Consider the following 72,089-nt stretch of genomic DNA (forward strand, 5'->3'; position numbering starts at 1 on the left):
ACCCCTAGCCTACCCTTGAAAAAGATTAAAACCCACTTTTGACACTTGTCAAAATAGTTATCAAGTGCTTATAGAACGTGCTTACTATATTGTGCCTACTAGATCTAGTTCGATCGAAGCATCTATATTGCCCCTTGTTTTGCCACCCGATCTACTGAGATTCTCTTTTGTGCCCAACCAATCTACAACCACCCAACCCACCACCCCAACCCATAAACCCGCCTATCTGTCTATGATGAATATCTTTATAATACAATGGAGTGCTTAATATTTTTCCAATATAATATGAAAATTTCCTTGGTCTCCATGGCCAAGTGGATAGGGCACTTTTTGTAAGATAGTATTTTTATAATTATTGTATTTTTTTTCATTATCAATATATTTTCAATAATTGTGTTTTTTTTTATATAAATTTTCAATAATTATTAGAGATTAAACTATTGTTATTTATCAGAGATGAGACTATTAATGCCGAAATTATGAATGTTCATGAGTTGGTTCGATTTGGTCGTAGGCTATTTGGCCAATCAAATTGACCTGGTCGGGTTAGGGAGTTGGTCAACTGAAACCGATTGACCTTTTGTGAAATCCAACCCATTCAAGTTGTATTGGTTTGGGTCAATTTTTTGGTTTGGTTAGTCAGTTTAAAAGATTTAAACTTAAAAATTAAATTAAATTTTTAAAATCGCTGTACAGTTATTAAAAAATAAATTAAAAATTAGATTTATGATATAAAACATTTTAGACTATGAAATATGTGAAATTTCCCACTTTTCCATATTAAAAATTATATTTAAAATATAAAATACTAATATATCCATGGTTAGGTCATTTGATTTTGGTCGGTTTACAAATGGCCAAAGTGAAATTGATCCAATTTGGTCGAATTGGGAAATTTTTTAACCAAAACCGACCTAGAATACTAGAAAACCAACCAACTTGGGTCTAATTGGTTGGGTTGGTTGGTTTCATTAGTTTGATGAAAAAACCTAACTAAAATTTAATTATTGTTATTTTTATATTATAAAAAAATTTATTAAAAGTAATATATAAAATATGAATAATTATTAATTATTTAAAAAGTTGAAAATATAAAACAATTGTATACTCTTATGTGCTTCTATTAGGATTATTTATTAGAACACACCTTATAGTTTTACATATTTACTTAAACCTACCTTATAGTTTTCATTTTTACTAAAAGTCCCATATATTTTACAACTTATTTACTTAATCAACCTTTCATAAGGAGTGTTTGTTTTGCCATTAGGCCCATGATTTTTTATTCCAAAAATACCCTTAACACTTTTTTGTATAAAAAACAAAATTGACCAAATATAGCCAATAGAGTGGTTGCTATTTCTTATTAAAGACAAAAATGATATTTTTATTTTTATTTTCTTTTGATTAAATTTTTTTAAATGAACATTGGGGTCAACACTATCATTTTTCACTGATCTAAGGGAACATTGATTAAATCCATTGCAAATTATAAGTGGTATTTTTATTTTCTCAAGCATTTGATGAACTTGGGGAGTTTATCATGTCAAGGCTGACACTCTTGTTCTACCGGAATGGTGGAGTAGTTTGTCTCAACTGCTCGAGTTGGACCTAAGGTACAATGAGTAGGTGTTTAGTGAAACACTAAAAGGGACCATTTTAATTATACCTTAGACCTTGGAGACATGTAGGTAAAATTGAAAAAAAAATCACTGAAAAGGACCCCTAAACTTGATAATAGTGCCAAAGTAAGTATTGGACCGAGTTTCTTTTGATATTCAAACCAATGAGATCCGCTTAGGGTCAAATACTTAGTTATGTTGGAGCAATTTGTAGTATTTGAGTGGGTGACCATTGTGATAGGATCAATCACTTCATCAAATAAAGAGAATATCCTATCTTACACTCTCCCTAATGGAAACCTAAAATCATCGATAATGGATTTTAACTTGTTTTGAGACTAGTATTGCAAAATGTATTTATATTCATAGTTTATTTTATAAAGAGTTTGCACAAGGTTTTAATCATAGGATCTATTTGAGTAGAGGGTGTAACAATGAATATTGTTGTTAGAGAGGAGGTCTTTCCTTATTAGTAGTGTTCTGATATTATTGGCTAAGAGGTTGGGAGCATGTGATGACTAAAACCCAAACCCCACTTATTAATTAGGTTTTGGGCTGAATTAAGCCCAACTGAGTTAGGGGTGGTTCACTAAGAAACCCTTAGTGAATTCATCCCATGTGCTTTTGCATATGGCCCAAACCTATGTGGTTTAACTTAAGAGCTTAGTGGGTCCCATGCCATACAAGGATCAAGTCAAAGGCCGCTAGCTAAACACCAATGTTTTAAAAACCAACCCAGAGGACAAACCATTTTTACCTCTGGGTTGTAGGTCACCGATTTTATTGTCTAGATTGTACGGGTTTGACATTCCACATTAACATTTTAAAAAGTTAGCATAGTGGGGAAAGACACCGATGACCCTTGGGACACATAGATCTCAAAAAGTTACCTAAAATAAAAAAAAAAGAATCACCCCAATCAATCGTCAGAGAACAAAGCTATGGCCTTTGGAAGTGTGCATACATATTTAATGTGCAACCTGTGATTTGGTCAACAGTTTTTAAACAAATTCCAGGACCCAGAATAGATAATAGATATTACTTAAGAAGTAGGTTGAAAACACTGGTAAACAAATGTGAGAATAGAGATTACTTAAGAAGCAATATTGATTTCCAACAAATTGACTAGTTAGTTATTTAGCTTGATTAGGTAGTTTAGTTGTTGGATGCTTTGGGTAGAATTAGAAAACTTTCTATTTCTCTCAAATTCTTAATACAGTTACAATTTTTTTCCTAATTAGAAGCCTTCTAAACCAGTTGGAAAACTAATTGGAACTTTTAGTTTTCCCAATTAGAAGCCTTCAACCCCTAAAATTTTCTAAAAAATTTTAACTTTGTTCACCACCAGAATTTTTGAAAAACTTTTAATTTTATTAGCCCCCAAATTTTTAGAAAATTTCAACTTCATTAGCCCCAAAATTTTGGAAAATTTCAACTTCATTAGCCCCCAAAATTTTAAAGAATTTCAACTTCATTAGCTCCCAAATTTTCAAAAAATTTATCTTTTTATACCTCAAATTTTTGGAAAATTTCAATTTTATTAGCCCCTAATATTGGTAGAGTAGTTATTGAATAGTATAAAGTTGTAAATATTGATGAGAGTGCAGGTTTTGCGTAAGGTTATTTGTGGAAGGTTGTGTTGTTTAGCTTATGTATGGGGGTATATGTGAATTGTATGCAAGTATGTGGTTTTGTGCTTGTGGTGGTATGGTTATAGATATATAGTGTATGAATGCAAACATTAGTGTCTTAATGTATGGACATGTAATGGTGTCATGAGCTATAAGTTTTTAGTGTATGAGTTGTTTTATCGTATATGAAGAATGTTAAATGGTAAGCTGTAAGTGATGTGTATAGAAGTATGAATATGTGTATGGTGGTTTTATGATTGTAGTGCTGTGGGCATGCGATGTATAATGTATGTATGAAATTATGTATATATGTTCGGCCATGATGCATGTATGAATGTGTACGAAATATAAAGATTATGCATACTTGCTAGCAGTAGTAGAGGCCAATGTTGAGTAGTTCTCAAAGATAGAATTGAGCTGTGGAAATGTTCTTGTCATGGGTTGAAATGATAACTGGCACTCTTAAAACAATGCTAGTGCCTAGAGGATTACCATCTAGCTGAAGCCCCTAGAGTTACTGGGTCTTTTGGCAGCTTGGTGCCTTTTTAATACACTTCCTAGAGGATTATCGTTGAGACAAAGCCCCTTAGAGTTATTAGGTCTTTTGGCAACTTGGTGCCCCTAGAGAAGTATAAACTGCAAGTGTTAGTAGCATGTACATATATAAAGAATTTCATTATGTATGAGAGAATAACCATATCATAGTAAGTAATCAAAAGGTGAGCTGCAGATGCTAGTAGCACATGCATATGTGTGTGTTCTTAGAATAATCAAAGACTTGTAAGGGAAGTATCTAAAAACAATAATGTTCACGAGAGAATAACTTAGTTATAGGATAAATTTCTTATGTAATGAAGTACAAAATCTTTTGCTACTAAAAGTAGGCATGCAATATGCTAAAATATTGGGATAAAATGCTGAAAAAAATTGATTGTGTATCTTCTGAAAAAAATTGAACGTTATCCAACAAAAATGCCATGAAGTTTCTCAATGAAAAACTATCGTGTTCTTAAAATGCTTTTCCCAAGAAAATCATGTTGAAAAATGAATGTGGGACAAAGTATTTGAGTATTTGTTGAAAAAATGCAGCTGAATATAAAGAAATATGTAAAAGAAGTGGGAATGGATTAAAAAATCAATAATTAAGTCCAAACATAAAAGAAAGTTCTTACTCTAATAAAATATAATAAGACTTCAATCTTCTAAACACTAACTTATGTTAAAAAACCTGAATAATTTTACTAATTTATGTGTAGAAGAAACAATCATACAAAAAGTGCCCTATCCACTTGGCCATGGAGACCAAGGAAATTTTCATATTATATTGTAAAAATAATAAGCACTCCATTGTATTATAAAGATTCATCATAGAAAGATAGGCAGGATTATGGGTTGAGGTGCCGTGGGTTGGGTGGTTGTAGATTGGTTGGGCACAAAAGAGAATCTCAGTAGATTGGGTGGCAAAACAAGGGGCAATATAGATGCTTCGATCGAACTAGATCTATTAGGCACAATATAGTAAGCATGTTCTATAAGCACTTGATAAATATTCGACAAGTGTCAAAAGTGGGTTTTAATCTTTTTCAAGGGTAGGCTAGGAGTATATTAAGGGACATGTGTAAAAAAAAATCTAAGTGCTCATTGAATGTGCTTACAACTTTGTGCCTACCTGATCTAGACTGTGAACAAATATGCTAAAACGTATCAAATGAATATGCTTTTTTTGCAAAAAATGAATTAAATTTGATGAAGTAATGCCACATGCAATATAAACACCATTCTATTAACTCTAAAAGTAATGTTATTCAAAGATATGTAAAAGCAAACTAACTTATGTAAAGTAACTTGGAATGCAACATGACAAAATTGAAAAATAAAAAACTTCAAACATTTATATGTTCTACACGTATAATCACTGGATTTGGAATGTACAAGGGGAGACCAAATCTACTCCTCACATATGGCACCTGACAGCCACATCCCACCGTGCATTGGGAACATCTTCTTACTTGTGTTATTATTTATGGGAGATGTTCCCAAGGCATGGTGGGATGTGCCTGTGAGGTTGTTGTGAGGCGCCCTGTATGAGGAGAAGATCCCAAGTCGTATAAGGGTGATTTAAAAGTATTTGATATTTAATTTTAAATATAGGTGCATGTGTGCAAATATTTCTCCTTTGTGGTTTATTCTTTAAGCCAATTATCTTTTTTTTTTTGTTTCTTCTCAAAAGCATCTATCCTTTTTCTATTTTTTTTTTTAACTTTTCATTTTAAAATGGGTTTTTTTACAAAAAATTTAATAATGTTTCATGAATCCAATATGTTTGAAAACAAGTAAGTGGGATAAAAAGTCAACTTCTTTTAACCAATTTTCTCTTTTAAAAATCATGACCAAATGAGCTCAAGAAGGCAAGAATATTGAAGGGCTTGTCATTTAATCCAACATTGGCAAGAAACTGATATTGAACCTTGATATGGCAGATGGTTGGAGCAAAATTGCTCATCCCATATTATATGACCCTAGGCATACTGAGGTGGAGCTTGTGTCGATTGAAAAACCCGACAAGAAGGAGCTGGTGATGATGAAAGATTAGGATTGCAACACCCGCCAGTTCAAGATACAAGACCCTGGACCATTCAACAGCCTGAAGGAGAGCACCAATATAGTGGGATTTGTAGGAGCTGAATAAAATGCAATTGACTTGTGTTTAGTTCCCAAGTTTACCTTCTTATTTATAATTGCATAAAGAATCTGAACGTTGGGAACCTCCTAGAATGTAGGTAATCACTTTTACTTTTCTCAACCACTCTTGTCAAGTCTTCTACTCCTAATGTTCATAGATGATGGATTGACTTGGTCCAAAAAATTTGTACAAGTGAAATAGTGTAAAAACTTGTTTGCAAAATCATTTTATTTATATGAAAATAAAATACAATATCATAAGAAATAAGGTGTAATATTGTATGTCAAAATGTACACAAAAAGCAAACAATTAGTCCATTAGTGTGTGTTATATCTAGTGGCCACGGTTTGTCCAACACACCAAGGCTAGATCATCGAGGGCCATAGGCCACTCAGTCCAACATCTCCCACTTAGATGTACTGACCTGAGATGAGATACTTTTATTGATTGCTTCTTAGACCATATGTGCCTCTTGAAATCAACAATAATACATAGTTTTGTTAAAGGGTCATCAATCATTTCTTTGGGACCAACTTCACCATTTTTGATAGTTTGAATTGCAGCTTGGTTATCATTTCTGATGATGATTGACTTGCTTGGCATACTTAACTTTAAGTCTTCCAAGAATCTTCTTAACCATATAGCTTCAGTAGCATTTGATCTACAAGTTATGAATTCATCTTCCATGGTGTGTTTTGCCACACACCTTTGCTTCAGATCGCTCCTCCACCAAGATGGAAAATATAACCACTTTTATTAACTTCTTTCATCACAATCTCCTGCAAAGTTAGCATCACAAAACTCAATTTCATTGCCTTGATATGTTAATTTATATACTGTTGTGTTCCTTATATATATCTCAACATTTTTAACTACTTTCTGATGCAACTTTCTTGGATTACTTTTTACCTACTCACAAGGCTTACAAAATATGCTAAGTCTGGCTTAGTACACAACATAGCATATATTATACACCCAACAACTTGTGCATATGGTTTATTTTTCATTTCCACATATTCTTCTTGAGTAGATGGCATCATTACTTTGGATAATTTGGTTCCTTTTTTAATAGGAGTTCCTACCGGGTTACTTGAACCCATTTTAAATTTTTTAAGATATTTTTTTAGATATAATTGTTGAGATAAACATATCATTCTAGATTTTCTGTCTCTTTCAAATTTGATACCTAAGATAAAACTTACATCACCCATGTCTTTCATCTCAAAATTAAATTTCAACCAATCATTGATTTCTTCTATCATTTTTAAGTCATCCCCAACAATTAAAATATCATCAACATATAAGGATAATATTCTATGAGAACTTTCATTATTCAAAGTATATATGCAATTATCAAATGAATTAGGAACAAAGCCCATTTTTAAAACATCATTATGAAAAGTAAAGTACCACATCCTAAGAGATTGCTTTAAACCATACATAGCCCTTTTAAGTTTATAAACTTTGTCATCCTTTCCTTTAATTGTATAACCTTCGGGTTGAGTCATATAGATTTCTTCATTTAGTTCTCCATTTAAAAATCCAGTTTTTACATTCATCGACATATTTCTAGGTCAAAATGGGATGCTAAGGCCATTTTGAAGGAAGGGGAAATCAATCATATGGATGGCTGAACCATGCTAGATGGCTGGGTGAAATTTAAAAAATTTTATTTCACACTTCCGGGAATCGTATTCCTAGTTTTAGAAAAATTGTATTTTTCTAGGATTGTTGTTGCACCTAGATCGGACCAGATTTGAAACCAACAGAAAGGGAAAAGTATAACTGATACAAATTCCACAAATGTAGCCCCCAGAGTGGTAGTTCACACCCAAAGAGAGTACCAAAACCAGCTTTCACTGGAGATAGTGCAGTTTGAATTAAAGTAGTTCAACAACACAATTTTCAACAAAACCGTGATCCAACACCTTGGATCCAACAAGGGAGGTGAGTACGAATTGGTTCTGATATTTTCTTCAAAAACCAAAAGTCGAACTGGTCAAAGTTAGTCCAAGAAATTGAGGTCAAATTAGGGTTTCTAAGGCAGCAAGAGTAGAGTAATCTGAAGCAAATTTCAGTCTCCTCTTTTCTTAGCCTTAAGGATCACCACTCCTAATCGAATTAGGAGGTTCCTAATCCAAATCTTTATTTGGATTTTGACCCTCTAAGTGGATAAGACTTATCCTCTTATCCTAATGGATGATCCGGACCCATATCCAAACCCATATTCGCCCGTCACATGATTGCTTAAGCTGTCATGTGACCACTTAATTAATCCAATTAATTTTGGACTTTATGCCCATTAAGCAAGTGGCTCACAACCCTAGTTAGTTGCTGGTCCATTTGGTTCACTTTGTATGGCATGGGATCCCAAATATGACCATATATAAGCCCATGCGAATTCGGCCTAGCCTCCGTGAAAAAAGACTTGCACAAATTCACTGTCAAGCACGGTAAACCCCGGAGTCCATCAGTATGGGCTCTTAATGGGCCCAATATTTACATTAAATGATCATTGAGTTCAGCCATCCTATGAAGGCCCAAAGATATTGGACTTAAGTAGGATATAACCCATCGGGTGAATAGCCATAAATGGTCTCTTACACTTAACCTCTCAGCCCATAATGATCACACTGTCCGACAGGGAATGACCTCTCCCCTGGTTGCAAGATGCGGTGTTGCACTCTCGGATCGGATGGGTCTTGGGAATTAAAACCTTTTGCAAATATTTTTCTTAAAACAAAATATAAATGTATATATATATATATATTATCATATAAATATATTTTGTAAAACAAATCTCAAACAAGTTTAAAATCGACTGCCAGTAGTTTTGGTTTCCATCGGGAGAGAGTGTAGTCTTGATCATTCACTTTTTCTTACAAAGGGGCTGATCCTATCACTATGATCACCTATTTGATTGAATTCTCGGACCGCCCCAACATACCCGGGTTTTGACCTCCAAAGGATCTCACCGATTGGCAAATCAAAGATAGCCCAATCCAACACCCATTGTAGTACCATAATCGAGTCTAGGGGTTATATGCAACTTTTCGGTTTTGCCCACCAGTCTCCAAGATCCGGAGTATAACTAGAAATTGGTTCGAGTTCAATGTTTCAAACAAACACACAATACATGTTCTTTAGGTCCAACTCGGGCAGCTGAGACAGCAGTGAAGTTTACCCCGGCCGTCCTGTGGTATAAATTATAGCAGGTTTGTTTAATTAAGAATAGTGTGATTAGAGTTGTAATAGACTATATTCTTGTGGGATAAATTGATTAAGTCAAGTTTCTTCTTTGTTTTGTTTTAGATTGTTTAGACGGATTGTTTGGATTGATCAATGTTTATTTGTTTGGTTAGTTTTGGATAATCTGTTGTTGCTTCTACCTAGGTTTGGTTAGACTCTGTTTCTCAGGATTTGGAAGAATGGGTTTTATTAATATCAGCTCTATTCGTTCTCTACCAGATGATTTTCTCTATGTTGAGTTTGATTCATTTGCATCGGGGTTGGTTGGTTAGAAAGGGAATAATCTCAAATTGTCCTCATCTTGTTTCATGTGGATTGACTCGTTTAGTTTTTAAATTGATAGATTATGATGGTTTGGATAGTTTTGGATTGTTTGGATTGATTTCAGCTATGGTCTTCTTTGATGGCATCGTTATGGGAAGCTTATCTATAGCTCGGGTTGAATTTTTTAAATAAAGTGGATAATTTTTTTCCTATGCTTCTTTTTTATGGGTTATGGAATGATGGTTTGGGCCGACATGAAATGGTTGTGTTGATTCCAATTTTGGTTGGCCATGTTGGCTTTTGTTAGTGCTCTGTTGTAACGGACTATATTGGCTGGATTGTTTTAAGGTGTTAAGAGTGATCACTGTTTGTATTTTGGCACTAATTGTTTAATGTGTTTTTCGTTAGGATTTTTGATGACTTTTCTCATTATGAAATTGCTTGTGCTTTGAAATATTTCGGTATGAAATTCAAAATTTTTTTTTTGATCATTAAAAGTTTAGGTTAGTTGGTTTGGCACATGCACGTTTACATCGTCAGAAATGGATTAGTTGGAATCGGTTCCTATAGGTTTTGTTTGGCTCTTACAAGTCCGGGTGAGTGGATTTAGCTTATTTAGAGAGATTTAAAATGTTCGTCTAAGTGAAAGTGGTGATTTTAGTGGGGTAATATGCTCGGTATTTGTTGGTTGATGTGATTTATATCAAGTTATGTCTCAATTATTTTGTATGTTGCTTAAATGGTATTGTTTTGATTGGTCGTTTTTTATTTGCTTTGTTTTGATTTGAGTATGAAAGGTTTTCACTTTTTGGAGTTGAGTTGATTTCCCAAATTCTCTAAATACGTTGGTTTTGTTTAACTTAGATTTGGGAGATTATCCGGTCTGTGGTATAAGTTATAATAGGTTTGTTTAATTAACAATAGTGTGATTATAATTTTAATAAACTCTATTCTTGTGGGTTAAATTGATTAAGTCAAGTTTCTTCTTTTATTTATTTTAGATTGTGTTGACGGAACGGTTTGGATCGATCAACGTTTATTTGTTTTATTTTCCTACAAGTTGGTTTATTTTATTTTGTTGAGTAGTTTACCTGATTTCCTTTTTATTTAGGGTATGCCAGGTTGTTTTCTGTTAGTAAGGGGATTTTGTTTTGCTAATATGCTTTGTTAGTGGGTATTGATTTGATTGATGTTTGAATGGTTTGCCACGGCTTGGTTAGTTTTGGAAAATCTGTATTTGCTCCTACCTAGGTTTGGCCCAATGTTAGGGAGAATGAGTTTGATTAAGTTTAGCTATATTCGATTATCTACCAGATGGTTTTCTCTATGCTGAGTTTGATTCATTTGCATCAGGGTTGGTTGGTTAGTAAGGGAATAATCTAAAATTGTCTGCATCTTGTTACGTGTGGGTTGACTCTAGTTTAGTTTTTCCATTGATAGATTAGGATGGTTTGGATAGCCTTAGATTGTTTGGATTGATTTTAGCTACGGTTTTCTTTGATGGCATCATTCTGGGAATCTATCGATTAGCTTTGGTTGGACTTTTTAAATAAAGTGAATAATTCCTTCATATGCTTCTGTTTTATCGGTTACGGAATGATAGTTTCGGCCGACTTGAAATGGTTGTATTGGTTCCAATTTTGAATGGCCATGTTGGATTTTGTTAGTGCTCTGTTCTAACAGAGTATATTGGGTGGATTGTTTAAAGATGTGAGTGATCGTTGTTTGTAGTTTGGCACTAATAGCTTAACGTGTTATTCGTTTGGGTTTTTGAAGATTTTTCTGATTATCAAATTGTTAGTGCTTTGAAATATTTCTCTATGAAATACAAAAACATCTTTTTTGATCCTTAAAATTTTAGGTTAGTTGGTTTGGCACATGCACGTTTGCATCGCCAGAGTGGATTAGTTTGAATCGGTTCCTATTGGTTCTGTTTGGCACTTATAAGTCTAAGTGAGTAGATTTAGCATATTTTGAGAGATTTAAATGGTTCGTCTAAATGTAAATGGAGACTTCCAGTTTGGTCTCTATGATTTTCTACGTTGTTTAAATGGGTTTGTTTGGATTGGTCGTTGTTTATTTGCTTTGTTTTGATTTGAGTAGGAAATGTTTCACTTTTTTATGGAGATGAGTTGATTTCCCAACTTCTCTAAATATGTTTGTTTCGTTTAACTTAGAATTGGGAGATTATCCGTCTCTGGTATAAGTTATAGTGGGTTTGTTTAATTAAGAATAGTGTGATTAGAGTTGTAATAGGCTCTATTATTAATTACTTGAATAATTTATTAAATTAAAAAATAGAAATCTATGGATAATATTTTACTTATTTTTGTAAAATAAATAAATAAACAATTTAATTTAATAAAATAACTAAATACTCATTTATTATTGGGTGTCGGGTTGAATCAAATAAATAAAAATTTATACATAATAGTTTATCTAATGTATTTAAATATATAAATGAATAATTTAGTTTAGTAAAATAAATAAATAAATTACTTTTTGTTAATTATTGGGACGGGACAGGTACATGCTACCACATTAGACCTAATTCGTTGATAACCCATAAAATAAGGATCCAGAGAAAGAGAAAAATAAATTAGTAATTAATTTATTAAACTAAATAATAAAATCTATATATAATGACTCAATTCATTAAGTAAAATTAGAAATAAATATCCAATCTATCTAAAACCAAGCCCGGCCCATTGATAACCCAAAATATTAGACTTGGGGAGGGAGAGATATAGTGAAATAATTTTTTGATAAATATAAATCGTTTAGAAAATTAAATAAATAAAAATTTTAAATTACTAAATAAAATATAGAAATAAATTGGTGAGGAAAATAAGAGTAATAAACAATAACACTTCCCTCGCCGGGCTCGACTCAAGAGAGTAATAACTAAATATTTATTTATTATTGGGTGTTGGGTTGAATCAAATAAATAAAAATTTATACATAATAGTTTATCTAATGTATTAAAATATATAAATGAATAATTTGGTTTAGTAAAATAAATAAATAAAATGTCATTTATTATTCATATCCCACTCTAGACTTAACTCGTTGACAACCCAGAAAATAAGGATCCAAAGAGAGAGAGAGAAATAATAGGTTTATAATATAATTTATTCATTAATTATATAATTTATTAAGCTAAATAATAAAATCTGTAGATAAAGATTTAATTCATATAGTAAAATAATAAATAAGTAAATATCCAAACTATCTAAAACCAACCCAAAATACTGGACTCAGGGAGAGGGAGGGGGAGATAGAGGGAAATAATATGTTGATAAAATTAAATAAATAAAATTTTTAACTTACTAAATTAAATATATAAATTAATTGGTGAGGAAATGAGAGAGTACTAAAGAATAACAATTTCCTCGCTAGGCTTGACTCAAGAGATAGACCTGATGGTTGGGTTGGGCTTGAATATATTCTATTGATATAAAGACAAAGCCCTTCCCGAACATGGCACTACCCATGAATAGGTTTAATAGAATAATTTATTTAATATATTAAAACAAATAAATGAATAATTTAATTTAGTAAAATAAATAAATAATTTTTCAGTTATTATTGGGACAAGACATGTACAACCTATTCCACACCAGAATTAATCCGTTGTTCATAAATTAAATCATTAATTAGATGAATAATTTAGTTACGTAAATAAATAAAACATATGAATAATAATTTACTAACTTTTGGAAAAATAAATAAATATCCAAACTATCTAGATCTAAACCCAATCCATTGACAACCCTAAATATGTAACTCAGGAGGGAGAGAGAGAGAGAGAGAGAGAGAAATAATTTGTTTATAAACTAAAATAATTTAGTAAGTTTAGTAAATATTTTTTTAACTTAAAAGCATAACTATATAAGTAATTAGGTGAGAAAATGAGAGAAAACAAAGAATTTCCTCACCATGACTAGGCTCTATATGAAATTCAGGCTCATGCTCAAAATGTAGGCCTGAAGTTCAACCTGGACTCAGACTTGCGCATAAATATGTTCTATTGATCTTGTTAATAATTTCAATCCAAGCTGAGACCTAACCTACTAATAGCCCTAAATAATTAGGCTTAGGGAGAGAGGTTCAAATAACTAAATAGTTAAATAAATTATTAATTACTTGAATAATTTAGTAAATTAAAAAATAGAAATCTATGGATAATATTTTACTTAATTTTGTAAAATAAACAAATCAACAATTTAATTTAATAAAATAACTAAATACTCATTTATTTTTGGGTGTCGGGTTGATAAATAAAAATTTATTCATAATTGTTTATCTAATGTATTTAAATATATAAACGAATAATTTAGTTTAGTAAAACAAAAGTAAAAAAAAATTCAATAATTATTGGGACGGGATAGGAGCATGCTATACCACACTAGACCTAACTCGTTGATAACCCAAAAAATAAGGATCCAGAGAAAGAGAAAAATAAACTATTAATTAATTTATTAAACTAAATAATAAAATCTATATATAATGACTCAATTCATTTAGTAAAATAATAAATAAATATCCAACCTATCTAAAACCAAGCCCGACCCATTGATAACCCAAAATATTAGACTCGGGGAGGGAAGGATATAGTGAAATAATTTTTTGATAAAATTAAATCGTTTAGAAAATTAAATAAATAATTTTTTTAACTTACTAAATTAAATAAATAAATAAATTGGTGAGGAAATAAGAGAGCAATAAACAATAACACTTTCCTCGTCGGGCTCGACTCAAGAGATAGGTCTAATGGTTGGGTCGGGCTTAAAGTTGGCTTCAATATATTCTATTGAATAAAGACAAAGTCCAACCCAAACTTGGCACTGCCTGTGAATAAGTTTAATCCCAACCTCCTTAACTTGTTAATAAATTATTAATTAATGAAGTCAATTAGTTAATTAAATAAATAGAAATCTATGGATAATAATTTTCTTAATTTTGTAAAATATATAATTTAATAAAATAAATAAATATCCAAGCTACGTAGACCAATCCTCACCTGTTGACAACCCTTAAATATTGGACACCGAGCAGTAAGATAGAGAGAGATATAATTAAATAATCTAGTAAATTAAATCAATAAATATTTTAACTTTTTCAAATAATTACGCAAGAAAAAGAGAGAGTAGTTAGCTCTTTATTAATGGCATCATTGTAAATAGTTACATGTTAGCAACAAATACGAAAGAGAGATTTCTAGAAAATGAGAAAGAGACAAAGAACAAAAATTTCCTTATCGCAATCCGAGCTTTATATGATGGTCGGGCACAGCCCAAACCAAACGTGGCCCAACCAATGAAAAGGTTTAACCCCAACCGATACCTATCCAATTTGTAAACCTAAACATTTTGCTCGGGTTGGGGGGGGGAATCTATGGATTATTAACTACTTGAATAATTTAATAAATTAAATAAATAGGAACCTATGGATACCAATTTAGTTAATTTTGTAAAATAATTAATGATTAATTTGGTTTAGTAAAATAAATAAATAAAATTACATTTATTTAAACATATTAATTTGTTAGGAAAATAATTAATTAATTAATTAATTAGCTAATTAAAGAATTCAATAAATTAAGTAAATAGAAATCTATGGATAATAATTTACTTAATTTCATAAAATAGATAAATCAATAATTAACTTTAACAAAAAAATATAGATAAATATTCACTTGTGATTGGTGCAAGACTAGTCCAAGCCATCCCCAACCAAACTTGCATCATTGACAACCGTAAATTTTGGTCACAGGTTTAATTAAATAAATAAAACTTTATGGACAATAATTTTTTTAATATATTTAAAGAAATAAATGAATAATTTAATTTAGTAAAATAAATAATAAATTTTCAGTTATTATTGGGACAAGACATGTATAGCCTATTCGACACCAGAACTAATCCGTTGTTCATAAATTAAATCATTAATTAGATGAATAATTTAGTTACGTAAATAAATAAAATCTATGAATAATAATTTACCATCTTTCGGAAAAATAAATAAATATCCAAACTATCTAGATCTAAACCCAATCCATTGACAACCCTAAATATGTAATTCAAGAGGGAGAGAGAGAGAGAGAGAAATAATTTGTTTATAAACTAAAATAATTTAGTAAGTTCAGTAAATATTTTTTAACTTAAAAGCATAACTATATAAGTAATTAGGTGAGAAAATGAGAGAAACAAAGAATTTCCTCACCATGATTAGGTCTCTATATGAACTTTAGGCTCATGCTCAAGATGTAGGCCCGAAGTTCAACCTGGACTCAGATTTGTGCATAAATATGTTCTATTGATCCCGTTAATAATTTTAATCCAAGCTGAGACCTAACCTACTAATAGCCCTAAATATTAGGCTTAGGGAGAGATGTTCAAATAACTAAATAGTTAAATAACTTATTAATTACTTGAATAATTTAGTAAATTAAAAATAGAAATCTACGAATAATATTTTACTTAATTCTGTAAAATAAACAAATCAACAATTTAATTTAATAAAATAACTAAATACTCATTTATTATTGGGTGTCGGGTTGTATCAAATAAATAAAAATTTATACATAATAGTTTATCTAATGTATTTAAATATATAAACGAATAATTTAGTTTAGTAAAACAGAAGAATAAAAAAAATTCATTAATTATTGGGACGGGACAGGTAAATGCTATACCACACTAGACCTAACTCGTTGATAAACCAAAAAATAAGGATCCAGAGAAAGAGAAAAATAAATTATTAATTAATTTATTAAACTAAATAAAATCTATATATAATGACTCAATTCATTTAATAAAATAATAAATAAATATCCAATCTATCTAAAACCAAGCCTGACCCATTGATAACCCAAAATATTAGACTCGGGGAGGGAGAGATATAGTGAAATAATTTTTTGATAAAATTAAATCGTTTAGCAAATTAAATAAATAAATTTTTTTAACTTACTAAATTAAATATATAAATAAATTGGTGAGGAAATAAGAGAGCAATAAACAATAACACTTTCCTCGCCGTGCTTGACTCAAGAGATAGGTCTAGTTGGGTCGGGCTTAAAGTTGGGCTTCAATATATTCTATTGAATAAAGACAAAGTCGAACCCAAATTGGCACTACCTGTGAACAAGTTTAATCCCAACCTCCTTAACTTGTTAATAAATTATTAATTAATGAAGTCAATTAGTTAATTAAATAAATAGAAATCTATGAATAATAATTTTCTTAATTTTGTAAAATATATTATTGAATAATTTAATTTAATAAAATAAATAAATATCCAAGCTACCTAGACCAATCCCCACCTGTTGACAACCCTTAAATTGGACACCGAGCAATAAGATAGAGAGGGATATAATTAAATAATCTAGTAAATTAAATCAATAAAATCTTTTAACTTTTTAAAATAAGTATATAAATAATTAGGCAAGAAAAAGGGAGTAGTTAGCTCTTTATTAATGGCATCATTATAAATAATTACATGTTAGCAACAAATATGGAAGAGAGACTTCTAGAAAATGAGAAAGAGAAAAAGAACAAAAATTTCCTTATCGCAATTCGAGCTTTATATGATGGTTGGGCATGGGCTCAAAATCTAGGATTGATTGTTGGCCTAGGCTTAGACTTGGGCCTTAATAAGTTCTGTTGATATAAAGGCAAAGCCCAAACCAGACGGGGCCCAACCAATGAAAAGATTTAACCCCAGTCGATACCTATCCAATTTATAAACCTAAAAATTTTGCTTGGGTTGGGGGGGGGGGGGAATCTATGGATTATTAACTATTTGAATAATTTAATAAATTAAATAAATAGGAACCTATGGATACTAATTTAGTTAATTTTGTAAAATAATTAATGATTAATTTGGTTTGGTAAAATAAATAAATAAAATTACATTTATTATTGGGACGGGATAGGTACATCATATCCCACACCTCACTAAACATATTAATTACCCTAAAAATAGTCTCCAGGAGTGAGAGAGAGAAAAATAATTTGTTAGGAAAATAATTAATTAATTAGTTAATTAAAGAATTCAATAAATTAAGTAAATAGAAATCTATGGATAATAATTTACTTAATTTTATAAAATAGATAAATCAATAATTAACTTTAACAAAAAATAAATAAATATTCACTTGTGATTGGTGCAAGACACTAGAACTTGTATCATTGACAACCGTAAATATTGGTCACAGATCGAATTAAATAAATAAAACTTTGTGGAGAATAATTTATTTAATATATTAAAACAAATAAATGAATAATTTAATTTAGTAAAATAAATAAATAAATTTTTAGTTATTATTGGGACAAGACATGTACAGCCTATTCGACACCAGAACTAATCCGTTGTTCATAAATTAAATCATTAATTAGATGAATAATTTAGTTACGTAAATAAATAAAACCTATGAATAATAATTTACTAATTTTTGGAAAAATAAATAAATATCCAAACTATCTAGATCTAAACCCAATCCATTGACAACCCTAAATATGTAACTCAGGAGGGAGAGAGAGAGAGAGAGAAATAATTTGTTTATAAACTAAAATAATTTAGTAAGTTTAGCAAATATTTTTTAACTTAAAAGCATAACTATAAGTAATTAGGTGAGCAAATGAGAGAAACAAAGACTTTCCTCACCATGATTAGGGCTCTATATGAACTTCAGGCTCATGCTCAAGATGTAGGCCCGAAGTTCAACCTAGACTCACACTTGCGCATAAATTAAATATATAAAGATTATTAATTTCTTGGCTGGGCTCATTTACAAAATCTACGCTTGGTGGTTGAGTTGGGCTGAACCTGGAGAGCCTGCAAATAGGATTAATCCTAACCCTAACCTTAACCTATTAATAAATAATTGATTAATTGAATAAATTAGTAAATTTTGTTAACAAAACATAAGGAATAAATATATAAATAATTTGGCAAGAAAATGACAGAGAAATGAGGAATAAAAATTTCCTAATTGCAATCCAGGCTTTATATGATGTTCGGACACAATATCAAGATCTAGGCCTGATGGTTGGCCTAGGCTTTGGATTGGGCTTGAATTAGTTCTGTTGATCTGAACATGGTCCAACCCGTAAAAAGGTTTAATCCCAACCAAGACCTATTCTATAGATAGTCCTAAATATTAGGAGAGAAAGAGAGAGAGAGAGAGAGAAATAACTTATTAGTTAAATAAATTATTAATTATTTGAATAATTTAGTAAATAAAAAATAATAAATAAATCAACAACATATTTTAATAAAAGAATTAAACATTAATTTATTATTGGGTGTGGGTTGAATTAAATAAATAAATTTTATGGATAATAAATTATTTAATTTTTTAAAATAAATAAGTCATTAATTTGGTTTAGTAAATAAGTACTCAGTGCTTTCTTACTTCGTCCCTCCCATTATAAAACACCCCAAGTTGGCTCGAACTCAAACTTGGGCTTAATATATGTTCTATTGATGTAAAGGCAAATCCCAATCCAAACCTAGCCCAACCCGTTAATAGTTTTAATCCCAACTGAGACCTAACCTACTGATAGCCCTAAATATTGGCTCAGGGAGAGTGATTGAAATAACTCAATTGTTAAATAAATTATTAATTACTTGAATAATTTAATAAAATAACTAAATATTTATTTATTATTGGGTGTCAGGTTGAATCAAATAAATTAATATTTAGTTATTTTATTAAATTATTCAAGTAATTAATAATTTATTTAACAATTGAGTTATTTCAATCACTCTCCCTGAGCCAATATTTAGGGTTATCAGTAGGTTAGGTCTCAGTTGGGAGGTTGAATCAAATAAATAAAAATTTATACATAATATTTTATATAATGTATTAAAATATATAAATGAATAATTTACTTTGGAAAATAAATAAATAAATTTTCATTTATTATTGGGATGGGATAGGTACATGCTATCCCACACTAGACCTATTGATAGCCCAAAAATAAGGATCCATAGAGAGAAAAATAATTTGTTAGTAAAATAAATTATTAATTAATTGAATAATTTATTAAACTAAATAATAAAATCAATCCCAACTCGTTGACAACCCAAAATATTGAACTTGGGGAGTGAGATAGAGGGAAATAATTTGTTAATAAAAGTAAATAGCATTGTAAATTAAATATATAAATAAATTGGTGAGAAAATGAAAGAGTAAAAAAGAATGATAATTTCCTTGTCAAGCTTGACTCAAGAGATAAGCCTGATGGTTGGGTCAAGATATAAAGACAGCCCAACCCAAACTTGGCGGTTTAATCTTAACTTGCAATAAATTAATAATTAATTGAATAAACCAGTAAATAAAATAAATAGAAATTTATGGATTAAAAATTACTTAATTTTGAAAAATATATAAATGAATAATTTAATTTAACAAGATAAACAAATATCCAAGATTCCTAGAACCAAACTCAACCCATTGACAACCATAAATATTGGACTCGGGACTATAAGGGAGAGAGGGAAATAATTTGTAAATAAAAATAAATAATTTAGTAAATTAGATAAATATAATCTTTTAACTTAATAAAACAAATATATAAATAATTAAGCAAGGAAATAAGAGAGAAGCAACAAATAAAAATTTCTTGATCGCGCTTTGGGCTTTATACGAGGGTCGGGTTCAGGCCCAATATCGTGGCCTAATGTTTAGTCGAGGCCTGGACTTGCGCTTGAATATGCTCTATTGATGTAAAGGTAAAGCCCGACCCGAACTTGGCTCGGCCCGTGAACAGGGTTAACCCCAACTAAGGGGGGGAGGAGAGAAAGAGAAATAACTTATTAGTTACATAAATTATTAATTACTTGAATAATTTAATTTAGTAAATTAAATAAATAGAAATCTATAGATAATAACTTACTTAAGTTTGTAAAATAAATAAATCAACAAGTTAATTAAATAAAAATAAATACTCATTTATTATTGGGTGCGAGTTGAATCAAATAAATATATAATTGTTTAATTTATTAAAATAAATAAATGAATAAATTGGTTTAATAAAATAAATAAATAAAATTTTAGTTGTTATTGGGACGGGAGTTACAGCTATCCCTCACCTGACCTAACCCGTTCATAGCCCTAAAACTTGGGCTTCGGAAAAATCTCCAATTAATAAGTAATTGCATTTTATTTTTTTTCGTGGGGTGAATAGAAATGAAATTGAAATAGAGAAGGCTCATGTAAGAAAAAGAGTTAGGATTTAGGTCGTTATTCTTTCATCTGATTTAGAAAATCAGAACTGGAAGAATATGAGCTTTCTGTATCCATCAGATCGACCGAACAATTGTCACTGGAAGTAGTTGCAGATATTTTTCTTTTTTTAAGGGATATACAGGTCTATATAACATAGAAAAGTAGGATGTCCATGACGTGTACGTGTGGGATGAACCAAATCCTCATTGAATTTTATTTTTCCATTAGAAGGGGCTCGTACCGGTTCTACAGTACCTCCTATGAATACTCTGCCGGTATGAAAAGTTCTTAATGTTAGTTGAGTCCCTGGTTCTCCAATAGATTGACCCGCAATAATACCTACATCTTCCCCCAATTCGACCAAGTCGCCACAAACCTTTTCCTTCTAAACAATTAAATGTTTGGTTACCACCAATCAACATCAAGAAGCACCGATGAGAAAATTCAACATACTGATTTGAACTCAAAAGGGAACTAGAATGCTAAAAAGATGCCCAGGGAGAGAGAGAGAGAAATCCAAGATTAAATCCAAGCATCTAACAAATCTCAAACCTCTATTAATTATGTGACAAGTTATCACACAACACAAGACCTACTTGTCCCATTTAACTTATTAAAATAAATAAATGAATCATTTAATTTAGTAAAATAAATTTCTTAAGATGCAAATAAGTAAAAGCATTTGGTTTACTTTCAAATTTTAAATAACTCTTTGCTAGTGTTAGTATGGATTAAAATTCTAGTACTTCGACAACACCAACATGTGGGCACAAATTCATGACAGATTGCATTTTCTTGGTCTTTACAGGCTAACAACCAAGCTGAGCATATCTCCAATTAATAAGTAATTGCATTCAACCTCATCAAAAAATTCAATAGAAAAGTGTCTTTATAGCTAAAAATTCACGACTATTGGCAAACCTTTTCCTTCTAAACATTTAAATGAACAATGAAAATAAGAAGAACCGATGAGAAAAAAAATCCAAGCATCTAACAAGTCCTTAAACTATCTCAAACTCTATTAATTATTGCAAAATACAAGCAACAACTATTCTTTGTCTAACTAGGACAAAAAAAGACATGGGAAAAGCACATTAATGTGAACCAGCACAGACTAAAATCACTAATCTCTAAAACAATTGAAGCATTACCTAGTTACCTGATTCCATCATCACCAACAATATAGGTTGTCATTCCCGCAGAAAGCCCAGCATTGTAAGATTAAAGTTGTACATAATCATCAAAAAGGTATGGACCCAATACTGGCTCACTGTTGTTATATACACATTTGGGGTATTTTGGGGAGTTTGGGGTATCAGTAGAGGATGTGGGGCACCACCATTAGCCAAGCATAATTAGCCAATGCAGAGTGTCTTCCATAAAGTGATGGTGCCCTTGTATGATGAGATGAAGGTAGGCATTGCAACCTTCAGTGAAACATTGGCAGGGACTGGGCATAGGGGAAAGGTACCCTTTTCACAAGTGGATTAAGTTCTGATACTCAAAAAGGAAAAATAACAAGCACTTCACTCGGGGAGAGAGAGGAGAGAGATTGCACGATTGAACCACAACTCTAAAGGAAAATAGAATAAAAACCACAAAATCCAAGCATTTAACAAGTCCCTAAAACTATCTTAAACCTCTATAATTTATTGCAAAAACAATTGTTCTTAGTGTAACTAGGAAAAAAGACTAAAAATTGTATTATAACCAAGTTAGAGAACTTAGGCAAAGCACATCATTCTGAACCAACTCAGACTAAAATCACTAATCTCTAGAACAACCGAAAAACAAAGAAAGAGAGTACTTGCCTATCAAAATAAAATTGAAACCAAAATCGTTAACTGGTTACCTGATTCCATCATCACCAACAATATAGGTTGCCATTCTGGCAGAAAGCCAAGCATTATAAGATTAAAGGTGCACATAATCATCAAAAAGGTGTGGACCCATTATTGGGTCATTGCTGTTATACACATTTTTTGGGCCTTTTGGGGAGTTTTGGATATCAGCAGAGGATGTGTCCTCTCTGTTTTCAATGCACATGAGGGGCACCATCACCCAAGAATAGTTAGCCACTGTAGAGTTTCCATAGAGCGATGATGCCTTTGTATGATGAGATGAAAGTAGGCATTGCACCCTTCAGGGAAACATTGGCAAGGACTGGACATAGGGGAAAGGTACCCCTTCACAAGTGGGTTAAGCTTTTACTTGTCCTCAAGCAAAGACCTCAGCCATAAACTGATCATCCCCCCTTATTATTACCATTTACCGGATGAATTCTAGGATGAGAATACATTGAGTGGTTGGGAAACCTGTGTAGGTATTCTGATTCATTCCTCTGAATTGTCATTCTTATCACATACATAAGAGTCAAGGAAAGGGAGAATATGAAATTCTCATGCCCCAACATTCACTTCCATTCAATATGTAAATCAGCTCATTGACCGCAAAATTTAACCCTTTGAGCTTGGTCTCAAATCTGTCATTGCACCTCATTGAGTGTTCAACCACATTTTGTCCCTTTGAACCTCAGCCGTCACCAATATTTTTTTTCTTTCCCCTTTTTTTTTGGTGTGAGTGCATTTTATGCTCCATCTCACACGGGGTATTTGCTTCTTTCTTCTTTTTCTTTCTTTTTTTTTGTGTGAGTGCATTTTATGCTCCATCTCACACGGGGTATTTGCTTCTTTCTTCTTTTTCTTTTCTTTTTTTTTTTTTTGGTGTGAGTGCATTTTATGCTCCATCTCACACGGGGTATTTGCTTCTTTCTTCTTTTTCTTTTCTTTTTTTTTTTTTTGGTGTGAGTGCATTTTATGCTCCATCTCACACGGGGTATTTGCTTCTTTCTTCTTTTTCTTTTCTTTTTTTTTTTTTTTGGTGTGAGTGCATTTTATGCTCCATCTCACACTGGTCACAAGCTTGAGGCAGATAACAATACTCATATTCCAAGTTGCTAGTTTTACTATTCAGCTTGGAATAGCGGAGTTAGGACTGACTCATGTCATAAACCGCTAGTTTTACTATTCAGTTCATGCCAGCAGAGTCATTTGGACTTTGTCCCTTTCTTTTTCTCTTTTTCAATTGTTGAACCTCGTGCATTAGCAGTTCAGATGTAAACTAGCTCAAATGATTATCAATTATTCAATCAAGTGCATTGTACACATGAAGGTAGTTAGGGTTGGTCATGGTGAAAGTCATATTTAGCTTCCTTAACCTCATGAATTGTGACAAGTTTGGATAATTCACAAGAATAAAGTCTCACACTTACAAAGATTTCCCTCACTCATTGTATTCCCTCTTGGAAATCACCTAATAAACAGCAATAAATTGGAGGGGATTTTCAATTTATTCAGCCTATCAATGCATGTATGTATGTGTCAGGATAAAGGTTGTTTTGAAGATGGTTTGCATTTTGAGGAAGTAAAGGTGGAGGTTGAGTGTGGACTTGGGTCGAAAGAGCAAACACAATTAGGAGGAGAAGGAACAGAAGAATGGGATAAGGTGGGCAATAGTTATTAAAAACTCCAAATACCAGGAACTCCTATACATTAACTGTACAAAAAAAAAAAAAAAAAAAAAAGAGAGTATTTCAAAAAAATGGAAGAAACACAAGTAAGGTGGGACAAGGGCACTACAAAACTACCCCCACAGATTATATGCAAAAAGAACACTTTGAAGCAGTAGTCTTTGAACTCATTTAACACCATATGAGGAGCTTAGAGAACAAAAGATTTTTTTTTCAAGAGTAAATTTCATTAAAAAAGAAAACAAGGGATTACAATTAAAAGGTGATAAAACATCATCTGAAAGCAAAAACAATACTCCCACAACAGAAAACAACAAAAGATAAAAAAAAATTACAGCACAAATCCAGGGTCAACACACAAAACCAAACTAAAATCATATTCCAAGAACTAAACAAACCAACACTAACCTTGATCAAGATGAGAAAATCTCCAACCAACCCTCTTGAACACTTCAAACAATAGCATCCGCCTCCTGTAAAAACCAGCAGATCAAACTTCCACAACTCCTCCCATCAATCGCACTTAGTCCTCCACGTCTGAAATCCTGACCCTCTCCCTCATCCCATGCCTCTACACCTTCCTCTTGAATGTTGCTCTTTCACTTCACCTTTTCTTTTTCTCAAACTCTTTCAAAAGCCCTTCTAGCAAAAGCCTCACCACCCAAAAAGAATAGGCCTACAGATTTACCAACTTCAATATCCCTCTCCACTAGTTTCCTTAAGTCCACTCGACTCTTCCTTTTCCCATTATCTAAGTTCAAAACTTCATTACTTATCAAAGCTTTACCCACATCCCCCTTCCCTTTCACCTCAAGGACTCCAATCTTCTTCAACTCCCCAACTTCAGAACTGTCATGAATGTTAATTTGATCACTGGAGTTAATATCAATAAGAACCTTATGATTCGTAGCTCTAGAACTAACCTTCCTTGAAAAAACTCTCTTAAATTTATTGTTGGGTCCAGTCTCAACAAGTCCCTCTTTTAACCACGAAAAAACCTTAGTAACATGCACCAAATAAGATTTACTTAATCAGTTAAACCTCTTGGATCCGTTCCCAAATTGGCACCAATCCTTCCAGTTAACACTTCCTCAACTAGAAAACATTGTTGTTCCTTTGAAGAACAACATTGCCCTCTACATCAAGACATCTAATCCCTTGATTGCATGTGCTATCATCCCTTACCTGCTTCAATGAAACCTCTACCACTGATACTGGAGGATATTCCTAAGTACTTCATCCCTTTGCATCTTCTTGTTATTAAAAACCTTGCCAAATGAATACTTCTGGTATAGAACACAATATATCACTTTGCCTTTTTTGGAGATCCCAAGAATTTACCAGCTATTTAAATCTTCCAAAGACCAGTTTTGGATAGCAATGATTTCAGACTTTTTAAAGTTAATTAGAGCAAATGACTTATTAGCATAAACTAAACTTTGATGCATTTGATGCTGTTACTACAAAGAGCTTGTCCTAATGTTGAGATTTAAACAAGTTGCAATTGCATATGCTCATTAATTGCACACTTGCTTTTGTTATATTTGTGCAAGGAGGAGGAAGAGGGCCTTCCAATTACTGATCAGAAAAGGAGGCATGTTCTAGCGTTCAAAGTATGGAAACTGGAAAGTGCTTACTACTAAGTGATTTCAATTAACTCAATGAAACATTCAGCCTGGTTTCTGGTTTTTGGTTTTTGGGATTCAAGCACCAAGTGGGATGAAATAAAATTGAGTTATAAAGCATCTTTTAGTTCTAACTGCCAAATATAACTAAATGGGATTTCAAGTTTCGATGAACCACTTGTTTCAGATATCTCATATCCACTTTGAGATAGTACACTACCATATTAAGTTTTCAAGCTGCTGAGAAAGTCAAAGGTAGGTTATAGTGATTATGAACACACAAACGAAATAAAGAAAAGAGGAATCTATTAACCCAATTTTAACTTACCTTCACATCTGCTGAGAAAGTCAGTTGAAAGTTCATCCATCTCAATAAGATCTTCTCAGGTGGTTGATTCATCAGCTCCTTCACATCCTAACGATTTATGAACAAAATACAACATATGAACTAAAAAGTAGCAAATAACATTTCATAAAAAATCACAAATAAGCAGAAAACTTCTATAAAAAGGTTATTTCACCTTACTATCATCAACTAACTCCACCAATTGAGGTGTTTTCCTCAAATTGAGGTCCGCCCATAGTTGTATCTAAGGTTAAAACATCAAAGTAATTGTTTCAATTATAGAAAATATTACTTATATAATTTTCAGTTTGTATCATCACCATGTGCTCAAAAGTCAAAATAGAAAAATGGCTTTCAAACAATTACAGTCCAGAATCAAGACTTGACACTCTAAAGTCTAAAGAAATTTAATCAAAATTAACATGATGCAACAAAAATCCATCTCAAAATATACATTTGTTCATAGATTGCAATATGCCAACGTAATTATAGAGGAAGAAAATAACAAAAATCCAACCAAAGTCGTCAAAAGGACCAAATAAAGAAAAAAGAATGTGCAGTGCAACAGCACAAAACATGTAACTTAGCATTGTACTTACCGAGCATATGGTATCGACTATTGTACAAGCAAGGGCAGAATAATGAAATAAACATAGATAGCAAACTCCAATCTTGTTTGAAGTTTAAAGGCTTTCTATCATGCACTTTTTAGATAATCTTCAGGGTTCATATGAAAAGAACCTAATAGAATATTAGGTTAATAAGTTTTACTTCTTTGTACTTTGGCATGGAACAGAATATTCAGAAAACTATCAAAAAACTAGTGACAGGACCAAAATATTCTTGAAAATAGAAAAGAACTAACGATTGAAACAGCATGTATACTTACCCTTCAATGAAGTCCTGCGTGCCAATATTAACTATTGTACATCCAATAGCCTTTAGCAGAATCGAGGCATAGTGTAAGATTTTCATTCCTTTCCCAAGGGTTCAGCAACCTCTTTGTATTGATTGCTCGTTCATCAGTGTCCCAGGGATTGCCACATTGATAAGTTTACTACATCAAAGAATATGCCTTCAGATTACAAAGCCCCAAAACCAAGAAAGAAAACCATCTCCAAACTCAAATTAAAGCAAAGGGCTTAACAGGGAAATCACCATAGAAGAAGGCCATCTTTTACAATCTCGAAGAGATCATTAGTGGAAGGATCTAGCGAATGATCTTTCTATGATATGTGTAAAGGTGTACTATGTGTAACTCTATTTTATGTTGGCCAGTAGATGCTTTGATTTCGAGACAGAGCGAGTAATGAGCATATAATCGTATTAGTATGTAATGCAGCAACTGTCACCAATTATCACCCATAAATGATAGAATGTAATATAAAGTGGTGGTCTTTAGGATGTTTAGGATGTAGGACTGAATTGAAGGAAAATATTTCTGTTATGGGGGAGGAGGGAGGGCTATATAGTGCGGTCAGAAGAGGTAAAAGGCCCTGTTTCTTTCACTGTTCAAAGTAACATGATAAGCAATTTTTTTTTTTTTTTGTTTTTTTGATCAGCAACAGAATAATTGAAATATTAATTTAGAATAGAAAGTGGCCGTATTAGTATGTAATGCAGCAACTCACCAATTATCACCCATAAATGATAGAATGTAATATAAAGTGGTGGTCTTTAGGATGTTTAGGATGTAGGACTGAATTGAAGGAAAATATTTCTGTTATGGGGGAGGGGGGAGGGCTATATAGTGCGGTCAGAAGAGGTAAAAGGCCATGTTTCTTTCACTGTTCAAAGTAACATGATAAGCAATTTTTTTTTTTTATCAGCAACAGAAAAATTGAAATATTAATTTAGAATAGAAAGATACAACTAGAGGTTGTAAAAAAAACAACAAACCCAAAAAGCCAGTCCAAATTTTCACATGAGCCCAAAACATGGGTTGTCTCTGAATTCCTTGTTTAGCTAGGCCATCTGCCATGCTGTTTGCAGATCTTCTAATCCATCTTATTTGGATGAGCATATCTCTAGAAAGCTGTTTGAAGTGCCTGAATTCATTCCTTAGCTGCCAAATTACCCCTTCCTCAGTTTTGATCAGCAACATGTCCAGTTCAGATTTGCCGCACCACTGCGGCTAACCCTACTTCCTGCAGCGTTGGTTGTGAATTGCTTGAGGGAGACAATGATAGACCATCGTTTTGGTACATCATCTCCCCATCTCCTTTGGTCACGTGCCTACTTAAAAGGGCACGTGGCTTTTTAAGGTCTGGGTCCACCCGATTTAAAAAAGTCGGCCCATTCACTTGCCTAGACCCATTAGATCTTGATGGGCCTTGGCCCAACCCTCTATCCCTTTGCTAGTCACGTGTTTACTTAAAACAACATGTGACTGGTTGACTAGCCTCGGTTCATTGGACCAAACTGAACCAGCTCACAGGACTGGCTTGAACCCTGAAACCTTGCCGACCTTTGTTCATTTTGTTTTGAAATTTGAACTTGAACAAGCCCGTCTCCATTTAATTCCCCTGTCACTGACTGAACATAGGACCTGCCATCCCTCAGCCCACCTTGCCATGCAGACTTTCCCCAAGTGTTTAAATCATCCTCTTTTTTTCACTTTTTTTCTTGGGAACCTCAATTGCCTTAACTTCTCTTGTAGAGACTACACTGCCTTGCAAACCACACAACCAAGCCTGTTTTGTCTCTTCATCTTCCTCTCTTCTTCCCTCCTTCCATAGCTGGGCTTCAATGGAGGTAGCAAGCCAAACGGGGTAAACTAAACCATCTGAAACAACCTCTATCTTCTTTGGAATATCACTGGGTTTAATACCACCTAACATCACTACAACTGAATGGAGATTACAATCAAACACACCATCTAATATTGCATCACAGACTACAACTATTGACTGTAATACTTCCTCCTTCCAGAGGTTGAAAAGTAACCCAAGCAATCTGACTATTACATTGTCCTCAATCACAAAACTTTTGGTATTGAAGAGAGGACCCCATTTCGAGACTGTGGCAGCACCAGCCTCTGAGTGAATAGTTAAAGCTGAAATCTCTACTCCATCTTCACCCAGATCTAACAAAGCTTTACAAGAGGCATAAGGAGTAATCACCATCGGCTTTTGCAAGTTTAATTCTCTGAGTATCGCCTACGCAATACCTCCTTTGGTGAACTTGAGGTTTCCACCACAAATTTCTTCCCCCAGTTCTCCTTTTCTACTGATGCTACTAGTTTAGAACTTCTTTTTCCTTTTTCTGCAATCAACCAGTTTCTGTCACTGGGTTCTTCCATTCTCTTTTGTATACCCCCTTTCTTTTCCTTTGCTACAGCCTCTACTTGTTTTGTTTTCAGCTGCTGAATAAAGTCACTCAGTACCTGTGCCACTGCCTTCCAACCATTACCCCTTCTACTTTCTGGGAAGCAGACCACCTACTTCTTTCTTCCTCCAAAGAATTCCTACAGAGTTATGTAACACCTTTTGCATTCTTTTTGCATTCCAACTCATACCTCTTTCTTCCATCAAGGTTGAACTTCGTAAAGTTCATTTGTTTACCTTTAGAACTTGCTTCTAAACAAACTTCTGCATCCATTTGATCACTTCAAGACCTTCCAGCAATATTGTAGTTCTCTCTGCCTCCCTAATCTTCAAGCTCTGCTGGCCTCTGATCCTTACCTCTTCAAGAATGAAAACTTTTGCTTCAATCTTTATCTCTTTCCTCCATTTTGCAACTTCTACAAACCTGTTCTCCATCTCTCTTCTCTCACTCATTGGAATCGGCTGATTGAGAATACGGATACTATGTTGGCGGATTGAAAGTTAGAACAATAACTTCCTTGACTCCACCCCTTCTTTTCTTCTTCATACTCTTCTTTTATAGTAGTATTTTTTCACCAGCTTTTCTGGGTCTAGAACAGGGCTTCACCCCTTCTTTTCTTCTTCATATTTCTTCTATTATTTTAATATTTTTTCACCAGTTTTTCTGAGTCTAGAACAGGGGCTCTGCCACCTACTTTTCACATTCATTTTCTTTTATTTTAGTATTTGTTCCCTATGTTTTATTGATCTCAAATAGGGGCTCCACCACCTTCAGTTCTTTTAAGTTCCAACTCCTAAGTTATAAGTTGTAACTCTAATAAATTGTTTTGCCTACTTGAAGCAACACACACAAGCACAAAAGTGCAGAATATATAAATCCAAAGAAACTAGTTCAGAATGGGTAGAAATCCATCAACTTATTATTTTTAAATTCCATCGCCTAGGTGAGAGCTAGGTGCCCGGGCGCCCCGCCATGGTCACCTAGCCTTGCCTTGGCACCTTGGAAACTATGAGCAACAGTTCTTTTTCTTTACTTCTTTAAGTGCTTCCATGATGAAATCTAGTTCCTACTCAAACTTTGGTGGACAGCAAGCTGTATCTTTGTTTATTCATATCTATTTTTCATCATTAGTCACCCAAATTACCTTCTGTCACACTGGAAAGTCCACTACTAGATATGGAAGTTGTAGCACCCCTACTTGTCTGCCATAACTTTTAGTGAGGATTATGAATTATGCCATTCTGATGGGACCCTATGATTTCATGAAACATGCACTAATCTAAACCATGATTTGATGTTAGATGCATAACAGAAATCTATAGGCCTAGACATAAGCCAATAGATGCATATGTTAATGAAGTAACAAAAGTTGATTAAGCAAGCCAAAAGAGCCAGGCTATGGCATTTGAATCATATCTACCTGATGAGCATGGCAAATGAGATCTAGATCATGTTTTTGAAGGAATTCAGTGACCTTGTCAGCTCCAAGTGTATAAGATACACCTCTGTCATTTTCTCCCCATCCTTGTATATCTTTATCAAGATCAGCCCATAGCAAATCACAGAGAAGTCCCTGATCGGCACATCAACAGGGCGAGCAATATTCCGTATCTGATCCAAGTTCTTCAAGTCAGGGGACAATCCTCCATGCATGCAAAGGATCTTGTCATCAATAAGAGCAGCCACTGGCAGGCAGTTGAAGCAATCTGTAAATGTCTTCCAAAGGCGAACATTAAACCTTCTCTTGCACTCGTCATAAAACCCATATATTCGGTTGATGGAAGCACACTCATGGTTGCCCCGAAGAAGGAAAAAGTTCTCCGGGTATTTAATTTTGTATGCAAGGAGAAGGCAAATGGTCTCTATGCTCTGCTTACCACGGTCCACATAATCCCCAAGGAAGAGATAATTTGCTGCAGATGGGAGTCCACCATATTCAAAAAGCCGAAGAAGATCAGAATACTGACCATGGATATCTCCTGCCAAAGAGTCAAGTAGTTCAGCAATGGAGATTTCATTATTAAAGCAAATGAATGGAGCTACACTTTTACTCCACACACGATATTTGCAGTTTAACAAAAAATGTGGTAATTGAATTAGAGAACTTGGTAAATATGATAATTATCTTTATGCATTTGCATTAGCTGTGTAGACACATGGGTAGATGCCCAACAAAACAAACAACTTGCTCCTTCCGGTACTTAATAAAATTCAAAATATGGCTGCCTTTGCTCTGAGATACTCATTATTCAATCGAAATCCACAATCATTTTTCTCAAATATCAATCAAAACAGTCATAAAAGCATGTAGATAATGGGAGTTGTCATTTTTGTATCTAAGATAACAGGCTTTGGAAAGGCAAACATATGCTGTTACCATGTGTTAGACAATGTTATAAAATCTGATTAATCTTAACACCTATGATGTGACACATAGGATGAAGTCAACAAAAAGATAAATGCTTAGATATGAATATTTGTCCTCTATTAGTTCTTTATTGGGTAAAAACCAACCTGGTGGAGTCTGTGGATGAGACACTGATCCTGAACATTACAGGAGTTGGTCCATGAGGGTCCCCCATGTTTCATTGATCTCGACTTGTTCAACACTTGATTGTTCTAAACATGTTCACCACATAGTTTGGCTAAGGCAAACAACATCAGGGAAAGAAAGTTGGATGCGAGCGTGAATTCACATCCAGTTAGTCTTCTTGGCTCTATGTTCCCTGCTCTCCCAGGCCATTTGAACGACCATCACCAATCTTGTAATTCTTTCCATTGGCCCTTTACTCCTAATCTTTTCTTCTCTCTTTTGCCCTTCCATCTCCCTTTATTCTCCTTTACTTTCTTCTAAAGTTCATCATGGATCTTTCCATGCTACAAAATGGAGAAAATCTCATTTCAATTGAAGCTAAAACCTTTCCCTCCATCATATCTCTGACCCTAGTGACTCAATCTTTCAATGAGGGAGAGTAGTAGAGAAAAGTGTGAAAAAGACGTAATTACATGACATTCAGATTTTCTGCTCACAGGCATCTGATCTAATACATCTCCAAAACTATGGGATAAGTTCCTTGGAATCTTGGACAGAATAAGCATTTTTTATGGTAAAGAAAAATTCATTAAATCAAAATGAAGACACAAAAATAGGTTGTAAGGAATTACCCACAAAGGACAAGATAACCAACAAGCATCCTAAACTCCCCATCATGACCAATCAAATAAGAACTTACATAGACTAATGGCGGTATGGCAAACATAATGGGTATGACACACTTTGAAAACTATGACCCAAATATAAGAATCATTACAAACAAGAAAAAACAAGGATTCTCTCAGACCTCTATCCAAAAATCATACTCCAGCCATCAGAATCGCCCTCATCAGGTATCAAAAATGTGTCTCCAAATATGGTTACCGGTGTCAACTAAACTCCTACCCCATTCATTTTTTTTTTTTTTGATAATTAACTCCCACCCCATTCTTTTCAATTGTCCCTCACATAGTGTTCTGTTTCTAAAACTTCCCCCGATTTCTGGTCTCTTATTTCCCCATCTTCCAACTGTTCAGAAAACTCCCCTCCTAAATATAACACTCCCAACACTTCCCTCATTTCAACTTGAGTTTCTTTACCAATGACTTTCTTCAGAATAAGCATTTTTTCAAGTGGTATATTTATATTGTTGTAAAGCAGGGAAACTCCTACTTCATTTATAATGGAGTATTGAGATATATACTCAGATTAACAAAACAAAGAACAGAATGTACACAAGACAGCTTGCATCAGAGAGAGAGAGAGAGAGATGGAATCCCAGTAACACTGGATTGCTTAGCTGTAACCCCAGGAATTGCTGAGTCCTTCTTTGCCAGCAGATCAGGTATCACTCAGTCCTATGCATAACAACCTCTATGATGGAAGCTTTTGAGTCAAAGATCTGGCTGTAGCACTCTTTCCAGATAGCTTAAAAAAGAGCAAATGGTGTTACTTTATTTTAATTTTTGAGAAAGGATAACAAAAATTTGATTAAATAAAAGAGGTAGTATATTCCGATAGGTAGAAGGTTAGAAGTTAGAAGGGTGGGATGTTTTCTGAAAATCTTGATGAGCTTCCCAACTCTGCTGGGTAAGATATAAGGGCTAAGGAGAGTTCCTATGGCGTCTAGGAGTCAGCATGGATTATCTCTTACATAGAAAGTATTGAAATGGGCTATAGTGGCCACTGCCATTAAGATAGTTGATGCTCACTGCAGAGATCATCTGAGACCATTTGAAGCAAACAAAACTTTTTTCTTTCCAAATCCTGGTTTTGGCCTTCTAGAAGGGAAGTGCTAGTCATGGAGCTGAGAAATGCATTCTTTACCAAATAATGCCTGGAAGTAACACGATTTTAAAGCCTTTCTTTCCAGATGCAATCAAGATGTAAATTGTTTGCTTCCCTTTCGACCAGAGGTTGCTAGAGATTTTCACTTGAATCAGGGAACTATATATAGGTATTGTAGGTGTTGGATAGAGCACATTGATGCTCTGTGACCTCAAGATGGATATGATCAGGGTGTCTGGCAACAAAGCTATATCAATTCCTCAGTCAACTAGCTCAGTTCTGTTAAAAATTGTTATCACAAAATGCAATGCCCAATCATCTCTACTGATACCAAATTTTTTTTTATATGACTGCTTAGACATGATCAAATTTAATCATGCCTCAACATATAATATATAAGCAAATGAGTCTAATCTCTTTGGTAAGATTATGCATGTTATAGATGACATAGTAAGACAGAAGGCATTTATACTAATGAGTTCTATTTGCAAATTTCAGGTGCAAATATAATTATCATTTCCATTTTCAGGATTTGACATTGGAGAAAGTAATTTTGCTTTGTTATGGAGAACAAAAAAAGGAACCTCCTTCTAAAACCATTTCCAATAAGTTTCAGATTTATCTTGACACGATGCATTGCAATGTTTTGAGAAATTGGTGCAAAACTGCATCAAATTACTTGCAGAAAATAATGGATTTTTAGCTCCTCTAAAGTGCTACAAGAAATGGTAAAGTGCAAAAGGCATCATCAGGCTGGCATAGAGATACAAATGTGGACAACCAGAAGCAACACCAAAAAAACTTAAAATTATTTTCATTTGAGTCATAAATCACAGCCATAAAATCTAATAGACCATTCAGGTATTGAATGGTCTTTATATTTATTTATTTATTTTAAAAGCCAATAGACCATTACTACTAATATAAACAGCAATAAAAGGTACTTGAGAAGTTGACAAACCATTACAAAGGCATATAACACAAAAGAATCTACCAAACAAAATATAAACAAAGGAAGGCATTTTTAAAATAGGTGCATGCCTTTTGAAAAGGGCAATGCCATGTACCCTATGTTTCAAATCCAGAACAATCATCCAACAAGCCAAATTCTCTGAAAACTGGACTCAACTTGATTCAGTTCAACAGAGACATATACCAATTATACTGGGTCAGCTACATTTATCATATCATAATTCCAGCCCATCCTAGGTCCCTCTGCCAAACCACGAGTCATCAGGTCATTTCTCAGTTTTCACAACCTCAACCCATAGCTTTTGGCATTCTCGTAGTACCTAGATGACCATCAGCTCGCATCAAATAACTCCTTATTGGTGCTCTAGATGGTTTTCGAGAACATCTCCAAGCCACTTAGTCCACTTCTCATATTTTGTGTAGAAGATGCTTTAGTTCAAGTTATTTTTATTAGCACTTGAATGTACAATGCCCTCATCTGAAATGGAATCATTTATGGTCATTAGGGAAAAAAGTTCATTGCTTGATATCTTGAAGCGATCACATCCCCATCTTGACTTAGAATCCAAAACAATAAAGAATGCAATGAAATCATTTTATTGCAGATGCCAAGCACACCAAGGTTCAAAGTGGTTTTTAGGGTCACCGATACTTTAAATAATAAGGGTTATGTGATTTTAATTGTTTTAAATATTAATAACTGATTAGACATGTCCACTGTCAAATTGTCAAACCAACAGACTTAAAAAAAAAAAAAAAAGAGTATTGATAGAAATAAACTCTCTAGAAAATTTAAGTAGCATGTTGCTGATCAAAACTGAGGAAGGGGTAATTTGGCAGCTAAGGAATGAATTCAGGCACTTCAAACAGCTTTCTAGAGATATGCTCATCCAAATAAGATGGATTAGAAGATCTGCATACAGCATGGCAGATGGCCTAGCTAAACAAGGAATTCAGAGACAACCCATGTTTTGGGCTCATGTGAAAATTTGGGCTGGCTTTTTGGGTTTGTTGTTTTTTTTACAACCTCTAGTTGTATCTTTCTATTCTAAATTAATATTTCAATTTTTCTGTTACTGATCAAAACAAACAAAAAAAAAATTGCTTATCATGTTACTTTGAATAGTGAAAGAAACAGGGCCTTTTTACCTCTTCTGACCGCACTATATAACCCTCCCCCTCCCCCATAACAGAAATATTCTCTTTCAATTCAGTCCTACATCCTAAACATCCTAAAGACCACCACTTTATATTACATTCTATCATTTATGGGCGATAATTGGTGACAGTTGCTGCATTACATACTAATACGATTATATGCCCATTACTCCCTCTGTCTCGGAATCAAAGCATCTACTGGCCAACATAAAATAGAGTTACAGATAGTACATCTTTACACATATCATAGAAAGATCATTCGCTATGATCTTTTACAATCTCAACCCAAAACCATAAACTGCATAAAAAAATGAATTCAAATTCAACGTTTACGCATTCAAGCTGCAGATCCTATAATAGTACTCACCCGAAGGAAGACTTCAAAATCCTATACCTCCTCGTCCATGTCCCGATATGATTCGATCAAACACGCAGCCCTCTCTTCCTCAGTCAAAGACTCTCCAACGGTTTTCAGCTCCGACGTCCTGGAAAGCAAGTTTCTGATTGTCACTCGCCCGATCCCCCTCCTCATTGAGAGGAACTGCAGAAACCAGCCGTCAAATCAAGAAAATAGACAAAACATCGAAGCAACCCACAAACAAGAAAGCTACTTGGGTTTTAGGGTTTTGAGGATTACTCACATAGGAATTCAAGCTGCGAAAATCCACCTGAGTGAACTGGCTCTGGAGCCATGGATCGCCATTCGCAGGTAAGTCTGAGGAAATCGAGTGGTTTTGTTCTCTGTTTTCTCTTTTCACCCGAAGGAAGACTTCAAAATCCTATACCTCCTCGTCCGTATCCCGATACGATTCGATCAAACACGCAGCCCTCTCTTCCTCAGTCAAAGACTCTCCAACGGTTTTCAGCTCCGACGTCCTGGAAAGCAAGTTTCTGATTGTCACTCGCCCGATCTCCCTCCTCATTGAGAGGAACTGCAGAAACCAGCCGCCAAATCAAGAAAATAGACAAAACATCGAAGTAACCCACAAACAAGAAAGCTACTTGGGTTTTAGGGTTTTGAGGATTACTCACATAGGAATTCAAGCTGCGAAGCTCCACCTGAGTGAACTGGCTCTGGAGCCATGGATCGCCATTCGCAGGTAAGTCTGAGGAAATCGAGTGGTTTTGTTCTCTGTTCTCTTTTCTAAGAAGCACGATATCGAACTCTTGTCTGAATGGACCAACTCTTATATAGAAATTAATCGATGATCTCTTGCTCTCAGGTCGATTGATAAGGATTTAGACCGTTACAAAATCAATTTAAATGACAGGGTAAAGCGTATCAAAGATTGCAGAATAAATACCACGATTCTTACAACGGTATATTTAAAATTCTAACAGAATTAGTCATCGAGCGGTGGTGGCCTTCGGGAATTACCGTGTCCTTCACCTCCATCCAAATTAGCCAGACAGAAATACTTATCAAAAAGGGAATAAGCAGCCAGACAGAAAAAGAGAACGGAGTGGGGAGAGGGAATTTTCAGAACGTCCGAAGCCTGTTCATTGGCCGGGCTCGGGCTTGCGTTTTGTCAAAATTCTAATGGGCCTAGACAGAAGCCCGAGTCCGAGATAGTGTAAAGTTGGGACCGAAGTCCGGATTGTGAGAGTCTACGTTTTATGCACTCGTGGGTTTATTGGATACGTGATCCCACCATTCAGAAGCGACCACATTGGCATTTCAACAAAAACACTAATATTAACGGGTGTTCAGCCGTTAGCTGAACAAACCCGATTTAACCACCCGCAAAAGGACAAAATTCAAAAACAGGGCTTCTTTCAAAAGTTTTAAGGTCATTCGAATTCTCCCCTCTCCATCTCTTGTCCTCATCTTTTTCGAGCCCCAACCCGAGCATCCCGTTGGCCACTCACCACACACCGGCACGTTGGACTGTGGAACAGAGTGGTGAGAGGGAATTCTGAGAATGTCCGAACATAAAAGAGGGACTCTATTATAATACAAGGTATGATTTGAGAATTCAGAATATGACGAAAGTGTCCCTTACATAACTGTAATTTCTATGACAAGTAGGGGTGTACATTCGGTTTGGTTCGGTTCAAACCGATGACCTAACCCACTACTTAGTTTGGTCATATCCCTCAATTGAACCGAACGAAACAGGGTTTAAACTGAACCAATCCATACCGTATTTAAAAAATAAAAGGACTGAGTTAGTAGAAAAAGGGAAAAATCAAACAAGAGTTAGTAATTAATAATTACTCTTTGATAGTTTGACTCCTAACCCAACTCGGGCACTCCAATGTGGTTGTCTTTTGTGTTTCCCACTTACTAGTTACTAGTAATTACTAAATACTAATTAGTAAAGTAGTAATTAATTTAAATTAGTGTTCTTATTTAGTATTGATACTAACAAAAATTCCGATTGGACTCAATGCCTAAAGGGAGATTTAAGAAAAAGAGTAAAAACAATAATTAAATTAAGGAAAATTTTCTAATTAGTACCATATACTTTGGGCCTAGTGTCACTTTGGTCCCCAAACTTTAAAACATGACAACTCAATACCTGAACTTTCAAAATGTGCCAATCCAATACCTGTCGTTAACCAGCCCATTAAACAGTCGTTAAGTGGCATTTAAAAAGACATAAACACCATTTGAGTGTCATCTAATTGTCTTTAGCAACCATCCAAACGTTGACCAAAAATGAATAGTCTCAAATCATTGTCTCTTCTATTCATGAAAGTTGGGGTCATGTCTTAGTGGGCACTATAGTGACTCCAACTTTCTTGAATAGAAGAGGCAAGGATTTGACACTGTTCATTATTTTATCAACATTTGGATGGTTGATAAAGAGAATTAGATGACACACGAAAGGCATTTGTGTCTTTTTAAATGCCACTTAACGCATGGTTAATGGTAGGTACTGGATTGGCACGTTTTGAAAGTTCGGGTACCGAATTATCGTGTTTTAATGTTTGGGGAGTAAAATGACACTAGGACTAAAGTACAAGGTAGTAATCGAGAATTTTTTCCTTAAATTAGTGAAACATAATACAATTAATATAAATAATTAATTATATAATATACAATTTTATATAGTATAGTAGTTTGGTTTTCTGTTCGATTTTATTAAATTTTTAACACATCAAAAACCGAACCAAACCAATACCTGAATTAGCTTATTCAGCTTGGTTCAGTTCGTTTTTCGGTTTTTTATCCAAATTTGAACACCCCACTTTCCAAGGGAGAGGATTAGAAGTGTAAATCGAGCTGTTCTGGGCCGTAACAAGATTTTGGACCAGACCTGCACACGGGTCGTGCTGGGCACAACACAATCATGTGGATCATGCTGGGTTGGGGGTTTCAAGTCCATAGGCCTGCACGACACAGCCCAACAAGTAGCACAACCTACAAGCCCGCAATGGATCGAGAGTAGCCCATTCGAGAAACTAGCCGTTGGGGCCCTTGGGGGACCCCCCCCCTTCCCCAAACATCTAGTTTCAACTTTTTTTCAAGGGGCTTTTATAGACATACCACCTCGATCAACAACTATAAACCTATAAATAGCTAGTTTGGGACAATAATGCCCCTTCAATAACTATATCCTATAATTATATATCAACTAGTTTGAGACATTTGGGGCATTTGGGTAAAGTGATAGATACTTTACAATAACCAAAATACCCCTCTCAACAACTAAAAAACTGCTAGTATTTAGGGTATTTTAGGCAATTGAATTATTTTCAATTCCTATAAATAACCCTATCCTCCACTATTCTCACCACACCAATTTAGCAATTCTTTTCTCAATTCTCATACTCTCAGTCTCATCTCATACAATCGCATACTGTCATACACTTAGCAATTTAGGAGGCTTTGAGGCTTCAACCGTTAAAATCAAGTTGAGATTCTAAACTGGTAATCCGATCATGCAAAAATTGCAATTACATAAATTTTTATTTGTTAGAATTAAAAAAAATGGTTGGCTCCTCCTCCTGAAACCAATTCCCTAACATTAAGTTCACTAGCCTGATTTAGCAAATATTTAAAATAGATAAAGTTGAGGGGAAGAGAAAAAAAGCCATTTGCCAAAAATGTAGGATTGGCTTTAACTTTAGTAGCAAGGGTAGCATTAGGCACTTGGATAGACATTTGCTCTTCAATGAGAAACAAGAAAAATACATCTACTTCAAAGATTATTTGTTAGATGTTAAGGATAAATTACAAGACAAAGGAGGTCATGACACTACTACACTTGATGAAGCTGATGATTAAAGTCATGGAGATGGCATAATTTTTTTCAATTTTATTTAAATTATTTGCTATTTTTTCAACAATGTAATTTTTTATTTTCAATTTATAATTTTTATATTTTAAATGAAATAGAATTCCTATTTTTTTACAATTTGTTATCCATTTTGTATTTTGGTAATTTTTTTTCATTTCTTTGTTAGATTTTTTGTTTTTTCAAAATAAAATGTCAAAATGACAACAAAAAAAAATCAGTATGGGCCTTTCTGGCCCGATTCAGCCCAGGCACAAAGCCCGACCCATATTCCCAATCGGTACGACTTGTAGCTCACTTGTCCCAAACTTGCACGGGCTCGAGTTGTGGGTCGTGTCTGGCTAACCCCACAAATTATCCCACGGGAGGGAAGAACGGTCCGGCTCGGCCCACAGGCCAACATGACACAATCTGCTCTTTGTGCGGTCTACATGCGGGTAGTGCCATGCTAGCCCAACATGACCCGATTTACACCTCTAGTTAGAAATCAGTGTTGACGTGGCACTGTCTGACCCGTTGGACCTAGACGCTCGAAACCAGTGACCTATGACCCAAAGGCAAAAACGTTTTAGCCTTCGGGTCGGTTTTTAAAACATTACCTTTTTCCCTATTTTAAAACACTGGTAGATTTTTTTTCTCCGGTCCTCAATCATGACGAATCCACATTTGAGGTTGATGGAATAGGAAAATCAAGGTATAGTGTCACACTCTCAACTCAGATGGATTCTGAGATTAAAACCTTTTGCAAACCTTTTCCATAAAATAATATATACTACTTTAAAATAATAAAATTACATTTATTATTGGGACGGGACAGGTACATCCTATCCCACACCTCACTAAACATATTAGTTACCCTAAAAATAGTCTCCGATAGAGAGAGAGAGAGAGAGAGAAATAATTTGTTAGGAAAATAATTAATTAATTAATTATTTAATTAAAAAATTCAATAAATTAAGTAAATAGAAATCTATGGATAATAATTTACTTAATTTTATAAAATAGATAAATCAATAATTAACTTTAACAAAAAAATATAAATAAATATTCACTTGTGATTGGTGCAAGACTAGTCCAAGCTATCCCCAACCAAACTTGCATCATTGACAACCGTAAATATTGGTCACAGGTTGAATTAAATAAATAAAACTTTGTGGAGAATAATATATTTAATATATTAAAACAAATAAATGAATAAATTAATTTAGTAAAATAAATAAATAAATTTTCAGTTATTATTGGGACAAGACATGTACAGCCTATTCGACACCAGAACTAATACGTTGTTCATAAATTAAATCATTAATTAGATGAACAATTAAGTTACGTAAATAAATAAAACCTATGGATAATAATTTACTAACTTTTGGAAAAATAAATAAATATCCAAACTATCTAGATCTAAACCCAATCCATTGACAACCCTAAATATGTAACTCAGGAGGGAGGGAGAGAGAGAGAGAGAGAGAAATAGTTTGTTTATAAACTAAAATAATTTAGTAAGTTCAGTAAATATTTTTTAACTTAATAGCACAACTATATTAGTAATTAGGTGAGAAAATGAGAGGAACAATGAATTTCCTCACCATGATTCGGGCTCTATATGAACTTCAGGCTCATGCTCAAGATGAAGGCCCGAAGTTCAACCTGGACTCAAACATGCGTATAAATATGTTCTATTGATCCCGTTAATAATTTTAAACCAAGTTGAGACCTAACCTACTAATAGCCCTAAATATTAGGCTTAGGGAGAGAGATTGAAATAACTAAATAGTTAAATAAATTATTAATTACTTGAATACTTTAGTAAATTAAAAAATAGAAATCTATGGATAATATTTTACTTAATTTTGTAAAATAAACAAATCAACAATTTACTTTAATAAAATAACTAAATACTCATTTATTATTGTGTGTCGGGTTGAATCAAATAAATAAAAATTAATACATAATAGTTTATCTAATGTATTTAAATATATAAATGAATAATTTAGTTTAGTAAAATAAATAAATAAATAAGTTTTCATTTATTATTGGGACAGGACAGGTACATGCCATCCCACTCTAGACCTAACTTGTTGATAGCCCAAAATAATTTGTTAGTAAACTAAATTATTAATTAATTGAATAATTTATTAAACTAAATGAATAAAATTTGTAGATAGTAATTTAGTTAATTTAGTAAAATAAAAAATAAAGAAATATCCATGGTATCTATGACGTCCATATAATTGGTTATTACAAATCTATTCATTAGTAAAATCATCTAGTGAGTACAGACAACCATAAGTTGTTGAATCAAATTTTTATAATAAAGATACACCACATTCTTGCAATCTGGAAATATGCTTGCAGATCATATGGGTAAAGTATGTGAACTGCTTTCAAAATTCACACTTGCAGCAGATTGGGCACCCATATTGACAAGAAAAGCAATACATACCCCTACCCCTAATGTTTTATTATAAAGATGAGTCTTAAACGAAATAAATCCATTTAAAGTAATCAAATACTAACAGCATTAGAAGATATTTACACTTGCAACAACAGATTGAGTGCCCATATTGACAAGAAAAGCAACCCATATTGACAAGAAGATATTCACACAACATTAAACAAGAATAAATCCATTTCAAAGCATGTGGTTAACTTTCAAATGTTTCTTTGCTAGTGTTGGTATGGATTAAAATTCTAGTACTTCGTCAACACCAGCATGTGGGCACAAATTCATGACAGATTGCATTTTCTTGGTCTTTTACAAGCCAACAACCAAGTTGAGCATATCTCCAATTAATAACTAATTGCATTCAATCTCATCCAAAAAACCCAATGGAAAAGATTTTTGTTTCAATTGGTAATTTTTTGAGGAGTTAGAGTAATGTGTCCAACATTGATTTGTCAGAAAGATGTGAATAAAGTTTTGGACAGGGTCATTATTGCTAAAAATTCATGACTATTAGCAATCCGCAAACCTTTTCCTTCTAAACAATTAAATGACCAATGAAAATTAAGAAGCACCGGTGAGAAAATTGGACATACTGATTTGTACTCAAAAGGGAGCTAGAAAGTTAAAAATCTGCCCAGGGAGAGGAAGAGAGAGAGATTGCACAAATGAACCAAAATTCAAAAGGAAAAAAAAAACCACGATATTCAAGCATCTAACAAATCCCTAAAACTATCTCAAACATCTATTAATTGTTGCAAAATACAACCAACAACAGTTCTTTGTCTAATTAGGAAAAAAAAGCTAAAAAAGGTATTATAACAGATTTTTTAAATTTAGGCAAAGCACATCAATCTGAACCAACTCAGATTACAAAGAAAGAGAGTACTTCCCTATCAAAATAAAATTGAGAATCAAAAGCATTACCTAGTAATCTGATTCCATCATCACCAACAAGAATAATAATCTCCTTGGCCAGGCTCGACTCAATATTTAAGGCCAATGGTTGGGTTGGGCTCGTACTTGGGCTTGAATATGTTCTTTTGCAGGGGTGGAGCTAGAAAATTTTGATGAAGGGGCCAAAACGTAAGGTGAAATTTGGGGGTCTGGGGGGAATAAATATGGATGGTTAAATGAGGGACACCCCATTGGGGTGGAGAGTGGGGGAGGGGAAATTTTAGGGGTGCAAGTCGGATTGTCCCGAGTTAACTATTTACACTGTTTCGGGCTCAGGCTTCAGGTTGGGCCTATTGAAATTTTGACAAAATCCCAACCCTAACCCGGAAAAGTTGCACCCCTAGAAAATTTACATGGAATAGTGGGGATTTTTTGGCCACAGGGGAGCCATGGCTCCCCTGGGTACCCTGCCTCCACCCCTGTTCTTTTGATATAAAGACAAAGCCCAGCCTGAACTTGGCCTAAATTAGATAAATATTTTTTTTAACTTAATAAAATAATAGATGTTTATTAATTGGCATCATTACAAATAATTAGATATTTATCAACAATTACATAAGAGGGATTTTTAGCAATTTTTTTAATAAAAATAAATAAATAAAATTATTTCACTTAATAATATAAATATATAAATAATTATGCAAAAAAATGAGAAACAAAGAATTAAAATTTCCTAGTCATTTTTTGGGCTTTATATGAGGGTCGGCCTCAAGTTTAAGGTCTAGGCTTGATGGCTAGCCTAGGCTCAGACTTGTGCTTGAATATGTTTTGCTGATATGAAGGCAAAGACTGACTTGAACCTGGCACGGACTGTGAACCGATTTAATCCCAACTGATACCTAACCTATTGATAGCCCTAATATTAGGCTCGGAGAGAGAGAGAGAGAGAAATAACTTATTTGTTAAATATTGGTCATGGGTTGAATTAAATAAATAAAAATTTATGGAGAATAATTTATTTCATCTTTTAAAACAAATAAATGACTAATTTAATTTAGTAAAGTAAATAAATAAAATTTCAGTTATTATTGGGACAAGACATGTATAGCCTATCCGACAACATAACTAATCCATTGACCGACTTAAAAGGGAGAGAGAAAGAGAAATACTTTGTTCATAAATTAAATCATTAATTAATTGAATAATTTAGTTAAGTAAAAAAATAAAATCTATGGATAATAATATACTAACTTTTGGTAAAATAAATAAATATCCAAGCTATCTAGATCTAAACCTAATCCATCGACAACCCTAAATATTTAACTCGGGGAGGGAGAGAGAGAGAAATAACTTGTTTATAGAGTAAACAATTTAGTAAAATTCAATAAATAACTTTTTTAACTTAATAACATAACTATATAAATAATTGGGTAAGAAAATGAGGGAGAAACAAAGAATTTTCTCACCGTTATGAACATCGGGCTCATGCCCAAGATCTAGGCCTGAAGGCCGACCCAAACTCAGACTTGGGCTTAAATATACTCTATTGATATAAACGCAAATCCCAATCCAAACCTGGCCCAACCCATTAATAATTTTAATTCCAAATGAGACCTAACCTACTAATAGCCCTAAATATTAGGCTCGGGGAGAGAGATTGAAATAACTTAATTTTTAAATAAATTATTAACTACTTGAATAATTTAGTAAATTAAAAAATAAAAACCTATGGATAATATTTTACTTAATTTTGTAAAATAAGCAAATCAATGATTTAATTTAATAAAATAACTAAATATTTATTTATTATTGGGTGTTGGGTTGAATCAAATAAATAAAAATTTATACATAATAGTTTATCTAATGTATTAAAATATATAAATGAATAATTTGGTTTAGTAAAATAAATAAATAAAATGTCATTTATTATTGGGGCAGGATAGGTACATATCCCACTCTAGACCTAACTCGTTGATAGCCCAAAAAATAAGGATCCAGAGAGAGAGAGAGAGAGAGAGAGAGAGAGAGAGAGAGAAATAATTTGTTAATAATATAATTTATTAAGCTAAATAATAAAATCTGTAGATAAAGATTTAATTCATATAGTAAAATAATAAATAAATAAATAAGTAAATATCCAAACTATCTAAAACCAACCCAAAATATTGGACTCAGGGAGAGGGAGGGGGAGATAGAGGGAAATAATATGTTGACTCAAGAGATAGACCTGATGGTTGGGTTGGGCTTCAATATATTCTATTGATATAAAGACAAAGCCCTTCCCGAACATGGCACTACCTGTGAATAGGTTTAATCCCAACTCAGACCCTAAACTCTTCATAAATTATTAATTAATGAAATAAATTAGTAAATTAAATAAATAGAAATCTATGGATAATAATTTACATATATTTGTAAAAATATAAATGAATAATTTAATTTAATAAAATAAATAAAATATCCAAGCTACGTAGAACAAACCCCACCCATTGACAACCTTTAAATGTTGGACACGGAGCGGTAATAAAGAGAGGGAAATAATTAAATAATCTAGTAAATTAAATCAACAAGGAACAAAAATATGGAACAAAAATTTCTAGAAAATGAGAAAGAGAGATTTCTAGAAAATATGGAAGAGAGATTTCTAGAAAATGAGAAAGAGACAAAGAACAAAAATTTCCTTATCACAATCCGAGCTTTATATGATGGTCGGGCACAGGCTCAAAATCTGGGCTTGATGGTTGGCCTAGGCTTAGACTTGGGCCTTAATAAGTTCTGTTGATATAAAGGCAAAGCCCAAACCAGATGTGGCCCAACCAATGAAAAGGTTTAACCCTAACCTATCCAATTTATAAACCTAAATATTTTGCTCGGGTTGGGGGGGGGGGGAATCTATGGATTATAAACTACTTGAATAATTTAATAAATTAAATAAATAGGAACCAATGGATACCAATTTAGTTAATTTTGTAAAATAATTAATGATTAATTTGATTTAGTAAAATAAATCAATAAAATTACATTTATTATTGGGACGGGACAGGTACATCCTATCCCACACCTCACTAAACATATTGATTACCCTAAAAATAGTCTCTGGGAGAGAGGGAGAGAGAGAGAGAGAGAGAGAGAAAGAATTTGATAGAAAAATAATTAATTAATTAGTTAATTAAAGAATTCAATAAATTAAGTAAATAGAAATTTATGAATAATAATTTACTTAATTTTATAAAATAGATAAATCAATAATTAACTTTAACAAAAAATAAAAATAAATATTCACTTGTGATTGGTGCAAGACTAGTCCAAGCTATCCCCAACCAAACTTGCATCAATGACAACCGTAAATATTGGTTACAGGTTGAATTAAATAAATAAAACTTTATGGAGAATAATTTATTTAATATATTAAAACAAATAAATAAATAATTTAATTTAGTAAAATAAATAAATAAATTTTCTGTTATTATTGGGACAAGACATGTACAACCTATTCGACACCAGAACTAATCCGTTGTTCATAAATTAAATCATTAATTAGATGAATAATTTAGTTACGTAAATAAATAAAAACTATGGATAATAATTTACTAACTTTTGGAAAAATAAATAAATATCCAAAGTATCTAGATCTAAACCCAATCCATTGAGAACCCTAAATATGTAACTCAGGAGGGAGAGAGAGAGAGAAATAATTTGTTTATAAACTAAAATAATTTAGTAAGTTCAGTAAATATTTTTTAACTTAATAGCATAACTATATAAGTAATTAGGTGTGAAAATGAGAGGAACAATGAATTTCCTCACCATGATTCGGGCTCTATATGAACTTCAGGCTCATACTCAAGATGTAGGCCCGAAGTTCAACCTGGACTCAAACTTGCGCATAAATATGTTCTATTGATCCCGTTAATAATTTTAATCCAAGTTGAGACCTAACCTACTAATAGCCCTAAATATTAGGCTTAGGGAGAGAGATTGAAATAACTAAATAGTTAAATAAATTATTAATTACTTGAATACTTTAGTAAATTAAAAAATAGAAATCTATTGATAATATTTTACTTAATTTTGTAAAATAAACAAATCAACAATTTAATTTAATAAAATAACTAAATACTCATTTATTATTGGGTGTCGGGTTGAATCAAATAAATAAAAATTTACATAATAGTTTATCTAATGTATTTAAATATATAAACGAATAATTTAGTTTAGTAAAATAAATAAATAAATAAAATTTCATTAATTATTGGGACGGGACAGATACATGCTATATACCACACTAGACCTAACTCGTTGATAACCCAAAAAATAAGGATCCAGAGAAAGAGAAAAATAAATTATTAATTAATTTATTCAACTAAATAATAAAATCTATATATAATGACTCAATTCATTTAGTAAAATAATAAATAAATATCCAATCTATCTAAAACCAAGCCCGGCCCATTGATAACCCAAAATATTAGACTCGGGGAGGGAGAGATATAGTGAAATAATTTTTTGATAAAATTAAATCGTTTAGCAAATTAAATAAATAAAAAATTTTAACTTACTAAATTAAATATATAAATAAATTGGTGAGGAAATAAGAGATTAATAAACAATAACACTTTCCTCTCCGGGCTCGACTCAAGAGATAGGTCTAATGGTTGGGTTGGGCTTAAAGTTAGGCTTCAATATATTCTATTGAATAAAGACAAAGTCCAACCCAAACATGGCACTTCCTGTGAACAAGTTTAATCCCAACCTCCTTAACTTGTTAATAAATTATTAATTAATGAAGTCAATTAGTTATTTAAATAAATATAAATCTATGGATAATAATTTTCTCATTATGAAATTGCTAGTGCTTTGAAATATTTCGATATGAAATACGGAAACTTCTTTTTTGATCATTAAAAGTTTAGGTTAGTTGGTTTTGCACATTCACGTTTACATCGCCAGAAATGGATTAGTTGGAATCGGTTCCTAGAGAAAGGTTCTGTTTGGCACTTACAAGTCTGAGTGAGTGGATTTAGCTTATTTAGAAAGATTTAAAAGGTTCGTCTAAGTGAAAGTGGTGATTTTAGTGGGGTAATATGCTCGGTATTTGTTGGTTGATGTGATTTATATCAAGTCATGTCTCAATTATTCTGTATGTTGTTTAAATGGGATTGTTTGGATTGGTCCTTTTTTATTTGCTTTGTTTTGATTTGAGTAGGAAAAGTTTCACTTTTTGATGGAGTTGAATTGATTTCCCAAATTCTCTAAATATGTTGGTTTTGTTTAACTTAGATTTGGGAGAATATCCGACCCGTGGTATAAGTTATAGTGGGTTTGTTTAATTAACAATAGTGTGATTAGAATTTTAATAAGCTCTATTCTTGTGGGTTAAATTGATCAAATCAAGTTTCATCTTTTGTTTATTTTAGATTGTGTTGACGGGACAGTTTGGATCGATGAACTTTTATTTGTTTTATACTCCTACGAGTTGGTGTATTTTATTTTGTTGAGGAGTTGACCTGATTTCCTATTTCATTTAGGTATGCCGAGTTCTTTTCTGTTAGTAAGGGGATTTTGTTTTGCTAATATGCTTTGTTAGTGGGTATTGATTTGATTGATGTTTGAATGGTTTGCCACGGCTTGGTTAGTTTTGGAAAATCTGTATTTCCTCCTACCTAGGTTTGGCCCAGGATTAGGAACAATGGGTTTGATTAAGTTTAACTATATTCGATATCTACCAGATGGTTTTCTCTATGTTGAGTTTGATTTATTTGCATCAGGGTTGGTTGGTTAGAAAGGTAATAATCTCAAATTGTCCTCATCTTGTTTCGTGTGGATTGACTATTGTTTAGTTTTTGAGTTGATAGACTAGGACGGTTTAGATAGTTTTGGATTGTTTGGATTGATTCAGCTACGGTCTTCTTTGATGGCATCGTTATGTGAAGCTAATCTATAGCTCTGGTTGGATTATTTAAATAAAGTGGATAATTTCTTCCTATGCTTCTGTTTTATCGGTTACAGAATGATGGTTTGGGCAGACATGAAATGGTTGTGTTGATTCCAATTTGGGTTGCCATGTTGATTTTTGTTAGTGCTCTGTTGTAACAGACTATATTGGGTGGATTGTTTTAAGATGCTGAGAGTGATCGCTGTTTGTAGTTTGGCACTAATAGTTTAATGTGTTTTTCGTTAGGATTTTTTTTTGTTTTATTTTCTTTCGAATTGGTCTATTTTAATTTGTTGAGAAGTTGACCTGATTTCCTAATTTATTTAGGTATGCCGGGTTCTTTTCTGTTAGTAAGGGGATTTTGTTTTGCTAATATGTTTTGTTAGTGGGTATTGATTTGATTGATGTTTGAATGGTATGCCACGGCTTGTTTGGTTTTGGAAAATTTGTATTTCCTCCTATCTAGTTTTGGCCCATGATTAGGAAGAATGGGTTTGATTAAGTTTAGCTATATTCGATATCTAGCAGATGGTTTTTCTCTATGTTGAGTTTGATTCATTTGCATCAGGGTTGGTTGGTTAGAAAGGGAATAATCTCAAATTGTCCTCATCTTGTTTCGTGTGGATTGACTCTTGTTTAGTTTTCGAATTGATAGATTAGGACGGTTTGGATAGTTTTGGATTGTTTGGATTGATTTCAGCTACGGTCTTTTTTGATGGCATCGTTATGGAAAGCTAATCTATAGCCCTGGTTGGATTTTTTAAAGAAAGTGGATAATTGCTTCCTATGCTTCTGTGTTTTCGGTTACGGAATGTGGTTTGGGCCGGCATGAAATGGTTGTGTTGATTCCAATTTGGGTTTGCCATGTTCGCTTTTGTTAGTGCTCTGTTGTAACAGAATATATTGGGTTGATTGTTTTAAGATGCTGAGAGTGATCGCTGTTTGTAGTTTGGCACTAATAGTTTAATGTGTTTTTCGTTAGGATTTTTGATGATTTTTCTCATTATGAAATTGCCAGTGCTTTGAAATATTTTGATATGAAATACGGAAATTTCTTTTTTGAACTTTAAAAGTTTAGGTTAGTTGGTTTGGCACATGAACATTTACATCGCCGGAAATGGATTAGTTGGAATCAGTTCCTATAAGTTCTGTTTGGCACTGACAAGTCTGAGTGAGTGGATTTAGTTTATTTAGGGAGATTTAAAAAGTTCGTCTAAGTGAAAGTGTTGATTTTAGTGGGGTAATATGCTCAGTATTTGTTGGTTGATGTGATTTATATCAAGTTATGTCTCAATTATTCTATTGGTTTTTAAATGGGATTGTCTGGATTGGTCGTTTTTTATATGCTTTCTTTTGATTTGAGTAGGAAAGGTTTCACTTTTTGAGGGAGTTGAATTGATTTCCCAAATTCTCTAAATATGTTGGTTTTGTTTAACTTAGATTTGAGAGAATATCCGGCCCGTGGTATAAGTTATAGTGGGTTTGTTTAATTAACAAAAGTATGATTAGAATTTTAATAAGCTCTATTCTTGTGGGTTAATTTGATTAAGTAAAATTTATTCTTTTGTTTATTTTAGATTGTGTTGACGGGATGGTTTGGATCGATGAACCTTTATTTGTTTTATTTTCCTATGAGTTGGTCTATTTTATTTTGTTGAGGAGTTGACCTTATTTCCTATTTTATTTAGGTATATCGAGTTTTTTTCTGTTAGTAAGGGGATTTTATTTTGCTAATATGCTTTGTTAGTGGGTGTTGATTTGATTGATGTTTGAATTGTTTGCCACGGCTTGGTATTGCTTTCTTGTTAAGCGTCGGCTGAAGACCTGTACTCATGCCTACTCATCCTCCCTTGTACTGTTTGTCATTCCCGACATGTGAGAGGCATGTATAAAAAGACAGCGAGCCCCTTGAAATCTCTACTTCATCTTCTTGCTATCATCTTTCTGTTCACTCTCTGTGCCTGCTTTGTCTGTCCTACAACCCTCTTTGTGCTTTCATTCTTGTTTTCCAGTCTAGCTATTGTCTGCCAACTATGGCTCCTTGCCAAAGGAAGACTAAGTGTCCCTTCATCTACTTTGTCAGAGAGGTCAATAAAATAGAGCTGTTGTCAGTGCACGAATAGGCCATAGAGGCCGATGGAGGACGGGGTTTCGGGCCTCCGATGCTCGTGACTAGGGGTAAAGGTGGTGCATTCGACGTTGTTGATGGCACCGAGTTGATGTGTCTTTGTGGCCAGCCAGATCGGTCAGTTTCATATAAATGTTAGGAACCTAGGACTGACAACTCGAAGTCCCCTAACAGTTATACCACATGGACACAACACATCTTGGAAAATCCAATGTATTGTCAAATGCTACAAGACTCTGGTCTTCTTTGGTTCATGGACTGCTACACAGGTCTTTGCAGCAAAGAAGGGGTAAAGTATGTAAAACCCCTTTTGGAACACTGGTGTTGTCGTACCCACACATTCGTGGGTGTGTTCGGTGAGTTCACTGTCACCGTGGAGGATGGTGTTGCCTTGCTGGCATTGCCCATAGGTGGGTCTGTGTCTGCTCAGCATCTCCAACACCTAGAGTCTATTCTTGTTGAAAGTAGGCAGCTCTGCGATGAGCTGTTCAATGAGATTACCGTGTTGAAAGCACTAGTGGACCAATCGTTTGCCTGGGGTAAAATGCCATCGGAAACGTGGTTAGAATATTGATTCGAGTACCACGGTAGGATGGATGTAATGGTGCGGGGACCCGATAGCCAGTGTCACCTCTCCACTTTCATTCTCTATGTAGTCTATCATTTCCTCTTCTCGAGGTTACCAGATTTTGGATTGTGCACCATTTTGGTGCCCCTCACCGTCCTTGTTGCCAGTGGCCACCAACTGCCCATAGCTTATATGTTCCTGGGTTATTTGTACGAGCAAATGGACAACACCATCTAGCAGATAATGGACCCAAGTTGCAAGAGGCATATTAGCTACATCTGTGCTCCCCTTCCTGTGGATGTTTTTGTGTGAGCGCTTGACCTCAGCGTCACATCTTGCACTCTTTCCCCGATGCATGTTGCTGTTTCCACCATGGAGGGAGATGAGTCTGAAAATAAAGTGATCGAGGTTTATAGGGGGAAACACTGCCTTCATGCTAATAGGCATAACCAATTCAAAATAAGTGAAATTGACTAGAAGATGGCTTCCCTCGATGGGTTTGTATGGAGGCCGTATGCTCAAGCTGTGCGTCACGCAATGCCGTTATGTATTGGCATTTCGATTCCAAAAGGCGGTATGCAGGCATAACACGACTAATAACCTAGTCTAGTGTCATAGCGTACCTTGATCGCACCGACGAGGATCAGCTGACTATTTACCGCCTGGACCGGGTACTTTGACAGTTTGGTTATGATGACATGGGTGCCCAATTCTTGTGGTCCTCAAGAGAAGATGTGTTCTGGGTTTGAAACCATGACCTTGCATTTCTAGGGTGTTCGCAATTCCTTATCACAGGGTATTTGAGGGTGTAGAACTGTAATTCCTTCCACTTTGCTCATCTTTGTGCATTGCTTGGGGGTTTTCAAATGATAATGACATCAAACCCTCGCCTGCGCCATGTCTTGGCTCCACTCGAGGGTCATGCGGCTAACTAGGGTCAGAGTCTAGCCACTCCTCCATCGCATTCTCCAAGGAAGGTGAGCACAAGGTGAGAGGGGAAACACATGGTTTTTGAGGAGGGGGAGAGTAGCTGCCCTCCTAACCAAGAAGCCTAGGTCGGCGAGGGTGTATCACATACCAGAGCCACAGGCTCCTGTTTTAGATGTGGCCTCATCGCGGGCCAAGCAACACCAAGATGGGCGCTCACCACCGCCAGTCCGAGAGAAAGTTGAACATGACCCCCTTGGGGTGAAGAACATGCCTAACACAGAGTCAACGCAATCAGCAACCTTGTACCTATCGAGAAGGTTACTATCGTCTGCCTCTCGGGCGGGCGTTTGAAGAAAATGGCTCCTCGCCCTTGGAGAAAGGAGCCTGAGAAGGTTGACCGGGTAAGAACTCGTACACCTGTGTAATTATGAAATGTTGTTGCAATCAATTAAGTTGTTTTTCTATTTCTTTCGCTAATATATTTACAATCTTTTGTTCTGAAGCATGTGGAGGCAGTAAGTGTGCAGCTTGGTGTGGAGGCCCCAGAGGCCCCTTACGAGGGCGTTGTGGGCGATAAGGTATGTGTAGCATTATCATTTGTATTAGCTTTTACTGCGATTAGGTTGTCTATTGATTGTTTGCAAATGTCTATTGTATCGTAGATGCCCTTTGACGTATATCCCCGTACAATACCAGTTTCACCTTTTATCAAGCGGTTGGTGCAAGACTTGCAGTCAACACAGCTCCCCAATCAGAACCAGGAGGCTACTGGAAGCGGTGGTGCCGATGGCGTTACCCCAGCCACCGTCACGCGGGAAGAACAAGTTTCCATGGAGGCACTGAGGGAGATGCATGCTGAAATGGTTCCTGGGGTCCCGGTTACTCCGGAAGGTCCATCAATCAGCGATGCATTTGAACATCCTGAAGGTCCCATCTCTCAATCACGACAGAGTGGCATTGTGGTGCAGAAGACAATCACGGACAAGGTGCTAGTCAAGGAATCACATGGAACATGAGTGCCCGAAGTTCATCATGATGAAAAGACCACAGCTGCTTATACTATCGAGGCCGAAGTTCCTGTTGACATGGAGGTTTCAACCTAAGAGTGGAGCCGAGGGATCCAGGGTGGTATCGCCGATTGAAGGGTTGAAATACAAGGAAGAGCTTGTGCTGGTTCATGAAGAGCTCACGGAGTATTGTAACAAGAACGACATTGCCCCCTAGGGATACGAAACCATAGGCCCGGTCCATATCTAGCGGCAACGTAGAAATGATAATTACTATGTGTCAGGCTCGATGACAAAATTTGCTGCAGTCATCATCCGGAGTGGTTGGTTACCCTCTACTGACCTTCCTTCGGTAGTCATGGGGCCCCACCGTGAACACTGTTGTGACGCTGATGGTCCTGTGACAAACTTTTGTGGCTAGAATTTTCTCGATGGTTGAAGACCTACGAGTGCTTTTTTGATATTGGCTTCCAAATGGAATAGATTGAAGAATGGGTTATTCTGTTGGCCCATGCATTTTAAAAGGCTGGTCTTAGAGGATTGCAGTCTATTTTTGGTCGTTTGTTGAAGGATGTGCGTCTCCACAAAAAAATAGTCAAGGCCAGTCTTTCAAAAGCTACTGAGAAGCTGGAAGCCCTCATGGAGGAGTGTGGTTGCCAGCGGAAGATAGTGGCCGAATATGGAGCGGAGATGAAATATTTGATGGACTTCGAAGAGCGTGAACAAGCTCTAGAAAATATAATTAATATGAGGAAAGATTGGGCTTCTGTGTGAATGCCCGTAGTCGCTTGCTTTTGTAAATCATTTTTATGAGAAGGAAAGATATAATTTTTGTCCTATGCTGGTTTCCCAGTGCTTTGGTTATTTAGTGTTCAATCCTTTATTGCAGCGCTTGTGGGCTACCGGCCTCGGTGTATTGTGTTCAGGTTCTAAGTGCATATCGACCCCAACCGTAGGGGAATGTTTTCTCATTACTCTAGATTTTGAGTGTCATCAGTTATTAGAAAGTCCTTGCAACAACTTTTGATAAAACTTTGTCACATGTCGAGACATTATGAGTTTAGGATGAGACTTCATTTCGTATTAATTGAAAGAAAGAATCTTTGAGTCGAAGTTGTTTCCTGTGTAATATTGGGTCACATTCCCCTAAAAAGTTCTAAGACTAAGAATCGTCTCAACTTATACTGGTTTCAGTAAGTATACGATAATGAAATTTAAGGTTGGGACTTTAATTGTAAGTATATTGGACTTTAATCGTAATCAAGTATTAATGCAAGTACAACTGGCTTTTGATTGTAGTTGATTATCGTTGTATGTATAGTGTGTATTCAACCACAAACCGTTAGAGATAATGAGAACCGAGTGTTGTTCCTATTCCAAAACATCATCAAGAGCGAAAGGGTTATTGACCAACTCTCAGCTTGTCAACAAGTAGGGGGCTAACTAAGACCTAAACAGACTTCTCTTCCCACATCAATTCATATCAACCTCAAGGCAAATCTAAGGACAAAAATGCTTATCGATAAGATTCCACTTACTGATAGCAAGGGGCTAATGTAGGTACATAGTGCTCGCTCAATCCTTTAGAGCACAGAAGGCACTAAATTGATACCATATGAACACTTGTGATCAGTTCATAGATCATCGGTCGTCTGCGATGAACTTATAATGCATCGCAAACTCACGATGAGTACAAAGTAAATCACACATTCGCGATGGACTTGTGTCTGATATGAACCCAAAAACAGGTTTTAGTTGAACCCGCGATGAATTTTATATGCACGCGTTTCAGCAATGAACCTTGGTCGTGCATGACTTTAAGATAAACCTCATATACAGACGGTTCTGCAATGAACTTTGAATGAGTGCGGTCTTGGGATAAACCCGAGACCATTACAGAGCTGCGAATCGCTAAGAACCGAACTCAAACATCGACTGCACGTGCAACCTCAAGTTACACACATGGTGAAGCACCATTTAGGATTAGTAAAGGGGCCACCCGCTGTGCAATGATGTCATTGGCACCATGTCGGTTAAGTAGGATGCGAAAGGAAGTAGCACGCGTGGATTATGAGGATCCTCGGGTGAAAGGAAAGTTAAACTTTGAGAGATCTCATAAGACATGTGGCGAAACCCTAGTAGTGCTCCTTAATGACCGACAACGAATCTAATATTCTCTTTCCTGTTAGGAATCGAGCACTTTTGGCTCCTCCCTTCTATGACCTCGGGATCCCTTCTTATAAATAGAGATTCTCCCCATAATGGAGATGATTCATTTGACCATTGATTCACTCAATCATTAGACTCCCTATTCAGTTGTCTCATCACTCCCCTCTCTTGCCCTAGCCTTCCCAGTTGATCCTCTACTCCTGGTCTTCTTTTATCCTTCAAGGAGACCACCCCCCACCTAGCTTGACCATCTCCTACTTACACTTATGCTAGATAGTTCCAGTATGTTGTGGCTAGTTCCACGATGCTGCATGCTCCATGCAAAGGCCCTAGCAACCCCAAGCGCACACATACCTACCCTGGCAATTTCAGGATGTCGTGGCTGGTTCCACGATGCTGCATGCTCCATGCAAAGGCCCTAGCAACCCCAGGCACACATATACTTACCCTAGCCGATTCCAAGATGTTGTAGCCAGTTCTACAATGTCGTATGCACCATGCGAAGGCCCTGGCAACCCCAATCACACATATACTTACCCTGGATGGTTCTAGGATCTCGTGATCGGTTACACGATGTCGCATGCTCTATGCGAAGGCCCAAGCAAACCCAGGTGCTCACTCATGTACCCTAGCAAACGCAGGAGCAATGGCAAAGAAAGATAGGTACATTACACCTTGTGATGAGTCACCCTGGCAGTCCTAGGAAAAAGCATGTCAGACACAGGTATGATGATAAATTCTGAGTATATTACCCTTGTGAATACATATGATTACCATGGAAATAGGAGAAATCTAACCGCATTGCACATGATAAGGCATCTTAACAATAGAACTTTCTTATGCGCAACAGACTACCCTGGAAAATCCAGGAACGACTTGATCTATACCCCGCATACTTGTTGAACCTCATCTATATTTATTGGTTTATGCAAATGCGCCCTCCCCGAGAGCGCATGAAATATAGCGATTAACTTCACGTAAACAATGAAACTTATATGACTGATTATGCATATGCAATGACATTTTAGTAGACCCAAACATGACAAAACCCGACTTCTGCTAATGCAGAGGGATTTAACTTTCTCAACTACATTGGAACTTAGCAAGCCCAACTGCAATGAATTTTTTTTTGAATGCGATGATATTTAGTTCTTGCGTGCATAATAGGTTTTATTTCCCCATAAAGCGAGGAAGCTCTATTTTCCTTTCACATGGTAGTAAACTTTAACATGGTGACAAAGTTTGGCCGATAATCAATTCTCGTAGTGGCACGATGACATCTTAGCATGCGACGAGGTCTAACCGACGCGTACATAGCTAACTCCTTTTCTTTAAATTACTGTGATGACTCTTTCACACTCGATGACACTTAGACGCTTGAATGATGTTACTTAACCCTTTCGTTATGACAGGCTTTACATTTTGAAATTGTTCTTTGCTCACCTAAGAACATAATTTGGGCTTTTGCAATGACATTTGCCTCGACTTACACAAATGCTTAACCTAAGCATTTGCGGTAACATTCATCTTTCCTTACAAAATAGTGTTTGCGCTGAACTTTATACTTAACTACATGAGATGGTGTTTACGCAACTCGTCTTACATGATACTTATGATTTATCACATGCGGCAACCCTTAATTTTACTTTCGTATGTGTTGATAGAGGTGATGTCCTCGACAAAGAAGATACTACTCAAGTTTATTGTCTGCAACGAGTTTTAATCTTTTCTTCACAACTAGTTATCCTTTCAAGTTTATAAATAGTTACGCGCAACAATTGCGTTGAAACAACAGCCATGACGAGGGACCTTGCACAAGGCTGCCAAAGTGAAAATTAAGGAACTCACATTCATGAAGCATATAGAGTCTACAAGCGCTACTAGTAGCCCACCAAGGATTACTAGAGCTAAGGTTCGACAAGCAAACCCACCCAAACCCCTCTGTTGATAAAATTATAATTAACAAAAAACTCGAGACAGACTACATAAAAATATAACAAAATGATCTTTCATTACATAATTCGAGAAATTTACATCGATTCGTTATACACTTCATGCCGCATACAACTCTTTCCTCATTTCGTTTATATCTGCTAGATTCTGCTTTCGCTCTTCAAAATTTAATAGCTCCTTTTGTTCTGCCTCGTATTAAGACACTATGACGACCACACTCATTAAGTAGAGCATTTAACTTTTCAATCGCCTTCGAGAGGTTCGCTTCAACCACCTTGAGACGCAAACGGGCATCCTTTAGAGATCGAGTGGAAAGGGACTACGACCCCCTGAGACCAGCCTTCCATAACACATGAGATATTAGTACAACTCGCTCCTCAACTTGATCCATTCGAAAACCTAGTGCGGCGAAGGACTCACAGGTCCTTAACCATTGGGAAAATGTAGACCACAATAGCTTTTCTATGGATTGGTCCATGGTGCATGGTGGGATGTGCCTACCTGATCCAGACTGTGAACAAATATGCTAAAACGTATCAAATGAATATGCTTTTTTTGCAAAAGATGATTTAAATTTGATGAAGTAATGCCACATGCAATATAAACACCATTCTATTAACTCTAAAAGTAATGTTATTCAAAGATATGTAAAAGCAAACTAACTTCTGTAAAGTAACTTGGAATGCAACATGACAAAATTGAAAAATAAAAAACTTCAAACATTTATATGTTCTACACGTATAATCACTGGATTTGGAATGTACATGGGGAGACCAAATCTACTCCTCACATATGGCACTTGACACCAACCTCACAGCCACATCCCACCGTGCATTGGGAACATCTTCTGTACTTGTGTTATTATTTATGGAAGATGTTCCCAAGGCATGGTGGGATGTGCCTGTGAGGTTGTTGTGAGGCGCCCTGTATGAGGAGAAGATCCCAAGTCGTATAAGGGTGATTTAAAAGTATTTGATATTTAATTTTAAATATAGGTGCATGTTTGCAAATATTTCTCCTTTTGTGGTTTATTCTTTAAGCCATTTATCTTTTTTTTTGTTTCTTCTCAAAGGCATCTATCCTTTTTCTATATTTTTTTAATTTTTTCATTTTAAAATGGGTTTTTTTACAAAAAATTTAATAATGTTTCATGAATTCACAAAATCCAATATGTTTGAAAACAAATTGCAAAACAAGTAAGTGGGATAAAAAGTCAACTTCTTTTAACCAAATTTCTCTTTTAGAAATCATGACCAAATGAGCTCAAGAAGGCAAGAATATTGAAGGGCTTGTCATTTAATCCAACATTGGCAAGAAACTGATATTGAACCTTGATATGGCAGATGGTTGGAGCAAAATTGCTCATCCCATATTATATGACCCTAGGCATACTGAGGTGGAACTTGTGTCGATTGAAAAACCCGACAAGAAGGAGCTGGTGATGATGAAAGATTAGGATTGCAACACCCGCCAGTTCAAGATACAAGACCCTGGACCATTCAACAACCTGAAGGAGAGCACCAATATAGTGGGATTTGTAGGAGCTGAATAAAATGCAATTGACTTGTGTTTAGTTCCCAAGTTTACCTTCTTATTTATAATTGCATAAAGAATCTGAACGTTGGGAACCTCCTAGAATGTAGGTAATCACTTTTACTTCAATGCCTGCCACTTGTCCTTACTATTAGTTGGGCTCCAATCAGGATGAGACTGGTGTCTCATAGAGTGGGGCTTAAAGCCTTACTTTTCTCAACCACTCTTGCCAAGTCTTCTACTCCTAATGTTCATAGATGATGGATTGACTTGGTCCAACAAATTTGTACAAGTGAAATAGTGTAAAAACTTGTTTGCAAAATCATTTTATTTATATGAAAATAAAATACAATATCATAAGAAATAAGGTGTGATATCGTGTGTCAAAATGTACACAAAAAGCAAACAATTAGTCCATTAGTGTGTGGCTATATCTAGTGGCCACGGTTTGTCCAACACACCAAGGCTAGATCATCAAGGGCCATAGGCCACTCAGTCCAACATCTCCCACTTAGACGTACTACTGACCTGAGATGAGATACTTTTATTGATTGCTTCTTAGACCATATGTGCCTCTTGAAATCAACAATAATACATAGTTTTGTTAAAGGGTCATCAATCATTTCTTTAGTTGGCACATATTCAATATGTATTTCATTTTTTTGATGCACATCAAATATGTAAGGGTATTGTAATTCTATATGTTTCCCTTTGGGACCAACTTCACCATTTTTGATAGTTTGAATTGCAGCTTGGTTATCATTTCTGATGATGATTGACTTGCTTGGCATACTTAACTTTAAGTCTTCCAAGAATCTTCTTAACCATATAGCTTCAATAGCATTTGATCTACAAGTTATGAATTCATCTTCCATGGTGTGTTTTGCCACACACCCTTGCTTCAGATCGCTCCTCCACCAAGAAGGAAAATATAACCACTTTTATTAACTTCTTTCATCACAATCTCCTGCAAAGTTAGCATCACAAAACTCAATTTCATTGCCTTGATATGTTAGTTTATACTGTTGTGTTCCTTGTATATATCTCAACATTTTTAACTACTTTCCGATGCAACTTTCTTGGGTTACTTTTTACCTACTCACAAGGCTTACAAAATATGCTAAGTCTGGCTTAGTACACAACATAGCATATATTATACACCCAACAACTTGTGCATATGGTTTATTTTTCATTTCCACATACTCTTCTTGAGTAGATGGCATCATTACTTTGGATAATTTGGTTCCTTTTTCAATAGGAGTTCCTACCGGGTTACTTGAACCCATTTTAAATTTTTTAAGATATTTTTTTTTAGATATAATTGTTGAGATAAACATATCATTCTAGATTTTCTGTCTCTTTCAAATTTGATACCTAAGATAAAACTTACATCACCCATGTCTTTCATCTCAAAATTAAATTTCAACCAATCCTTGATTTCTTCTATCATTTTTAAGTCATCCCCAACAATTAAAATATCATCAACATATAAGGATAATATTCTATAAGAACTTCCATTATTCAAAGTATATATGCAATTATCAAATGAATTAGGAACAAAGCCCAATTTTAAAACATCATTATGAAAAGTAAAGTACCACATCCTAGGAGATTGCTTTAAACCATACATAGCCCTTTTAAGTTTATAAACTTTGTCATCCTTTCCTTTAATTGTATAACCTTCGGGTTGAGTCATATAGATTTCTTCATTTAGTTCTCCATTTAAAAATCCAGTTTTTACATTCATTTGACATATTTCTAGGTCAAAATGGGATGCTAAGGCCATTTTGAAGGAAGGGGAAATCAATCATATGGATGGCTCATGCTAGATGGCTGGGTGAAATTTAAAAAAATTTTCTTTCACACTTCCGGGAATCGTATTCCTAGTTTTAGAAAAATTGTATTTTTCTAAGATTGTTGTTGCACCTAGATCGGACCAGATTTGAAACCAACAGAAAGGGAAAAGTATAACTAATACAAATTCCACAAATGTAGCCCCCAGAGTGGTAGTTCACACCCAAAGAGAGTACCAAAACCAGCTTTCACAGGAGATAGTGCAGTTTGAATTAAAGTAGTCCAACAAGGGAGGTGAGTACGAATTGGTTCTGATATTTTCTTCAAAAACCAAAAGTCAGAACTGATCAAAGTCAGTCCAAGAACTAGAGGTCAAATTAGGGTTTCTAAGGCGGCAAGAGCAGAGAGAGAGAATTGAGAGTAGAGTAATCTGAAGCAAATTTCAGTCTCCTCTTTTCTTAGCCTTAAGGATCACCACTCCTAATCGAATTAGGAGGTTCCTAATCCAAATCTTTATTTGGATTTGGACCCTCTAAGTGGATAAGACTTATCCTCTTATCCTAATGGATGATCCAGACCCATATCCAAACCCATATTCGCCCGTCACATGATTGCTTAAGCTGTCATGTGACCACTTAATTAATCCAATTAATTTTGGACTTTATGCCCATTAAGCAAGTGGCTCACAACCCTAGTTAGTTGCTGGTCCATTTGGTTCACTTTGTATGGCGTGGGACCCCAAATATGACCATACATAAGCCCATGTGAATTCGGCCTAGCCTCTGTGAAAAAAGACTTGCACAAATTCACTGTCAAGCACAGTAAACCCTAGAGTCCATCAGTATGGGCTCTTAATGGGCCCAACTTTTACATTAAATGATCATTGAGTTCAGCCATCCTATGAAGGCCCAAAGATATTGGACTTAAGTAGGATATAACCCATCAGGTGAATAGCCCTAAATGGTCTCTTACACTTAACCTCTCAGCCCATAATGATCACACTGCCCGACAGGGAATGACCTCTCCCCTGGTTGCAAGGTGCAGTGTTGCACTCTCAGCTCGGATGGGTCCTGGGAATTAAAACCTTTTGCAAATATTTTTCTTAAAACAAAATATAAATGTATATATATATATATATATATATATATTTTGTAAAACAAATCTCAAACAAGTTTAAAATCGTCTGCCGGTAGTTTTGGTTTCTATCAGAGAGAGTGTAGTCTTGATCATTCACTTTTTCTTACAAAGGGGCTGATCCTATCACTATGATCACCTACTCGATTGAATTCTCAGACTGCCCCAACATACCCAGGTTTTGACCCCCAAAGGATCTCACTGATTGGCAAATCAAAGATAGCCCAATCCGACACCCATTGTAGTACCATAATCGAGTCTAGGGGTTATATGCAACTTTTCAGTTTTGCCCACCAGTCTCCAAGATCCAGGGCATTACTAGAAATTGGTTCGAGTTCAACGTTTCAAACAAACACACAATACATGTTCTTTAGGTCCAACCCAGGCAGCTGAGACAACAGTGAAGTTTACCCTGGCCGTCTTGTGGTATAAATTATAGCGGGTTTGTTTAATTAAGAATAGTGTGATTAGAGTTGTAATAGGCTCTATTCTTGTGGGATAAATTGATTAAGTCAAGTTTCTTCTTTGTTTTGTTTTAGATTGTTTATACGGACTGTTTGGATTGATCAATGTTTATTTGTTTTATTTCCTACGAGTAGGTCTAGTTATATTTTCTAGAGGTGTTGACTTGATTTCCTACTTTATTTACGTATGCCGGGTCCGTTTCTGTTAGTGAGGGGAGTTTGTTTCGCTAATATGTTTAGTTAGTGGGTATTGATTTGATTGATATTTGATTGGTTTGCCACAGGTTGGATTGTTTTGGTTAATCTGTTGTTGCTACTACCTAGGTTTGTTTAGACTCAGTTTCCCAAGATTTAGAAGAATGGGTTTGATTAATCTCAGCTATATTCGATCTCTACCAGATGATTTTCTCTATGTTGAGTTTGATTCATTTGCATCGAAGTTGGTTGGTTAGAAAGGGAATAATCTCAAATTGTCCTCATCTTGTTTCTTGTGGATTGACTATTGTTTCAGTTTCCCAGGATTTGGAAGAATGGGTTTGATTTAGTTTAGTAGCAAGGGTAGCATCAGGCACTTGGATAGACATTTGCTCTTCAATGAGAAACAAGAAAAATACATCTACTTCAAAGATTATTTGTTAGATGTTAAGGATAAATTACAAGACAAAGGAGGTCATGACACTACTACACTTGATGAAGCTGATGATTAAAGTCATGGAGATGGAGTAATTTTTTTCAATTTTATTTAAATTATTTGCTATTTTTTCAACAATGTAATTTTTTATTTTCAATTTATAATTTTTATATTTTAAATGAAATGGAATTCCTATTTTTTTACAATTTGTTATCCATTTTGTATTTTGGTAATTTTTTTTTCATTTCTTTGATAGATTTTTTGTTTTTTCAAAATAAAATGTCAAAATGACAACAAAAAAAAATTAGTATGGGCCTTTCTGGCCCGATTCGGCCCAGGCGCAAAGCCCGACCCATATTCCCAATCGGTGCGACTTGTAACTCGCTTGTCCCAAACTTGCACGGGCTCGAGTTGTGGGTCGTGTCTGGCTAACCCCACAAATTATCCCACGGGAGGGAAGAACTGTCCGGCTCGGCCCACAGGCCAACATGACACAATCTGCTCTTTGTGCGGTCTACATGCGGGTAGTGCCATGCTGGCCCAACATGACCCGATTTACCCCTCTAGTTAGAAATCAGTGTTGACGTGGCACTGTCTGACCCGTTGGACCTAGATGCTCGAAACCAGTGACCTATGACCCAAAGGCAAAAACGTTTTAGTCTTCGGGTCGGTTTTTAAAACTTTACCTTTTTTCCTATTTTGAAACACTGGTAGATTTTTTTTCTCCGGTCCTCAATCCTGACGAATCCACATTTGAGGTTGATGGAACAGGAAAATCAAGGTATAGTGTCACACTCTCAACTCAGATGGATTCTGAGATTAAAACCTTTTGCAAACCTTTTCTATAAAATAATATATACTTCTTTAAAATAAAAAAATTACATTTATTATTGGGACGAGACAGGTACATCCTATCCCACACCTCACTAAACATATTAGTTACCCTAAAAATAGTCTCCGATAGAGAGAGAGAGAAATAATTTGTTAGGAAAATAATTAATTAATTAATTAGTTAATTAAAGAATTCTATAAATTAAGTAAATAGAAATCTATGGATAATAATTTACTTAATTTTATAAAATAAATAAATCAATAATTAACTTTAACAAAAAGATATAAATAAATATTCACTTGTGATTGGTGCAAGACTAGTCCAAGCTATCCCCAACCAAACTTGCATCATTGACAACCGTAAATATTGGTCACAGGTGGAATTAAATAAATAAAACTTTGTGGAGAATAATTTATTTAATATATTAAAACAAATAAATGAATAAATTAATTTAGTAAAATAAATAAATAAATTTTCAGTTATTATTGGGACAAGACATGTACAGCCTATTCGACACTAGAACTAATCCGTTGTTCATAAATTAAATCATTAATTAGATGAACAATTAAGTTACGTAAATAAATAAAACCTATGGATAATAATGTACTAACTTTTGGAAAAATAAATAAATATCCAAACTATCTAGATCTAAACCCAATCCATTGACAACCCTAAATATGTAACTCAGGAGGGAGGGAGAGAGAGAGAGAGAGAGAGAAATAGTTTGTTTATAAACTAAAATAATTTAGTAAGTTCAGTAAATATTTTTTAACTTAATAGCATAACTATATTAGTAATTAGGTGAGAAAATGAGAGGAACAATGAATTTCCTCACCATGATTCGGGCTCTATATGAACTTCAGGCTCATGCTCAAGATGTAGGCCCGAAGTTCAACCTGGACTCAGACTTGCGTATAAATATGTTCTATTGATCCCGTTAATAATTTTAAACCAAGTTGAGACCTAACCTACTAATAGCCCTAAATATTAGGCTTAGGGAGAGAGATTGAAATAACTAAATAGTTAAATAAATTATTAATTACTTGAATACTTTAGTAAATTAAAAAATTGAAATCTATGGATAATATTTTACTTAATTTTGTAAAATAAACAAATCAACAATTTACTTTAATAAAATAACTAAATACTCATTTATTATTGTGTGTCGGGTTGAATCAAATAAATAAAAATTTATACATAATAGTTTATCTAATGTATTTAAATATATAAATGAATAATTTAGTTTAGTAAAATAAATAAATAAATAAGTTTTCATTTATTATTGGGTCGGGACAGGTACATGCCATCCCACTCTAGACCTAACTTGTTGATAGCCCAAAATAATTTGTTAGTAAATCAAATTTTTAATTAATTGAATAATTTATTAAACTAAATGAATAAAATTTGTAGATAGTAATTTAGTTAATTTAGTAAAATAAAAAATAAAGAAATATCCATGGTATCTATGACGTCCATATAATTGGTTATTACAAATCTATTCATTAGTAAAATCATCTAGTGAGTACAGACAACCATAAGTTGTTGAATCAAATTTTTATAATAAAGATACACCACATTCTTGCAATCTGGAAATATGCTTGCAGATCATATGGGTAAAGTATATGAACTGCTTTCAAAATTCACACTTGCAGCAGATTGGGCACCCATATTGACAAGAAAAGCAATACATACCCCTACCCCTAATGTTTCATTATAAAGATGAGTCTTAAACGAAATAAATCCATTTAAAGTAATCAAATAGTAACAGCATTAGAAGATATTTACACTTGCAACAACAGATTGAGTGCCCATATTGACAAGAAAAGCAACCCATATTGACAAGAAGATATTCACACAACATTAAACAAGAATAAATCCATTTCAAAGCATGTGGTTAACTTTCAAATGTTTCTTTGCTAGTGTTGGTATGGATTAAAATTCTAGTACTTCGTCAACACCAGCATGTGGGCACAAATTCATGACAGATTGCATTTTCTTGGTCTTTTACAAGCCAACAACCAAGCTGAGCATATCTCCAATTAATAACTAATTGCATTCAATCTCATCCAAAAACCCAATGGAAAAGATTTTTGTTTCAATTGGTAATTTTTTGAGGAGTTAGAGTAATGTGTCCAACATTGATTTGTCAGAAAGATGTGAATAAAGTTTTGGACAGGGTCATTATTGCTAAAAATTCATGACTATTAGCAATCCGCAAACCTTTTCCTTCTGAACAATTAAATAACCAATGAAAATTAAGAAGCACCGGTGAGAAAATTGGACATACTGATTTGTACTCAAAAGGGAGCTAGAAAGTTAAAAATCTGCCCAAGGAGAGGAAGAGAGAGAGATTGCACAAATGAACCAAATTTCAAAAGGAAAAAAAAACCACGATATTCAAGCATCTAACAACTCCCTAAAACTATCTCAAACATCTATTAATTGTTGCAAAATACAACCAACAACAGTTCTTTGTCTAATTAGGAAAAAAAGGCTAAAAAAGGTATTATAACAGATTTATTAAATTTAGGCAAAGCACATCAATCTGAACCAACTCAGATTACAAAGAAAGAGAGTACTTGCCTATCAAAATAAAATTGAGAATCAAAAGCATTACCTGGTAATCTGATTCCATCATCACCAACAAGAATAATAATCTCCTTGGCCAGGCTCGACTCAATATTTAAGGCCAATGGTTGGGTTGGGCTCATACTTGGGCTTGAATATGTTCTTTTGCAGGGGTGGAGCTAGAAAATTTTCATGAAGGGGCCAAAACGTAAGGTGAAATTTGGGGGTCTGGGGGGAATAAATATGGATGGTTAAATGAGGGACACCCCATTGGGGTGGAGAGTGGGGGAGGGGAAATTTTAGGGGTGCAAGTCGGATTGTCCCGAGTTAACTATTTATACTGTTTCGGGCTCAGGCTTCAGGTTGGGCCTATTGAAATTTTGACAAAATCCCAACCCTAACCCGGAAAAGTTGCACCCCTAGAAAATTTACCTGGAATAGTGGGGATTTTTTGGCCACAGGGGAGCCATGGCTCCCTTGGGTACCCTGCCTCCACCCCTGTTCTTTTGATATAAAGACAAAGCCCAGCTTGAACTTGGCCTAAATTAGATAAATATTTTTTTTAACTTAATAAAATAATAGATGTTTATTAATGGCATCATTACAAATAATTAGATATTTATCAACAATTACATAAGAGGGATTTTTAGCAATTTTTTTAATAAAAATAAATAAATAAAATTATTTCACTTAATAATATAAATATATAAATAATTATGCAATAAAATGAGAAACAAAGAATTAAAATTTCCTAGTCGTTTTTTGGGCTTTATATGAGGGTCAGCCTCAAGCTTAAGGTCTAGGCTTGATGGCTAGCCTAGGCTCAGACTTGGGCTTGAATATGTTTTGCTGATATGAAGGCAAAGACCGACTTGAACCTGGCACGGACCGTGAACCAATTTAACCCCAACTGATACCTAACCTATTGATAGCCCTAATATTAGGCTCGGAGAGAGAGAGAGAGAGAGAGAGAGAGAGAGAGAGAGAGAGAAATAACTTATTTGTTAAATATTGGTCATGGGTTGAATTAAATAAATATTGGTCATGGGTTGAATTAAATAAATAAAAATTTATGGAGAATAATTTATTTCATCTATTAAAACAAATAAATGACTAATTTAATTTAGTAAAGTAAATAAATAAAATTTCAGTTATTATTGGGACAAGACATGTATAGCCTATCCGACAACATAACTAATCCATTGACTGACTTAAAAGGGAGAGAGAAAGAGAAATACTTTGTTCATAAATTAAATCATTAATTAATTGAATAATTTAGTTAAGTAAAAAAATAAAATCTATGGATAATAATATACTAACTTTTGGTAAAATAAATAAATATCCAAGCTATCTAGATCTAAACCTAATCCGTCGACAACCCTAAATATTTAACTCGGGGAGGGAGAGAGAGAGAAATAACTTGTTTATAGAGTAAACAATTTAGTAAAATTCAATAAATAACTTTTTTAACTTAATAACATAACTATATAAATAATTGGGTAAGAAAATGAGGGAGAAACAAAGAATTTTCTCACCGTTATGAACATCGGGCTTATGCCCAAGATCTAGGCCCGAAGGCCGACCCAAACTCAGACTTGGGCTTAAATATACTCTATTGATATAAACGCAAATCCCAATCTAAACCTGGCCCAACCCATTAATAATTTTAATTCCAAATGAGACCTAACCTACTAATAGCCCTAAATATTAGGCTCGGGGAGAGAGATTGAAATAACTTAATTTTTAAATAAATTATTAACTACTTGAATAATTTAGTAAATTAAAATATAAAAACCTTTGGATAATATTTTACTTAATTTTGTAAAATAAGCAAATCAATGATTTAATTTAATAAAATAACTAAATATTTATTTATTATTGGGTGTTGGGTTGAATCAAATAAATAAAAATTTATACATAATAGTTTATCTAATGTATTAAAATATATAAATGAATAATTTGGTTTAGTAAAATAAATGAATAAAATGTCATTTATTATTGGGGCAGGATAGGTACATATCCCACTCTAGACCTAACTCGTTGATAGCCCAAAAAATAAGGATCCAGAGAGAGAGGGATATAATAAATATTGGACACCGAGCAATAAGATAGAGAGGGATATAATTAAATAATCTAATAATTTAAATTTATAAAATCTTTTAACTTTTTTAAATAAGTATATAAATAATTAGGCAAGAAAAAGAGAGAGTAGTTAGCTCTTTATTAATGGCATCATTGTCATGTTAGCAACAAATATGGAAGAGAGATTTCTATAAAATGAGAAAGAGACAAAGAACAAAAATTTCCTTATCGCAATCCGAGCTTTATATGATGGTCGGGCACAGGCTCAAAATCTGGGCTTGATGGTTGGCCTAGGCTTAGACTTGGGCCTTAATAAGTTCTGTTGATATAAAGGCAAAGCCCAAACCAGATGTGGCCCAACCAATGAAAAGGTTAAACCCTAATCGATACCTATCCAATTTATAAACCTAAATATTTTGCTCGGGTTGGGGGGGAGGGGAATCTATGGATTATTAACTACTTGAATAATTTAATAAATTAAATAAATAGGAACCAATGGATACCAATTTAGTTAATTTTGTAAAATAATTAATGATTAATTTGGTTTAGTAAAATAAATAAATAAAATTACATTTATTATTGGGACGGGACAGGTACATCCTATCCCACACCTCACTAAACATATTGATTACCCTAAAAATAGTCTCCGGGAGAGAGAGAGAGAGAGAGAGAGAGAGAGAGAGAAATAATTTGTTAGAAAAATAATTAATTAATTAGTTAATTAAAGAATTCAATAAATTAAGTAAATAGAAATTTATGAATAATAATTTACTTAATTTTATAAAATAGATAAATCAATAATTAACTTTAACAAAAAATAAAAATAAATATTCACTTGTGATTGGTGCAAGACTAGTCCAAGCTATCCCCAACCAAACTTGCATCATTGACAACCGTAAATATTGGTTACAGGTCGAATTAAATAAATAAAACTTTATGGAGAATAATTTATTTAATATATTAAAACAAATAAATGAATAATTTAATTTTGTAAAATAAATAAATAAATTTTCTATTATTATTGGGACAAGATAGAATAGGACGGTTTGGATAGTTTTGGATTGTTTGGATTGATTTCAGCTATGGTCTTCTTTCATTGCATCGTTATGGGAAGCTAATATATAGCTCTGGTTGGATTTTTTAAATAAAGTGGATAATTTCTTCATATGCTTCTATTTTATCGGTTACAGAATGATGGTTTGGGCCGACATGAAATGGTTGTGTTGATTCCAATTTGGGTTGGCCATGTTGGCTTTTTGTTAGTGCTCTGTTGTAACAGACTATATTGAGTGGATTGTTTTAAGATGCTGAGAGTGATCGCTGTTTGTAGTTTGGCACTAATTGTATAATTGTAGTGGGTTTGTTTAATTAACAATAGTGTGATTAGAGTTTTAATAAGCTTTATTCTTGTGGGTTAAATTGATCAAGTCAAGTTTCATCTTTTGTTTATTTTAGATTGTGTTGACGGGACGATTTGGATTGACGAACGTTTATTTGTTTTATTTTCCTACGAGTTGGTCTATTTTATTTTGTTGAGGAGTTGACCTGATTTCCTATTTTATTTAGGTATGCCGGGTTCTTTTCTGTTAGTATGGGGATTTTGTTTTGCTAATATGCTTTGTTTGTTGATGTTTGAATGGTTTGCCACGGCTTGGTAGTTTTGGAAATTCTGTATTTGCTCCTACCTAAGTTTGGCCCAGGATTAGGAAGAATGGGTTAGATTAAGTTTATCTATATTCGATATTTACCAGATGGTTTTTTCTATTTTGACTGATTCATTTGCATCAGCGTTGGTTGGTTAGAAAGGGAATAATCTCAAATTGTCCTCATCTTGTTTCGTTTGGATTGACTATTGTTTATTTTTTGAATTGATTGATTGGGATGGTTTGGATAGTTTTGGATTGTTTGGATTGATTTTAGCTACGGTCTTCTTTGATGGCATCGTTATGGGAAGCTAATCTATAGCTCTGGTTGGATTTTTTAAATAAAGTGGATAATTTCTTCCTATGCTTCTGTTTTATCGGTTTTGGAATGATGGTTTGGGCAGACATGAAATGGTTTTGTTGATTCCAATTTGGATTGGCCATATTGCCTTTTGTTACTGCTCTATTGTAACAAATTATATTGGGTGGATTGTTTTAAGATGCTGAGAGTGATCGCTGTTTGTAGTTTGCCACTAATAGTTTAATGTGTTTTTCGTTAGGATTTTTGATGACTTTTCTCATTATGAAATTGCCAGTGCTTTGAAATATTTCGATATGAAATACGGAAACTTCTTTTTTGATCATTAAAAGTTTAGGTTAGTCGGTTTTGCACATTCACGTTTACATCGCCAGAAATGGATTAGTTGGAATCGGTTCCTATAGGTTCTGTTTGGCATTTACTAGTCTGAGTAAGTGGATTTAGCTTATTTAGAGAGAATTAAAAAGTTCATCTAAGTGAAAGTGGTGATTTTAGTGGGGTAATATGCTCGGTATTTGTTGGTTGATGTGATTTATATCAAGTCATGTCTCAATTATTCTGTATGTTGTTTAAATGGGATTGTTTGGATTGGTCCGTTTTTATTTGCTTTGTTTTGATTTGAGTAGGAAATGTTTCACTTTTTCAGGGAGTTGTATTGGTTTCCCAAATTCTCTAAATATGTTGGTTTTGTTTAACTTAGATTTGGGAGAATATCCGACCCGTGGTATAAGTTATAGTGTGTTTGTTTAATTAACAATAGTGTGATTAGAGTTTTAATAAGCTCTATTCTTGTGGGTTAAATTGATTAAGTCAAGTTTCTTTTTTTGTTTATTTTAGATTGTGTTGACGGGA

At 34.2% G+C, this 72,089-nt stretch overlaps 1 pseudogene across 1 annotated transcript; it reads right to left on the bottom strand.

Moving 5' to 3' along the window:
* Window positions 1–6,136: 6,136 nt before the first annotated feature.
* Window positions 6,137–36,656, bottom strand: LOC148801338 (serine/threonine-protein phosphatase PP1-like; annotated as a pseudogene). The gene is made up of 6 exons (XR_016083835.1): window positions 36,605–36,656; window positions 36,430–36,504; window positions 30,933–31,491; window positions 26,361–26,429; window positions 26,168–26,254; window positions 6,137–6,715 (listed from the first exon to the last, which is right to left on the bottom strand). The product of XR_016083835.1 is annotated as a serine/threonine-protein phosphatase PP1-like (transcript).
* Window positions 36,657–72,089: the final 35,433 nt, after the last annotated feature.

This window comes from Nelumbo nucifera, chromosome 3 (assembly GCF_055504915.1).
Source record: "Nelumbo nucifera cultivar China Antique chromosome 3, China Antique-T2T, whole genome shotgun sequence".
Taxonomy (NCBI): Eukaryota; Viridiplantae; Streptophyta; class Magnoliopsida; order Proteales; family Nelumbonaceae; genus Nelumbo; species Nelumbo nucifera.